Raw genomic sequence first — 54,456 nt, 5'->3', positions numbered from 1 at the left:
CTGGCGTCGCATTGTGAAACTGTGTGTGGCCCTCTGGGTTCCGATCTCTCCCCCAGGGCGCAAGTGAGCGCCTTCGGGGCGGGGCTGGGGTGTTTGGGTTCTTCCCCTCTTCCCCCAACCCCGCCCCTGGCTTCGCGGCGTGAAACTATTGGATGCCTGGAGACGGGTTGCTGGGGTCAGGTTATGCGGAATACTAACTTTACACTCCGGGCTTAATGCTATAAGCCGGGGGCGCCGGGGAGCTAGGGGTTCTCGCCCCTGAGACCCCAAGACAGAACGCAACAGCCGGGGAGCAGCGCTGGGGGCCGGGCGCGAGCGGATCCGGCTTTTCTGTCGGAGGACGTAGGCCCTCACGCAGCGCCTTTAAGGCTCCCATCCGAGCCGGCCCCGGAGCTGAGAGCGGCGCGGCCGCGGGCGCGGGCGTTGATGCTGGACCTGAGCAGGAGCCCAGGGCCGAGGACAGGCGTCTAGATAGTGCGGCTGGTCCCAGGCGGCCGAGGTCAGGTGAGGTGAGCGCTGGTGGGGTGGGGAGGGCTGAGGCGGGGTGGGGGTGTGCACGTCTAGGAGGGAGTATCCGGGGGCTCCTCCAATGGCCCCGTGACCTACCCTCCACTTACCGAGTGCGGGCTGTCTGGCCTCCCTCCAAGCGGCACGAGGTGAAGAAGGGTCGGGAACATGCACCTCCCTTTTTACTCCGTTCCCCCGCCCTGGCATCAGCCCCTGCGCGCTTCCTTCCGGTGCCTGGATAGGTTTGACATTCCCGAATCCCTGGTCCCCCTACTTCCCGGGCCCGGGGTGCCTGCTTTCCTAAGGCCGCGAACAAGGTGAGGATGGGTCGGGGACCTGCAACCTCTTTCTGTTTGGCCTCCCCACTGCTTGCGCCATCATCTACCCGTGTGCGCTCCCCACCCAAGTGCCTGGGTGGTTTGGAGGCTCCTGCACCCCCGTTTCTCCCACTTTCTGGGGAAGGGCTGCTGCTCGGCTGCCCTCCCAGCCGCAGTCACCTGCCCCCGTCCTGCCCCCAGACATCTGCACCCCTCAAGACCTCTCCCAGCCCAAACCGACCTCCAGCAGCCTTTCAGCTCCCCTTTCCTCAGCCTGCCCCAATTCCCTTGCCCTTGCGCCCTCTCCTCCCCCCAGCTGGCGAGTCAGGATACTGGTCCAAACACCCTGACAGCCCGGAGCCGGCCGGCCAACAACCGCAGCATCCCCAGCCCACTCCTACAAGGGCTTCCTGGCAGTCTTGGAAATGCAGATTGTGTAACGCCAGCTGCAGGGCAGAGCACGTGCGTGTTTGCACCCCTGAACCCGCAGAGGAGTGGAGGAGGCCAAGTTGACAGAGTGAGGTAGGGAGGGAGGAAGAAGGTGCCGGAGGGTGAAAAGGCTGTACATCCAGGCCAATGTATGAGTCCTTTTTTGTGCCCCCGGGCCTAGCTGGTTAGGTAACAAAAGGTCCCTGCTGGGACCAGAGGCCAGCGTTTGTCTCACCTCTCACCGGCTCAGAAATCCCTAATGGCTGACTCCACCTGGCTGGGAGTTAAAAATAGTTTATTATTAATGATAGCTGACATACAATAAACAAATACAGGGTGCCAGGCCCTTTCCTAAGCACCTTAAAAAAACCTGCCTTATTCCTCTCAACAGCCCCATGAGGTAGGTGCCACCACTGTGCCCATTTCTTAGAGGAGGAATGTGAGGGGTTCAGATATGGTTCCCTCCCAGAACACACAGTGAGTCTGACCTCAAAGCCCCTATTCTGAACAACTAGACTTATTTTATTGTTACTAATAAATTCTTATCAACAATATTTTTAAAATATAGGAAGTTAAAAATTAGAGAAATTAATAACCTGTGTTCCTACCATCAGTTTATTTTTCTAAAATTAGATTTTCAGACCAGCAAGAAATCCTTGGTAGCCTCCTCAAGGATACTGATGCCTAGAGAGGAGAAGGGACTTGCTTGAGGCCACACAGCCTGACAGTGCCAGGACCGGGGTGCAAAACAGGTCCTGGGATAGTTACTTGGGTACTTCCTGGGTTCTCTGATGCTGCCTCAGCCTTTCAGCTAGGCCCCTGGAGACCCTGCCCCCTCCCCCTCTGCACTGTGACCTCCCCTTTCCTTCTCTGCTTCCTTTGCTCTAGCCCAGGCTAGTGAACACACATTCTTCCTGCTGCTGCCTTTGCTTAGGCTGTCCCCACCTCTGGGAATGCCCTTCATGGAATCTCTAATGTCTAAATTGTCAAAAGTTCAGAAATAACAGAAGTAAAACCGATGAATCACCAGAGTAGTAATTAGTAAAAATTTATTGTGCAAACACACCAACAAGACAGAACCCGGAGCACTCAAACCAAAACAATGGAATGAGACTCAGGGATATATTATTATAAAGCAGCTTACATAGGGAGAAAGCAGTGACGGTTTATTCTTTACAGTGGTTGGTTATGGTATTAGAATTTTCTTAAATAACAGGGAATTGGTTAATAGTTAACCTCATATCAACCTTGGGAAACAAGTTAAGGTTTTGCTTATGATGTTTAGGGACAAGCAAGAAATGACCCAGGTCAAGTTAGTCTTGCAAAATAAATTAAGCTTTGTTTGTATGACTAAACTGGTCTCATCTGCTCAGGGAATTTTTAAGGCTGGTCTCCATTTGTTTGTTTGTTTGTTTTGCGGTACGCGGGCCTCTCACTGTTGTGGCCTCTCCGGTTGCGGACGCGCAGGCTCAGCGGCCATGGCTCATGGGCCCAGCTGCTCCGCGGCATGTGGGATCATCCCGGACCGGGGCACGAACCCGTGTCCCCTGCATCGGCAAGCGGACTCTCAACCACTGCGCCACCTGGGAAGCCCCCTCCATTTGTTTTTGATTTAACAAAATATTACCTACCCCTTAGGGTCTAGCTCATCTGTCCCCTCCAAGAACACTCCCCTGATTTTTCCCCTGCCCCCAACTAAAATTTGTTTCTTTCTCCCTTGGGATCCCATAGCTGGGACCCTACTACCTTCTACTCCCCGATGGCGTTTGGAAAGTTCTGCCGCACGCATCTGTCTTGTCCTCTTGGGTGCAGTTGTGCTGGCAGGATCACGAGTGTTCCCCAAGACTCCTCTTCCACCTGCCTGGTGAAGCCCCAGGACAGAGAAATAGGTCCATGGGGGATGGGGTAGTTTCTGAAGTAAGGATAAGCTCAGAATTTCTGAACCCTGCTACCCCAAACTCCCTTCATTGAACTGCAGCTGATCAAAGAGAGAATGGCTCAGTGTGGTACCGAATGCTATAACTACATGTTTGTTTTTGTTTACAACCCAAAGGATTCCCACCAGAAAATCAGAGAGACTTGGGTCCAAATCCCATTTCTACCACTTGGTAGCTGTGTGGCCATGGGCCAGTTACCTAAACTCTGAGCCTCAGCTTCTGGTAATGGTACCTGCTTCAGAAGGCAGTGGTGAGATTTAGATAAAATAAAGCACAGGGCCCAGCATGTGGTAAGCAACTTAATAAGTACCAGCTATTATGAAGAGTGAGCACCACTTTGAATTACTGGAGAATTATTAACTCATTATTAAATGGCTCATACTCTGCTTAGAGGTGGGTCAAGGGAGTTCGGGCCGAGGAGAGTAAGCATTTTTTTTTCTTTTAATTTATTATTATTATTTTTTAAAGATTCTGTACTTTAATTTATTTTTTATTTATTTATTTTTGGCTGCACTGAGTCTTTGTTGCTGCAGTTGAGCTTTCTCTAGTTGGGGCAAGCAGGGACTACTCTTTGTTGCGGTACGTGGGCTTCTCATTGCAGTGGCTTCTCTTGTTGCGGAGCGTGAGCTCTAGGCGCATGGGCTTCAGTAGTTGTGGCATGCGGGCTCAGTAGTTGTGGCTTGCCGGCTCTAGAGCGCAGGCTTAGTAGTTGTGGCGCACGGGCTTAGTTGCTCTGTGTCATGTGGGACCTTCCCGGACCAGGGCTCGAACCTGTGTCCCCTGCATTGGCGGGCGGATTCTTAACCACTGCGCCACCAGGGAAGACCTCTTTTAATTTTTATAAGAGTATAGTTGATATACAATTTGTTTTTTTTGAGATAAATATTTTTTGTACTCAGGAAGGCCGGTGAGAGTTTCTTCAACTCCAAACCATCCATTGCCTTTACAATGAGATAGAATTGCCTTTCTATTTGTTAGCTTTTTTTTTTTTTTTTTTTTTTTTTTTTTGCGGTACGCGGGCCTCTCACCGTTGTGGCCTCTCCCGCTGTGGGGCACAGGCTCCGGACGCGCAGGCTCAGCGGCCACGGCCCACAGGCCCAGCCGCTCCACGGCACGTGGGATCCCCCCGGACCGGGGCACGAACCCGTGTCCCCTGCATCGGCAGGCGGACTCTCAACCACTGCGCCACCAGGGAAGCCCTATTTGTTAGCTTTTTAAAAATTTATGAGCTACTAGTTCTGTGAGAATCTGCACACCTGGAATGAATGCGTGAATGCGCTCTGTTCAATTGTAAATGATTATGAAACAATGATAGGAGAAAAAAAACTTGCTCTTAGAGATGACCTTGGTTTTCATTGTGTGTTGGTTCAGGCCTATCTTGGGGGCAAGAGGTTCCATGCAAAAGTTATCTGGGTTTGGAGGGAAGGAAAGCAATAGTGTTTTATCCTTGTTCTCTAATGAACTACTGAGAGTGGAAGTCAACTCCCCTGTGTCGTGTTCTTTTCCAGCTCCTGGTTATTCTGATGACTAGATCAACTATTACAATGATGAGTATTCAGAAGAAGAGGGCCAGGAATGCCCCCCTCAGAGCTGGGTTTGGAATATGCTGGGAAGCTAGTTATGCAAGTTGAAAAAAAGTTTTTTATTTTAAAATTTCTCCTAAATTGATTCTTTGTTGGAATACATTAGGATCCCATTTGATAATTTAAGGACTGTTGAGTTTAGACATTTTAAGACATAACGTTTTGTAAGTTTCACAGTTCTATGGAATTTAGCAGCCTTTAGGACTGTTCTTTATTTCTGTGACCCTGTAAGGACATAAACACTTATGGTACTATCCCTTACAGCGACCTTTAGCCACATGTGGCTATTTAAATTCAAATTAATTCAAATTAAATAAAATCAAAAATTCTGTTCTTCAGTCACACTAGCCACATCTCAAGTGCTCATGTGCCATGTGGCCAGAAGCTGCCGTATTAAGCAGAGCAAATAGAGAACACTCCTGTCTTCACAGAAAGTCCTATGGGATAGCACTGTTTATATCTATAAGGCCATGGGAAAGCCACTTGATTACGGGGTTAAGTTCCCTTCTTTCTGGCAAGTCATCTGCAGGCCAAGAAATGGAGTGTGCAGAGGATGTTTTACTGTCAAGAATGAGGATGTTAATAAATCCCCTTAGCCTCATTTTGGCTGAATGGCTCACTGGCTTTTAACACTGCCGGATTCAAAGGATGGGAGAGAGGGTGGGATCAGATGAAATGTCTGTGGGCAGTGCATCTCCTGGCTGCATGTTATAACCTTCTAGAGAAGGTTAAAAAATACCCATGCCTGGACTCTGCCCCAGGCCAGCTGAATCTGAATCTCTGAGGGTGGTCCCCGGAATCCGAGGAATCTGTATTTTTTTTAAAGCTCCCTGGGGGATTCTGTTGTGCAGACCGGGTTGAGAACCACTGCCTTCAAGAGAACAACTGCCTTCTAGACTGTGCCCTTAAAAAAAAAAAATTCCTGAGCACTGGAAGAAAATATGTCAAGGTAGATTTGGTGAGTGGCTAAAAATGTTCCTCACTGATTAACTACAGTAATAAAGGTTGGAGTTGAGTGGGCTCACTTCCTGTAGAAGTGGTCTCCCCTGAGGGCAGCTTTCCCCCTAGGGAGCATTTGGCAGCATCTGGAGACATTTTTGCTTGTCACAACTTGGGGGCCTCGCCTGCGATACTGTTAATTACCCTCACAATGCATAGGAAATGCATAGGAAAGCCCCTCACAACAAAGAATTAATCTGGCCCCAAAGACATAATTTTTGCAAACCAAAGTCCTCCTTGACCTTGGATGTAGTTGCCTCTTCAGAAGAGGTCAAGGGGGCTTCCCTGGTGGCCCAGTGGTTAAGAATCCGCCTGCCAATGCAGGGGACACGGGTTAGAGCCCTGGTCTGGGAAGATCCCACATGCCGGAGCAGCTAAGCCCGTGCACCACAACTACTGAGCCTGTGTGCCACAACTACCGAAGCCCATGTGCCTAGAGTCCATGCTCCACAACAAGAGAAGCCACCACAATGAGAAGCCCGCACACCGCAACAGAGTAGCCCCTGCTCGCCGCAGCTAGAGAAGGCCGGGGCGCAGCAACAAAGACCCAACGCAGCCAAAAAAAAAAACAGATAGGGAGAGATCAAGATATCCTCCTAAACGGAACCCTCAGAAACCCTCTTGATCATATTTCAGGTTTTTCAATCCCAGAAGCTGTGTAGGGTGTTGCTGTCCGTGGTTGGATGCCTTTGGGGCTGTACCAGGGAAGCTGCTGACTCAGGGAAGCTGTACCTCCTGCTGAAGGTGTGGGCAGGTTCTTACTTACACTGTTGCAGGTTGAGATCCTCTTCTTGTGAAGTAATTACCCAAAGTGACAGCAGCCTTTCTCCTAGGTGGTTTAAGCTGTGGCTTTTGGCTATTGGTATTGGGTGTTTGATCTGTGATATACCCAGAATAGGATTCAAGCTTGGACTTCCCTGGTGGTCCCGTGGTTAAGACTCTGCACTTCCACTGCAGGGGGCGCAGGTTCTATCCCTGGTCTGGGAAGTCCCACAGGCTGCGTGGTATAGCCACCGCCCCCCCCAAAAAAAGATTATATGGAATAGAATTCAAGCCTTATATGTGATGAAGTTTGGGAACTGAGCTATGGGTTACACTCTGGGAATATAAAGATAGCAGGCATCTGAACAGACCTGGGCACAGTGGCAGTGCAGGGTGATGGAGGTGTGGTGTTTCTGAACACAAGTTCGTGTGCCTGACACACAGAAAGGCCAAGCAAACCAAAATGTCAGATTTTGGAACAGAGAAAGTTTATTGCAGGGCCAAGCAAGGAGAACAGGGGACTCATGCTCAAAAACCCCGAACTCCCTGGTGGTTTTGGGGGAGACCATTTTAAAGTCAAATTTGGGGTGCGGGCTGCAGGTTGTGAGTTTCTTCTGATTGGTTGGTGGTGAGGTAACAGGGTAGTGCTCCAGGAATCTTGCGCTCATCCTGAAGTTACCATCCTCTACCTGGGTGGGGGACTTAGTGTCTGCAGAAGAGGGCAAAGATACTGTGATGTATATTCCCTGAGGAGGAACCAGGACCCTGCCCCAAGGCTGCACTATTCTGACAGCTCCTCTGTTTCTGCATTCCCTCTCTTCCCTGATTAGCAACTGTTTGAATATTCCCTTTGGAACTCAGGGAAGGTCAAGGAGGCTGAATGAAGCCTACAAACAAGAAATGGAGGACACAGAAGGGCTTTTGTGCCTAGGAGGGCCCCATAGGGTCCTGCTCGGTTTCAGTGGCAGGGCTTTCTAGCGCCGCCTTGGAAGGCAGGGCAGCTCTTCCCAGCTGTGCTGTGAGCAGTCGCATCCGCCAGTCACTGCTTTGAGCAGTCTCCATGCATCATCTCATTTTGTTCCCACACTGAGGCTCTAAGAGGTTCAGTGACTTGCCAAGGTCACACACGGATCAGTGACAGAGCAGAGAATTGAACCCAGGTTGTGGAACTGCACAGCTGAACCCTCAGAAGAGCATTTACAGATGGGGTAATATTTTCGTAGCCAAGACTTGAAGGTTGAGCGGGAGCTCACCAGGCAGGAGCATGCTAGGGAGAGGGGGGCGTTTGTGCCAAAGCTGTGCAGGTGTGAAGGAGCGTAAGGTGTAGGGATTGCAGATCATTCAGGGAAAGGTGGGGCGGGGGCCTTCCATGTCATGCTGAGGGCCACTGTGAGCCACCAGTGGAGTAGGGGCAGAGGAGAGAAGAGCTGTGTGCCATTGGGCACCTGGCTTAACCTCTCTGGGTCTCACCTTCCCATCTGAACTGGAGCCTCTAAAGCTACACTGCTCTGATGAGGAATGTTCATTTTACTGGTGGCCGTAACGAGCAAAGTGAAGGAATGGCCTGCAGTGGCGCTGCTGGGGCCGCCCTGCTGATTCATGGCTTCCATGCTTTCACTTGGTATTTATACCAAGTGACCACCAAGTGTTACCGAGCTCAAGCTCGCTCTGCTCGCCGCACAAGAGGCCAGTGAATTGGAGACGAGGTGTTGAGGCAAGGAAGACGACTTTATTCGGAAAGCTGGCTGACCGAGAAGATGGCAGACTAGTGTCTCTGATAAACCATCTTATCTGGACTTGGATGCCAGTTTCTTTTATAGAATCAGAGAGGGGGAGGTGGTGAGGAAGTAAAGTAATAAGGCAGAATAGAGGGGGAGAGGCGGAGAGGAAGTAAAGTAAAAGGGCCATCGATCTTGCAGAATATCTCCTGGAATGACCAGCCTCGGTGAGGGGATGTGTTAGTTTCTTTTTTTCTTGCAGCCGTTCACAGGTGGGCAGGGTTCCCTGAGGCAGGCCATTATGTATGAGTATAATAACAAAAGCAACGAAAGGCAAAAGTTAAAGTCTAGCGATCCAACGTGGGGTCCCATTTAGCTCTTCCCTTGCCCTTCGTGTATGCTAAAGTGCCATGGCAGATGCAGAGATGTAGTAAGACTTGTCTTCAAGGAGCTTGCAGCCTAGTGGAGGGTACAGCCAGTGTTTTCGTGAGTATTATGGTAAAAGATGCAGGTCATAAATACTTGTAGGTATGGAGAATGAAGCCGAGGTTGCTAATGGCTGGGGGACTGAGGAGATAACTCTTAGTTCTGCCAGAAAGATTTGTTAGGAGATGGGGATAGATAGAGGGTATCGTCCAGGTCGACAGAAAATGGGGCAGTGGAGAAAAATACAAAGCCAGTTCAGGTACAGTCACCAGAGAGTCTGATTATCAGCCTATCTAGTAACAGATTCCCCATAGTTTACAGGTTTTAGTGGGGAAGCAGACGTTATAACAGGAAAATATTCATTAATGGACTTGCCACTTACAAACTTGGGTCCCACCACGTCGTGCCTCCGTCTCTTTTCAACACTGGTGTCCAGCCATGCTCCAGGAGCATCCACCTCTTGGTCATCGTCTCTCCCCGGTCGCAAGGACATTTTACAAATACAAGACAAACCTTGGAGAGAGAGACATGGGATTTCATGAACTCACTGCAGAAGCCGCTTGACTGTGGAGGCAGTAATAGATGGGGTCTGGCAACGTGACACCTGTTAGTTGATGACGAGAGGGCGGGACTTGAAAATCAAAGGATTGAGAGGCCTGGGGCAAAGCAGTAAAGCATTTTTGCAAAAAACATCCCTTGTATAATAGCGCTGTGACAACCAAATGTTAACTGGAAGGACTTACCATACTCTAAGGCAATTTACATGCGATTTATTCTTTGTTCTAAGAATTAGCACAGGATGGCAGTTATAACTTAAATTTTGTTCCATATTTGCTATTGATCTTAGGATAGATTTTGATTTTTGTTTACTTATTTGGATAAAGTTCTAAACAAAACTGTGTTTTAACTAAAATTTTGAGCGTGGCATCACCTTTTTCTGATGCTGATTTCCCTGTGTTACAGAGATCTCTGGGGAAGAGATTCTGGCTAGAGAAGGTAGGGACCAGCTCATGAAGGGCTCTGAATGCTGAACCTCATGCTGGGAGCCAGAGTTCTTGTCCTGGTAGAACCTGCCAGCTGTTTATAACAGGGCTCCTTTTTGTCTCACACTGGCTTTGTCCCTGCAGTTAGAAAATACTGTAGACCAGCTTCCCTCCTTTAGAAATGACAAAGCCCTCTTTAATCTCCTTGCTTTTCTTTTGAGTTCGGAGCACAGATTCGAGCCATGGGAGAGTGTTTTGGGGCCCTGAGGTTCTATTTCCGGCCTTCTGCTATTGCATACCCATATAGAGGGCTATTTTAATTCCTTTCAGTCATGTGGAAAGTAGTCACTTATGTGATGCTCTTCCTAGCACTTTACCTTTGAGAGCTGATCTCAGCCAATGACAGTGCATGTGTTCGCATTAATTCATAGAGCAGTGTTCGAATTAAAGCTTGTTCTGGGCTCCCTGAGAGCCTGAAGACTTTGTGGTCCTTGGAGGTAAAGGGTCAAGTGGCTTTTGGCTCCTCTTTTATCCAGTGGAAGACTGGCTTGTATTTCTGTAGGATTTTCTTGCTTTAAGCATGATTTCAAGCAGGTGGTTATTTCAGACTAATCACCGCCTACATCTTGATCCCAGAGGCTGCTGCTTTGAAGGTGCTGGGCTAGTTCAGGATACGTTGTGCGTGTTTCATTGCCTTGCTTCTTGGCCAGTACGATTTTTTTAAGAAGATGTGCCACTGGGTATATAAGCCACCTGCCTTCCAGCTGAGCCCCTGATTGACCTGCCTGCCTCTCTCTCTTCTCGGGCTGTGTTCCTTCTCCTCAGGATTGGGTAGCAGGATTTTCTGGTTCTCTGATTCTCTGTCTACAGGACCAGCCTGCTGGGCTGAGCTTCCTTGCCCACAGTGCTGCCCCAGGTGGCAGAAGTAGGGCATAGGGCTGTGGGCTTGGCTGGCTCTTGAGCAAAAACCCCCGTGGGGAATCAGCTGCTAGTGATTTGGTACAAAGCAGGACAGAGTGAATCTTCTTATCAGTACCTTTCCCAGAACCATGAAGGAGATACACTTTCTGTGGCTATTGAGCATATGAAATGTGGCTAGCGCAGCTGAGGAGCTGAATTTTATGTTTTCTTTAGTTTTGATCATTTTAAATTTAAACAGTCACCATGTGACTAGTGGCTACTGTATTGGACAATGTAGGATAGACCATTGTACTTGAGGAGTTTATATTGTATTTTTAAAATATTTTATTTTATTTTATTTGCTTATTTTTATTTTTGGCTGCATCGGGTCTTAGTTGTGGCACAAGGGCTCTCTTCTTTGTGGCTTGCAGGCTCTTCACTGTGGTGTGTGGGCTTCTCTCTAGTTGCGTCGTGCAGGTTTTCTCTTCTCTAGTTGTGGCGCATGGGCTCTGTAGTTTGTGGCATGCGGGCTCTGTAGTTGTGGCGCACGGGCTTTGTTGCCCTGCGGCACGTGGGATCTTAGTTACCTGACCGGGGATCGAACCCGCGTCCCCTGCATTGCAGGATGGATTCTTTACCACTGGATCACCAGGGGAGTCCCTATATTGTATTTTTTAATTAAATAGGGAAAACCTTGAACATGCACATGGTAGCAATTCAAAAGGTACGAAAGGATATCAGTGAAAAGTCTCCCTCATCTCTGCCCCTAGCCTCTCAGTTTCCTTCCCAGCCCCAGTCATGATTACCATCTGTATCCATCCTGAAACATTTTACACACATATAAGCATAACATGCATATTTCTCTCTCTCAATGCAAGAGATGTTATTCTACCCATTCTCTTCTGTTCCTTGCATTTTTAGTTAACAGTGTACCTTGGAGGTCATTACCCATAGAGACAAATATGCCTCATTATTTTAATGGCTTATAGTTAATTTTATTTGTATTTAATGGCTGTACATTATACTTCTTTATAAAATAGTACCATCATTTACTTAACATATCCCCTACGAGTGGGCATGTGAGTTCCATTTTTTTTTGCCATGATAAGTAATACTATAACAAATAACCCTTCACAAACATGTTCTCAAACATGTTCAGGTCTGAACACAAATCAGTTCCTAGAAATTAGATTATTAGATCAAAGGTATGTGTACTGTACATTGCTGCAGATTTTGCCAAAATGCCATCTGTAGGGTTTGTTGTTGGGAGTATAAATCTGTACCTTGCCTGAGGGCATCTATTTTCCCACGGCCCCAGCAGCACAGTCTGTTATTACACTTTGTTCTTTGCCAATACAATAAAGATCACCATCGCCTTGTAGGTTTAATTTGCATTTCTCTTGTAAATGAGATTGAGCATCTTTTTATATGTCGAAGAGTCATTTGTATTTCCTTTCTGTTACATGAACTACTCAGATCATTCGCCCATTTTTCTACTGGATTTTGTTGTTGTTTTTATTGATTTGTAGGACCCTTTATTAGTCTGTCGTCTCTGATATGTATTGACACATTTTAACCTTGGTCATATCCTTTTTTTTAATATTTATTTTATTTATTATTTATTTAATTTATTAATTTGGTTGTGCTGGGTCTTAGCTGCGGCAGGCAAGCTCCTTAATTGCAGCTCGCCGGCTCCTTTAGTTGTGACACATGTGCTCCTTAGTGGCGGCCAGCAGGCTTCTTAGTTGCAGCTCACAGGCTCCCCAGTTGTGGCACGTGAACTCTTAGTTTTGGCATGCATGTGGGATCTAGTTCCCTGACCAGGGATCGAACCTGGGCCCCCAGCATTGGGAGTGTGGAGTCTTAACCACTGCGCTACTGGGGAAGTCCCACGATATCCCTTTCCATGTGGACATTGAAAAACATTTTTATGTAGTCAGCTTATTAATCTTCATGTTATGGCCTCTAGGTTTTAAATCTTAACTTAGAAAGGCTTTCCCTGTGGAGGTGTTTTCAAACAGAGTTCTCATGTTTTCTTCTAGAACTTTCATGGTATTTTATTTTATTTTTAAATTTTATTTTATTTATTTTTTATACAGCAGGTTCTTATTAGTCATCAATTTTATACACATCAGTGTATACGTGTCAATCCCAATCGCCCAATTCATCCCACCCCCACCCCCACCCACCCACCGCTTTTCCCCCCTTGGTGTCCATACGTTTGTTCTCTACATGTGTGACTCAACTTCTGCCCTGCAAAACGGTTCATCTGTACCATTTTTCTAGATTCCACATACATGTGTTAATATACGATATTTGTACTTCACTCTGTATGACAGTCTAGATCCATCCACATCTCAACAAATGACCCAATTTCATTCCTTTTTATGGCTGAGTAATATTCCATTGTATATATGTACCACAACTTCTTTATCCATTTGTCTGTCGATGGGCATTTAGGTTGCTTCCATGACCTGGCTATTGTAAATAGTGCTGCAATGAACATTGGGGTGCATGTGTCTTTTTGAATTATGGTTTTCTCTGGGTATATGCCCAGTAGTGGGATTGCTGGATCATATGGTAATTCTATTTTTAGTTTTTTAAGGAACCTCCATACTGTTCTCCATAGTGGCTGTATCAATTTACATTACCACCAACAGTGCAAGAGGGTTCCCTTTTCTCCACACCCTCTCCAGCATATGTTGTTTGTAGATTTTCTGATGATGCCCATTCTAACTGGTGTGAGGTGATACCTCATTGTAGTTTTGATTTGCATTTCTCTAATCATTAGTGATGTTGAGCAGCTTTTCATGTGCTTCTTGGCCATCTGTATGTCTTTTTTGAAGAAATGTCTATTTAGGCCTTCTGCCCATTTTTGGATTGGGTTGTTTGTTTTTTGAATATTGAGCTGCATGAGCTGTTTATATATTTTGGAGATTAATCCTTTGTCCGTCGATTCGTTTGCAGATATTTTCTCCCATTCTGAGGGTTGTCTTTTCATCTTGTTTATGGTTTCCTTTGCTGTGCAAAAGCTTTTAAGTTTCATTAGGTCCCATTTGTTTATTTTTGTTTATATTTCCATTATTCTAGGATGTGTGATTTATGTGAAAGAGTGTTCTTCTATGTTTTCCTCTAAGAGTTTTATAGTGTCCAGTCTTACATTTAGGTCTCGAATCCATTTTGAGTTTATTTTGGTATATGGTGTTAGGGAGTGTTCTAATTTCATTCTTTTACATGTAGCTGTCCAGTTTTCTCAGCATCACTTATTGAAGAGACTGTCTTTTCTCCACTGTATAGCCTTGCCTCCTTTGTCATAGATTAGTTGACCATAGGTGCGTGGGTTTATCTCTGGCTTTCTCTCTTGTTCCATTGATCTATGTTTCTGTTTTTGTGCCAGTACCATATTGTCTTGATTACTGTAGCTTTGTAGTATAGTCTGAAGTCAGGGAGTCTGATTCCTCCAGCTCTGTTTTTTTCCCTCAAGACTGCTTTGGCTATTTGGGGTCTTCTGTGTCTCCATACAAATTTTAAGATTTTTTGTTCTAGTTCCGTAAAAAATGCCATTGGTAATTTGATAGGGATTGCATTGAATCTGTAGATTGCTTCGGGTAGTACAGTCATTTTCACAATATTGATTCTTCCAATCCAAGAACATGGTATATCTCTCCATCTGTTGGTATCATCTTTAATTTCTTTCATCAGTGTCTTATAGTTTTCGGCATACAGGTCTTTTGTCTCCCTAGGTAGGTTTATTCCTAGGTATTTTATTCTTTTTGTTGCAATGGTAAATGGGAGTGTTTCCTTAATTTCTCTTTCAGATTTTTCATCATTAGTGTATGGGAATGCAAGAGATTTCTGTGCATTAATTCTGTATCCTGTGACTTTACCAAATTCATTGATTAGCTCTAGTACTTTTCTGGTGGCATCTTTAGGATTCTCTATGTATAGTATCATGTCATCTGCAAGCAGTGACAGTTTTACTTCTTCCTTTCCAATTTGTATTTCTTTTATTTCTTTTTCTTCTCTGATTGCCGTGGCTAGGACTTCCAAAACTATGTTGAATAATAGTGGTGAGAGTGGACATCCTTGTCTTGTTCCTGATCTTAGAGGAAATGCTTTCAGTTTTTCACCACTGAGAATGTGGGTTTGTTGTGTATGGCCTTTATTATGTTGAGGTAGGTTCCCTCTATGCCTCACTTTCTGGAGAGTTTTTATCATAAATGGGTGTTTAATTTTGTCAGAAGCTTTTTCTGCATCTATTGAGCTGATCATATGGTTTTTATTCTTCAGTTTGTTAGTATGGTGTATCACACTGATTGATTTGCATATATTGAAGAATCCTTGCATCCCTGGTATAAATCCCACTTGATCATGGTGTATGATCCTTTTAATGTGTTGTTGGATTCTGTTTGCTAGTATTTTGTTGAGGATTTTTGCATCTGTATTCATCAGTGATATTGGTCTGTAATTTTCTTTTTTTGTAGTATCTTTGTCTGCTTTTGTTATCAGGGTGATGGTGGCCTCATAGAATGAGATTTTGAGTATTCCTTACTCTGCAGTGTTTTGGAAGAGTTTGAGAAGGATGGGTGTTAGCTCTTCTCTAAATGTTTGATAGAATTCACCTGTGAAGCCATCTGGTCCTGGACTTTTGTTTGTTGGAAGATTTTAAATCACAGTTTCAATTTCATTACTTGTGATTGGTCTGTTCATATTTTCTATTTCTTCCTGGTTCAGTCTTGGAGGGTTATACCTTTCTAAGAATTTGCCCATTTCTTCCAGGTTGTCCATTTTGTTGCCATAGAGTTGCTTGTAGTAGTCTCTTAGGATGCTTTGTATTTCTCCGGTGTCTGTTGTAACTTCTCCTTTTTCATTTCTAATTTTATTAATTTGAGTCCTCTCCCTCTTTTTCTTGATGAGTCTGGCTAGTGGTTTATCAATTTTGTTTATCTTCTCAAAGAATCAGCTTTTAGTTTTATTGATCTTTGCTATTGTTTTCTTTGTTTCTATTTCATTTATTTCTGCTCTGATCTTTATGATTTCTTTCCTTCTGCTAACGTTGGGTTTTGTTTGTTCTTCTTTCTCTAGTTCCTTTAGGTGTAAGGTTAGATTGTTTATTTGAGATTTTTCTTGTTTCTTGAGGTAGGCTTGTATATCTATAAACTTCCCTCTTAGAACTGCTTTTGCTGCATCCCATAGGTTTTGGATCATCATTTTTCATTGTCATTTGTCTCTAGGTATTTTTTGATTTCCTCTTTGATTTCTTCAGTGATCTCTTGGTTATTTAGTAACGTATTGTTTAGCCTGCATGTGTTTGTGTTTTTTATGTTTTTTTTCCCTGTAATTGATTTCTAATCTTATGGTGTTGTGGTCAGAAAAGATGCTTGATATGATTTCAGTTTTCTTAAATTTACTGAGGCTTGATTTGTGACCCAAGATGTGATCTATCCTGGAGAATGTTCTGTCTCGCACTTGAGAAGAAAGTGTAATCTGCTGTTTTTGGATGGAATGTCCTATAAATATCAATTAAATCTATCTGGTCTATTGTGTCATTTAAAGCTTGTGTTTCCTTATTTATTTCATTTTGGATGATCTGTCCATTTGTGTAAGTGAGGTGTTAAAGTCCCCCACTATGATTGTGTTACTGTTGATTTCCTCTTTTATAGCTGTTAGCAGTTGCCTTATGGATTGAGGTGCTCCTATGTTGGGTACATATATATTTATAATTGTTATATGCCTTCTTGGATTGATCCCTTGATCATTATGTAGTGTCCTTCCTTTTCTCTTGTAACTTTCTTTATTTTAAAGTCTATTTTATCTGATATGAGTATTGCTGCTCCAGCTTTCTTTTGATTTCCATTTGTGTGGAATATCTTTTTCTGTCCCCTCACTTTCAGTCTGTATGTGTCACTAGGTCTGAAGTGGGTCTCTTGTAGACAGCATATATATGGGTCTTGTTTCTGTGTCCATTCAGCAAGCCTGTGTCTTTTGGTTGGAGCATTTAATCCATTCACGTTTAAGGTAATTATCGATATGTGTGTTCCTATTACCATTTTCTTAATTGTTTTGGGTTTGTTTTTGTAGGTCCTTGTTTCTCTTGTGTTTCCCACTTAGAGAAGTTCCTTTAGCATTTGTTGTAGAGCTGGTTTGGTGGTGCTGAATTCTCTTAGCTTTTGCTTGTCTGTAAAGCTTTTGATTTCTCCATCGAATCTGAATGAGATCCTTGCCAGGTAGAGTAATCTTGGTTGTAGGTTCTTCCCTTTCATCACTTTAAGTATATCATGCCAGTCCCTTCCGGCTTGTAGAGTTTCTGTAGAGAAATCAGCTGTTAACCTTATGGGAGTTCCCTCGTATGTTATTTGTCATTATTCCCTTGCTGCTTTCAATAATTTTTCTTTGTCTTTAATATTTGCCAATTTGATTACTGTGTGTCTCGGCATTTTTCTCCTTAGGTTTATCCTGTATGGGACTTGCTGTGCTTCCTAGACTTGGGAGGCTGTTTCCTTTCCGATGTTAGGGAGGATTTTGACTATAATCTCTTCAAATATTTTCTCTGGTTCTTTCTCTCTCTCTTCTCCTTCTGGGACCCCTATAATGCAAATGTTGTTGTGTTTAATGTTGTCTCAGAGGTCTCTTAGTCTGTCTTCACTTCTTTTCATTCATTTTTCTTTATTCTGTTCCACAGCAGTGAATTCCACCATTCTGTCTTCCAGGTCACTTATCCGTTCTTCTGCCTCAGTTATGCTGCTATTGATTCCTTCTAGTGTAGTTTTCATTTCAGTTGTTGTATTGTTTATCTGTGTTTGTTTGTTCTTTAATTCTTCTAGGTCTTTGTTAAACATTTCTTGCATCTTCTCGATCTTTGCCTCCATTCTTTTTCCGAGGTCCTGGATCATCTTCACTATCGTTTTTCTGAATTCTTTTTCTGGAAGGTTACCTATCTCCACTTCATTTAGTTGTTTTTCTGGGGTTTTATCTTGTTCCTTCATCTGGTACATAGTCCTCTGTCTTTCTGTGAATGTGGTTTTTGTTCCACAGGCTGCAGGATTGTAGTTCTTCTTGCTTCTGCTGTCTGCTCTCTGGTGGATGAGGCTATCTCAGTGTTATTTTTTTATGTTTAATTCCTTGACCCCTCTGGAATAATTCAGGGGTTTTGTGACCTTCAATCACCCATCTACCTGTCTCCTCATTTTTCTGCTGCAGTGCCTTTGCCAGCATCTCTGCTCTGTCCAGCCCTGTTTTTGAGCTTTGCAGTCCCCTTTCTGTAGCCACTCTAATAGAAATACTGTATTCATTTTCCCATTGGTTGCCACCTTCCTCTCATTCCTTTCTGAGTATAACTTTAGGTAACCCTAACCCCAGATGGAGAAGGGGAGTTTTCATCTTTATTTGAAGGTCTTAGTTAAGTTTCAAGCCTTCAGTATCCCCTCTCACCCAAGCATGCCTGTTTCCCTTATTGCCTTTCTCGCTCCTGCAGGCCAGGAATCACCAGCTCAGTTCCTTGCTTTATCCTCATTGCAGATTCCTTCTTTGACCTTCGCACCCTCCTGGCCAAGCTCTTTATCTCACTTGCCCTGCCTACCCTTGGTGCAGGTTGTTTAATTAGGGAAGGTGACCTGAATCGGACGGAGCTTGAAAGCCACAGGATATTTGCACTGCTCCTGTGCCAAGGAGGAGATGTTCCGCCTCCCCGGTTGGTTGTTAGCACTTCATTCCTATTCTCTAATATGATTTAATGCTTTGTCATTTTCTTTCCTGTGATTCCAGAGTCTCAATTTCAGCTTCTGCCAGAGCCAGTAGCAGTTGGGAAAGAAGGCTGTGCTCTTCGAAGAGTGAGTATAGATTTTTAACACCATATATTACGGGGTGGGCGGGCGGGCAAGGCAGCCCTTTAATGAGACTGGGGCTATAAGGAAACACAAGCTCCCTGGCACCCTTCTGCAGGCCAGCCTGTCTGGGGGCAGAAGTGTTCTCTGGTTCAGTAGGTCTGGTGGGGAGGGGATTGGGCACCTGAAGATTTTTAAAGCTCAAGATATATATCCAAAAGCCCTCCCTTCTCAAAGGCTGTGCCTGGAGCAGGGCTCTGAGTTTGAACGGAGTCGAGAAGACCTGGGCCTGTGGGGACCAGGGTGCTTTCCTGGGGAGTGTGACACTTGAATCAGCCCCAAAGACAGAGAGGAGTTCATCAGGCAGGTGGGACAGGAGTGCTCCACACGAAGGGGACAGTGTGAGAAAGATGAAGTGTGAGGCTGTGCGGGGCTTTCGTGGGGGCAGGAGTTGGATGTTTGGGGTGCAGGCGGAGGTGGGGGCCAGGAAGTTGAGTCGGGATGATACGGAGTACTCAGAGTTCACACTAGACCAGAGCCCCCCCGTCCTTGGCGTGAACTGAGAAGATTCCTCTGGCAGCTGGTGGTGGAAGGACTGAACGGGGCGTGAAAGAGCAGTCTTCACAGAAGTGGGAGCAAGGAGAGATGATGACCTGGATGCAGTGTGGCGGCTGAGGGAGGTGTGGTGTGACTCCTACGACGTCTCACACCTGGTGGGAATGTTTCTTCCCCCACGACGTTCCTAGTAAATGTTAAGCCAAAGGAATTGGTTGCACAGGCTTTCGGGGGTGTAGACCCCCTAAAACTGTGCTGTCCAACGCAGCAGCTCCTATTTGTATGTGGCTCTCAGGCGTTTACAGTGTGATGGATGTGACTGAAGGACTGAACTTTGAATTTTATCTAATTAATTTAAATTTAAATAGCCACCCATAAACAGTGCAGTTTGTCTAGACTCAGACAACTTGGCTCCAGCGCTGGTACCTCGTTGCCGTTGCCTGACAGGAGTGTTGAGCAAGGAGGAAGAGTGAAACATGCATCGGAGTCTGGGAGGCCAGACTGATGGGGATACTGTTGCCAGAAATCGACAAGTCAGGAGCAAGGGGAGAGAGGTACCTGAGACCTTGTAGGACAGGACTTTTGGGTCATGGAGATAGTGAAGCAGGCTTTTGGAAAAGTCTGGAAGAAGGTCCTGGCCAGGTATGTTGATTTTTGCGTTTCCTGTAGGAGGGAGTGGCAGAGGGTGTAGATATGGTGAGCTCTTCAAGGAAGGCAATGAAGAGCTCATCATGGGACTGTTCAAGGGGAAAAGTAAGGAGCGCATCATGGGAATATCCAGGGGAGAGCGGGAGCAGAGAATCTTAGGAACCAAGCTTTGCCTGCTCAGAGCCATGGCTTGTTTGAACAGCAGGGGTGTCTGAGCTGCAAAGTACAGAGGAGGAATGGGCTCAGCCAGAGTGAGGGGGAGACAAGGCCAGGAGGGCAGAGGTGAGCACCTTATGGCAGCAATCCTAGGGTCATGCCACATGTTCAGTGATGACTGGGCAGGCTTAACTACTTCCTTGGAACTTTCAGTGCGATTTTCCTTCGTGATGGAGAAGATTCCTGTGACAAGGCGTTAGAGCTGCTCATTTCTCAAATTACTCTATCTCATCAATCCTGGGGCTTCCATACAAGAGAATCTTAGTATCTTTTTTAGCTGTTGGTCATTAGTAATAGTTTGTTTTTTTTTTGTTTTTTTTTGTTTTTGCAGTACGTGGGCCTGTCACTGTTGTGTCCTCTCCCGTCGCGGAGCACAGGCTCCGGACGCGCAGGCTCAGCGGCCATGGCTCACGGGCCCAGCTGCTCCGCGGCATGTGGGATCCTCCCAGACTGGGGCACGAACCTGTGTCCCCTCCAACGGCAGGCGGACTCTCAACCACTGTGCCACCAGGGAAGCCCTAGTGATAATTTTGAGGAATTGGTTTATCTTTACCAGAACCTAGTTTCAGGGCTTCCCTGGTGGCGCAGTGGTTAAGAATCAGCCAGCCAGTGCAAGGGACATGGGTTTGAGCCCTGGTCCGGGAAGATCGCACATGCCGCGGAGCAGCTAAGCCTATGTGCCACAGCTACTGAGCCTGCGCTCTAGAGCCCGTGAGCCACAACTACGGATGCCCGTGTGCCTAGAGCCCATGCTCTGCGACAAGAGAAGCCCATGCACCGCAACGAAGAGTAGCCCCCGCTTGCTGCAACTAGAGAAATCACGCACGCAGCAAGGAAGACCCAACGCAGCCAAAACTAAATAAATTAAATAAGTAAATAAAAATTATTAAAAAAAAAGAACCTAGTTTCAGAAATCAGTGTTGGGTAGATGCAACAATGTTTAACAGCTGGCATTTTATACTCAGATTTCAAGAACTTAGTGCTTTTTCCAGGTGGACAACACTGTGGAAAGAATTTTCATATTGCAGAGTTAAAGAAAAAAATTATGAGCAGCACTGGTTAGTTTTTTGTTGTTGTTGTTTGTTGTTTTTTGGTATTTTTTGGGTGTGTTGGTTCTTAGTAGCGGCACATGGGCTCTTCGTTGCGGTGTGCGGGTTTTCTCTTCTTTAGCTGTGGCGCGCGGGTTCCAGAGCACGTGGGCTGTAGCAGGCTCTCTAGTTGAGGCGCGCAGGGCTTAGTTGCCTGCATTGTGAGACGGATTCTTTACCCCTGGACCACCAGGGAAGTCCCAGCACTGGTTAGTTTTTCAAAGACACCAGCAACAATAAGGTAACAAGTTGTTAACTTACAAAGTTAGCATGTTACATCCTCTTAAAAGAGTTCTGGAGAAGTGCAAAGAATGTCTATGGGAACACTGAACTGGGAACACTGAACTCCGTGCCTTTTGTGTAACTGATGTACAATAAATATCTGCTTAGCAAGTGCTGAGAGAAGGCAAAGGTAGCATGAACCAGGCACACCTACAGGATTGGACTGAAATGCAGCTCATGCCAGGTACCAGTCAGGTGACCTTGGGGGCATTTGTTAACTTCTGTAAGCTTCCGTTTCTCCATCTTTAAAATGGGAGAAGTGCTTCTTACTCCCAGTGTTGTGCAGGATAAAAATGAGAGGATGTATGTGAACCATCCACATGGGGCCTGGCACACAGCCGTCGTCCAATACGTGGAGGCTGTCGCTCCTCTATCTTTGGCTATGGTGGTAGTGGCCATGGTCATTACTGTTGTTGCTATAGTTATTAAAATAATCATGATTTTGAAGAGACCAGGACTTTAGTTTGTCAAAATTGATGGCATATGAGTAGATGTCCAGGGGAAGGCAAGATTCTATAAAAGTGTTTTACATTCTATTTATTCTTGGAATTTTGCTTTATACCTTAAGATTAAAGTATCAGAACTCAGGATGACGGGTTTTAAAAGTCAGTGAGAACATTAAAAGACAGTTGTGACACGTAATGCCTGACCTCTAACCCCTGACTAAACTTGGGAACATGAGTCCAATGTTTATCTGGATCTACTGATTAATTTTTGTCCCTGCGTTCAGAGATAAAGGCCCTGAATGCGCAGCTTGGATGTGCTGCAAGGCCGCTGAAATCACTGTCATTAACACTGGGGTGTCTCACGTGACACAACAGATACGTAAAACAAGTTCATTTTTCTTCTTCAGTCTATTCAGCCATTATCAAACACCAAAACGTTATCAAACATTAACCGCGCACCAGATATTTCCCAGATACTGTTTTAGGTTTTGGGGAAAATGTAACAGGGAACGAGATTCTTGTGGGGAGCGAGCCAGATCCTACTCTTCAATTGTCTGGCATAATTTCAGAAATGTTTTAAGTCACCAGAGTAGGAAAAGGCAGATGAGATGTTTTGGACGAATGCTCTCATTAATAGATGAGGAAACCAAGGTCTCCCAGCCGGTGTGTGGAAGAGCCAGCGGAGCGCCTCACCCCCAGCCGCGTGCCCGTCCATCACACACATCTGCCCCAGTGGCAGCCATTCATCTGTCACCACCATGATGTTCACCAGATCCGTGTATCACCTGTTAGCATTTTTCTTTAACTCATTTCCTTCTTTTAACTTAGATTAATGTGCATCACTACCATAAACTGAAAATATCCATAAAAATCAACACAATGTTTTTAAATAGCTAGATACCATTGCCTGCGGGAGGCTCAAGGGTTAGAAAGCTATTTTATAACCACACTGAGAGTTTCTCTTTGACCTAAGCAGGGCGGGAAAAGGACTGCAAAGAGATGACTTTCTCAGTGTGAATGTGAGTGTTACCTGATGCTGTGTAGCCCTGAGTGTTCTGCCCCCTGAAGTCATCTCGCAAACATCAGTTGTTTGGGCCCTGTGCTTAGGGAAACTCCACGCTCTACCCCTTAGTTGATGTTTAGTCATTAGTGATTCTGGGTTCACAAGGCTTCAGTTTCTCTGTGTCCAGCTTCCGCCTTGGGTACATAGAACATCCTATAAACAAACCCCAGCAGGGTAGGGCAGCTGCCTTTTCAAAGGCTGGGGCAAGTCCTTTGTAAAACGAAGAATGTTGCAGAGGTAGGAATAACGGTCAGCTCTTTATAGAAAACTCAGAAACCATGAGTTTCTTCACTCAGGGCCTGTCTGTATTTGATGTCATCAGGGAAAGTGTGCAGGATTCTTTGTAACAAGTCCAAGCCTTGCAAAATTGATGCTCTGCAAAAGCTCCTTATTAAAGACTTTATTCTGCCATTAAATGGAGGATGGAGCCAGATAAAACCTTCCCCCAAACTGACTGTGACATCCCTAGCAGGCATTGATGAAGCCATGAGGTTTCTTTTTGATGATCATGACTTCATGTTGGGGCTCCCATCTCCAGTGTCAGAGTCTGTGACATCTATGGCTTTGGGCATAAAATGTTCTAATTCCTAGTCTAAAAGAACAGCATGCAGTTAACTTCCTGCAGCTCAGGAATCAGAATTCACGGCGACCCTCAGCAGTTTTTAAGGCCTTTATGTGATGTGGAAAAGTCTTCATGAATCCAACAGTTCCCATCTTTAGCAACTCTTGTGACCCACACTATTCAAATAGATTCGTAAAATACCCTTCACTCTGTGATTAATTTGCTTACCCCTTGACAGTGGGGCCTTTGTAGCATCGTAAATTGTACCCAGCATTAAATAGGTGACTCCTCTGGGGAGTTTTGTAATTACCGAAAGAGAGAAAAGTCAGGTCTCTTAGAGCATCATTGGGAATGGTTGTCCCTAAAACAAATAGGATTGAACCCATTTTGTAACTTTGATTTTCATGAATTCATTTGCACCTTATTTGTGTACTGTGCTTATTCTAGGCACTAGAAAGAACATGTATGATTATTCCTACCGTCCAGGAGCTCTGGTTCTGGGAGGAGAAAGAGCCCAGTGATATAAGTGTGCTGGAAAAAGTGTTTACAGTGACTGAGAAACTGAGAGGACAGTTGAATCAGAAACACAGACAGTGCTTCTGCCCCTGAGAAGGCGGCAGCTTTCATTACCGTAGACTCAGTACTGTCCCCGGATAGAGTGTGTGTGAAACTGAAAGGAACCATCTAACCCACCTACAGATGTATCTGTTTCCCCCTCTAGACCGAGGGGCTTGTTTCACCAAACCTCTCACAAGAGACCAAACATCTAAATGGAGATGTCACATCTTCATGGAGAAATCAGGGGTGACAAATGTGGGTATTTAAAAGCAGAGAGGTTACAAAGATTGAGAAAAGGCCATTTGAAAAAAATTAGACCAAGTGGAGTTAGGAGCAAAGAGAGTGAGTCCAAGCCAGAAACTAGTTTTTAAATCATGACTACCAGCTGAGTGACCTTGGGCAAGTTACTTAACCTCTCTGTGCCTTAGTTGCCTCAGCCTATAAATATAGGGAATAAAACACTCGCCTTGCCTGTCTGATGGAGTTGGTGTGCTCTATCAAGGGTTAGCAAATTACAACCTGAAGGCTGTTTTTTACAATAAAATTTTATTGGCACACAGTCACACCCATTCATTACATGTTGTATGGCTGCTGTCTCACTACAAGCTTGAAGAGTTGTGACAGAGACCTTATAACCCACAATGCTGAAATATTTATCATCTGCCCTTTACAGAAAAAGTTGGCTGACCCCCATGCTCAGTGGTCATACTGTGCCATCATGAAATCATTATAGAATTGAAACACACATCAGTTGATAGAGGTGTATGGGACAAAGCCTTCCATTTCACAGGAAATATAAGGAAGACCATGATTTGCTAGATTGTTTGCTTTTTCTTGAAGAAGCCTCTTTTTTATGTTAGTGAGATGCACACTTAACACAAGTGGCCAAGTCCTCAGATGGCAAAGGGCCACACCTGACTTACAGATCCTTGCAGAAGTTGTTTTCTCTATTGGGGAGGATGACGGGACTTGAAATATTTTTTATTCCATGAAAAAAAAAAATAAACCATGTTGTGAGTGAGTTCATGAGACAGGACTGGGTGGGGACCTCTAATTCAGTGGTGATTTCTAGAGTGCCTAGAAATGGGTCAGGCCCTAGTCTGAATGCTGGGGATACAGTCCCTCCCCTCCTGGAGCTCACATCCTAGCCTTCAGATGTGTCCACCAAGTCTATGGAAGGACATCAGAAAGTATACTGAAAACTCTGCTGTTCTAATGTGTTCCCTCCTAACGTTTTACTGTATAGTACTTATATGTGAAGTCTATGCCTGTACATGATACATAACCAAAGATTTTAAAGGGTAGACCGTGAAAAGCAAGTCTCCCTCTATCCCTGACACCCATCTGATTCCCCACCTCAGATGCAACCACTGTTGCTGGTTTCTTGTACACCTTCCAGTGATAGTCTGTATGTAGATAAGCATCCATGTGTACATGTGTATATTTTCCTTCCTCTCTTCCCTTCCTCCCTTCCTTCCTTCCTTCCAGGCCTTCTGTCCTCCCTAGCTTTTCATTTTTAAAAATTGCAAACCTAGGGGCTTCCCTGGTGGCGCGGTGGTTGAGAGTCCACCTGCCGTTGGGGGGGACGCGGGTTCGTGCCCTGGTCCGGGAAGATCCCACATGCTGTGGAGCAGCTGGGCCCGTGAGCCGTGGCCACTGAGCCTGTGCGTCCGGAGCCTGTGCTCCGCAACGGGAGAGGCCACACAGTGAGAGGCCCGCGTATTGCAAAAAAAAAAAAAAAAAAAAAAAATGCAAACCTAGTAGGAAAGTTAGAGGTTACCAGTACATTTGACCACACTTAATTTCTCCCTCCCCTACACACACATGCACGCATGCACACACACACAGGCAAACCCAGATGCACACATGCATGCACACATGCATGCACACAATGCACACACGCTCACACACACACGCACATATACATTTTTTCTCTCCTCAACTTTTAAAAGTGAGTAGCAGATATTACTATTCTTTATCCCTTAATACTTCAGCAGACGCTAGGAACAAGGACGTTCTCTTACATATAAACATAACCACAATTTCATCACCACACTCACTGATAGAATAATATTATCTAATAACCAGTCCTTACTCACATTTCCCCAGTTGTCCCCAGTTTCCTTTATAGCTTAAAAAAAACTCCAGGGTCATCTTAAGGATTCCTCATTACATTTAGTTGTCCTGCCTATTTAGATCTTTTAAAGCACTTGTCTCCTGATCCTTGCTCTCATTCTGTGTCATTCACTTCTCTGTTCTGCTTTGCTTCTTCACCTTGTCTCCTGAGATGGACTTTCTTTTTTTTAAATTAAAAAAAAAATTTTATTTATTTTTGGCCGCATTGGGTCTTTGTTGCTGCACGCAGGCTTTCTTTAGCTGCGGCGAGCTGAGGCTACTCTTCGTTGCGGTGCGCGGACTTCTCATTGCGGTGGCTTCTCTTGTTGTGGAGCACGGGCTCTAGGCGTGCAGCTTCAATAGTTGTGGCTCACGGGCTTAGTTGCTCCAGTGCATGTGGGATCTTCCCGAACCAGGGATTGAACCCGTGTCCCCTGCATTGGCAGGCGGATTCTTAACCACTGTGCCATCAGGGAAGTCCCTGAGACGGAGTTTCAATACTGTCTCTCTCTTCAGCCCCTGCAGGTGTCAGCCAGCCCTAAAGAGCAGGATGGATCTTGACGTGGTTAACATGTTTGTGATTGCGGGCGGGACGCTGGCCATCCCGATCCTGGCGTTTGTAGCCTCATTTCTCCTGTGGCCTTCGGCACTGATAAGAATCTATTACTGGTAAGTTCATTTTATAGTTCAAGTTTTCAGGAGTATCATGACCATGCCACCTTCTCTGCTTGTCCTTTTTGGTTGTGGCTGTTCAACATTTATCATGAAATATTTCAAACTTAGAGAAAAGTTGAAAGACATCCTTTCTTGAATGTTGGGAGTGTTCCTGAAGTAGTGGTAGCTTCTGCCCAGGTAAATTCTTCCAGGTTTCTGATGGTGTCGTTACTCAGGAGACCACCCTGTCTCCCAACGTCACTGATTCATGGTAATTCCTTTGGTTTTTCTTGGTCGTTGGATTCTGATCCAGTGATGTCTTGACAGGTACAGTGAAATACACTGAAAAATGAGTTAGAAAGAGTAGGATCGTGGAGATGGCATGGATAGGACAGAATGGTTTTAGATTTTTTTTAAAAGCAATCATTAGTCGCACCCACCCAGGGACGCCCCAAAAAAACAAAAAAAGTATTCATTAGTAAAGTGACGGAAAAGAAGTTTCCAAAACTTCTGTCATTCTTGAGTCACCTTTATGCTTCTTGCTCTATCTGCATACCACCTCTACTTTTCTTTTGTATTTTCTTTAGAGTGACTTTTTAAGAAAACCTTCAATCAATTTAACAGTGACATATCACTACCTTAAGTGGAAAGCTTGCCATACATACCAAAAATATTAAATTAATGTAAGAAAGTAAAAATAAGCACAATGCCATTAAACTCTGTTCATAAATTCTAGCCTAGATACCATTGCCTACCAGACTCTCTCCTTTCTCTGTGTTAAAAAGTCTGAGAGGTGTAAAAGGTATAGAGCCTTTCTCCTTGATGGAATCAGAAGGTTAACAGTTGAAAAGAGAGAAGCTTTCTCATGATGTGCCTCAGGGACTTTTCATGCCACAGTCCATTTACCAAATAAAATCACCTCTCACACTCCCATGGATTCATCCCATGATGAAGGAAATACTGAAATAGACGTGGTTCCTCTCTGTGCCATAGGGAAGCACGCTGAGATTTAATCACAACTTCTGGAACTTAGGACTGCGTTCTGTGCCCTGAGAAAAGAATGCAGGGAGGTGGTGCCTGTGCCCTTTATCTGCCCTCTGTTCTGGCTCCCTTTTGTTTCATTAGAGTGTGGAATTTTCCGCCTGCCAGCCAGGCTCTGATCCTTGAAAAGAAGCTAATTGAACAGAAGGGAGCTTTCATGTTTCACTCACTCTTGTGGGGAGGTGATGACCCCTTCATGGGGTCACCCAGGACCCACCTCCGCATTGATGAAGCTAAGACTCTGCCTGCTTAAATGCCATAGCCCTTGAAGCACTGGCAGTAGGAGTGCTTTGGGGCCAAGGCTCCCATGTGGCCCCTGACGTGGAGAGGCCAGAGTGGTGTGCCCCTCTCCAGCCTTGAAGTGGAGCAGAGAATGCAGTTCAGCGATGTGACCCGTAACCATGTGTACGGCTGCATGCAGAGGTGTGATTATTCCACCCACCACATGCGGAAACCAGCCTCTGCTGCAGTCCCCCGACACCCAATTCCTTGGGCCATCGCAGAGAAGGCTTTCAGAGTCAGCATGTTAGAATAATTTTGATGCTTGATCTTTCAAGAGAAAATTAACTTCATAGCAAATAATGGACTTTTTTGAGTTAAAATTCATATAATTTAAACTTCACCATTTTAAAGTGCACATTTAATTGGCTTTCACCGTACTGTGAATTACCACTATCTAATTGAGAACATTTCCATCTCCCCCCAAAGAACCCCCATACTATAGAAAGGCTCTATACCTTTCATACCTCTCACCTCTCAATTAGCAGGTACTCCCAGTTTTCTCCTCTCTTCATCCCCTGGTAACTAGTAATCTACCTTCTGTCTCTTTGGATTTGCCTGTTGTGGACATTTCATATAAACGAGATCGTACGATTTGTGTTTTTTGGGGGTCTGGCTTGCGCTTTTCAAGGCTTACCCATGCTGCAGCGTATATCTGTACTTTGTTCATTGTGATGGCTGAATAATGGTCCATTGTATGGTTATACCACATTTTATTTATCCAAATGGACGTTTGTGTTGTTTCCACTTTTTGCTATTATGAATAATGCCTCATAGCAAATAATTCACTTTTATGAACAAGTAATACCACCAAAACCCAGAGAGGCCCCGCAGAGAACATTCAGTCCTTTGTTATTTGACAGCGCAGATGCAGGTGACCTTAAAGCCTGCCCATGCCTGTCACTTCACTCAGAGCTGTAGCTGGAGGACGAACACAAATCTCTTTATTTTGTGAACTCAGCCACACAGGCCAAGAAGAAACCCAGTTGGCTGGGGAGGATGAAAATCCTAGAAGTCCTTTCGGATTATGCCGGGTAGCGCTGTGGCAGAGGGGCTGTGATTATAGTAATAGAACCTGTAATGCCATTGCAGAGTCGCTGGAATTCCTGTGGGTGGCTTCCCCCACCCCACTGAAACGCACAGCCAGTTTGCTTCAAATCACCTCCCTGCAAGTGACACTTTCACAGTGGTTGTCATAGGATGAGCAGCTTTGCTGTGAGCCACTTAACGTCCCTTAACCACAGCTACTCCTCCAAAGGCCTTCATTTACTCAGCTGCCCGTAACGACCACCCACAGGTTCACCCTGCAGACCTGGCTTAGCCAAGTTAATTTTCAGGATTGCGATGTGAACAGGAACAGCAGGCAGTAGAGGTAGCTGGGCATCCCTGTTACCCCAAGCCACGCTGCCGAGTGAGCATATGGGTATGAGGAAGGCATCTCGGGGCACTCTCGCCTGGACTTCCCTCTAGGTCTTCTGAGTTCCTCAGGGCACAGTGTCCCCGGTGGGTCACAGCCAGCCTTCAGAGAACTCTCTCTGGGTCTTAAGTGTCCCTGGAGCATGGCTAGCATAGTTCCACAGAGATGGGGACTGTGATAGCTCCTTCAGGAGATGGCAAACACGTGGCTGTGAGAGTCCACAGACAGCCACACTGGAGATGCCGTGGCCACTGTGGGTGACATCAGGGGCTGCTCTGGCTTTCGTTTTCTAAACTGTCAAAACTGTTCACCGGGGCTTCCCTGGTGGCGCAGTGGTTGAGAGTCTGCCTGCCGATGCAGGGGACGTGGGTTCGTGCCCCGGTCCGGGAAGATCCCACATGCCGCGAAGTGGCTGGGCCCGTGAGCCATGGTCGTTGAGCCTGTGCGTCCGGAGCCTGTGCCCCGCAACGGGAGAGGCCACACAGTGAGAGGCCCGCATACCGCAAAAAAAAAAAAAAAAAAAAAAAAAAAGATAAGAAATCATACATAGAGAGAAGAGGATAATTGGAAAAGAAGAAATAAAACTGATGTTGTTTCTGACGGCATGATTGTGTACATAGGAAGTCCAGAAGAATCTATCGATAATTTGTTAAAATTAAAAATGTGAGGGGCTTCCCTGGTGGCGCAGTGGTTAAGAATCTGCCTGCCAACGCAGGGGACATGGGTTCGAGCCCTGGTCCGGGAAGATCCTACATGCTGCAGAGCAACTAAGCCCGTGCACCACAACTACTGAGCCTGCACTCTAGATCCCGCGAGCCACAACTACTGAATCCACACACCACAACTTCTGAAGCCCGTGTGCCTAGAGCCCATGCTCTGTAACAAGAGAGGCCACCGCAATGAGAAGCCCGTGCACCACAACGAAGAGTAGCCCCCGTTCACCACAACTAGAGAAAGCCCGTGCACAGCAACGAAGACCCAAAGCAGCCAAAAATAAATAAATAAATGTGAATTTGGCAAGATTGCTAAATACAAGATAAGTAAACAAAAATCAGTTGTATCCTTATATAATAGCAACAAACAAATAGAAAATGAAAATATCTTGTATCAACAAATATAAAATACCTAAGAATAAATCTAAAGAACAACGTGCAAAGCCTTTACTCAGAAAACTACAAAGTATTAGTGTGAGAGGAATTTTGAGCGATCTAAATTAATGGAGGGGATAGACAATATTTGTGAGTTGCAAGACTTTCCAACAGAGAGATGTCAGATTTCCCTACAGTGACCTGTAGATTCAGTGTACACACGTTTTAAAATCCCAGCAGGTTTTTTTCTTATGGAATTTAATAAACTGATTCTTACATTTATAAGGAAAAGCAAAGAGCCAAATTAAGCAAGACAGGGCTTCCCTGGTGGCGCAGTGGTTGAGAATCTGCCTGCTAATGCAGGGGACACAGGTTCGAGCCCTGGTCTGGGAAGATCCCACATGCCGCGGAGCAACTAGGCCCGTGAGCCACAACTACTGAGCCTGCGCGTCAGGAGCCTGTGCCCCGCAACAAGAGAGGCCGCGACAGTGAAAGGCCCGCGCACCATGATGAAGAGTGGCCCCCGCTTGCCGCAACTAGAGAAAGCCCTTGCACAGAAACGAAGACCCAACACAGCCAAAAATAAAAATAAATAAAAATTAAAAAAAAAAAGTAAAGAAAAATTAAGCAAGACAGTCTCGAAGGAGAACAGTATTAGGTGATTTACACTGCCAGCTATCGAGACTAATTATTAAGCAACAGCAGTCAAGACGGTGAAATTGGCACAAAGGACAAATAAACCAGCGGGACAGGAGAGTCCAGGAGCAGGTGTGCATAGATACGGTCTGTTGAATTGTGACAGGTAGCACTGCTCTGCAGCAGGGAAAGGGGACTAGGTTAACTAGATATCCATCTGAAAAACAGTCATACTTGACCCCTTTGGCAGGTAGAATGACTAAAACAGCCCCACCAAGAACTACCTCCATAATCCCCAGAACCTGTGAGTATGATGAAATATCACTCCCACGGTTATGTCATATCATATACACTTGACCTAAAGATGGGGAGATAATGGCCAATAAACATGTGAAATGATGATCAATTTTGTTGGCCCTAAGGGATATTCAAATTAAAACCACAGTGAGATACCATTTCACACCCATCGGAATGGCTAAAATGAAAAGGGCTGACTGGCAATTCCAAGTATTGGCAAAGATGTTGTATTAGTTCCCTAGGGCTGCTGTAACAAATTGCCACAAACTGGATGACTTTCAACAACAGAAATTTATTCTCTCACAGCCCTGGAGGCTAGAAATACTAAACCAAAGTGCTGGCAAGGTTGGTTCCTTCTGGATGCTCTGAGGGAGGATCTGTTCCATTTCCCCCTCCCTAGCTTCTACTGGTTGCCAGTAACCCTTGGCATTCCTTGACTTGTAGTTGTGTTACTCCAGTCTCTGCCTCTGTCTTCACATGGTGTTCTTCCTTCTGTGTGTTTCTGTGTCCTAATTTCCCTTTTATAAGGACACCAGTCGCATTGGATTTGAAGCCAACCCTAATCCACTATGACCTCAACTTAACTTGACTACATCTGCAAAGACCCTATTTCCAAATAAGGTCATATTCACGGTTTCCAGGTGGACATGAATTCTAGCGGGATACTATTAACCCACTACAGATTTGCAACAACTAGAATCTGGTGTATTGACTGAAATGTAAACTGGTTCATCCACTTTGGAAAACTGTTTGACAAAATGACCCACCAATTTCACCCAATAGAAGTGTGTATATGTATTGATCAAAAGATATATACAAAAATGTTCCATAGCAGCTCCATTTATAATACCTCCAAACTGGAAATACCCAATGTCCATTAATACTGTAATAGATAAATGAATTGAGGTATAGTCATACCATTATTCACACAATGGAGTACTATATAGCTATGAAAATGGAAAGAAGTAATGCTACATTTTACAACACGAATGATCCTTACAAACATAATACTGAGTGGAAGGAGTCAGATACAAATAAGAACTTATTGTATGATAAAATTCTAAAACATGCAGAACTCTCCTGTTTGAAAATGAGGTAGTGGTTACCTTTAGGAGGTATTAATGGGGAGAGGCATGAGGTGGATATCTGGGATGCTGGTCGTAGTCTAGACCTTGATCTGGGTGGCAGATAATGGGTTCATTCACTTTGTGCAGATTCATCAGGCTGTACACTTATAATATGTGTACTTTTCTGTATTATTTATACTTACATTGAAAGTTTCTCTAAAAAATAACAGTGAAGGTTGTAGAGAAATTGGATCCCTCATATACTGCTAGTGGAGAATGTGAAATGATGTAACCACTTTGGAATACAGTCTGGCAGTTCCTCAAAAGGTTTTTTTTTTTTAAAAGCTACTATATGACCCAGGAATTCTACTCCTCCATGAACTGAGAACACCCAAGAGAACAGAAAACATATGTCCATAGGAAAACTTGTATATGTATGTTCATAGTGGCACTATTCCTAATAGCTCAGAAGTAGAAACAACCCAAATGTCCATCAACAGATGAATGGATAAACAAATATGGCATATCCATATGATGGAATATTATTTAGCCTTAAAAAGGAATAAAATACTGATATATTCTATAATGGATGAACTTGAAAACACGCTAAGAGAAATACGCCAGACACAAAAGGCCACATATTGAATGAACCCATTCATGGGAAATGTCTAGAATAGGCAAATCCATAGAGACTTGAAGTAAACTAGTGGTTGCCAGGAGCTGCAGAGGAGAATGGCGAGTGAGTGCTCATGGGTATGGATTTCTTTCTTTTTCTTTTTTAATTGTGGTAAAATATACACAATATAAAATTTACCTTTTTAACTATTTGTAAGTATATAGTTCAGTTGGGTTTCTTTTTTTGTTTTTTGAGATTGAAGCAGTGCAAGCTTTATTCAATGGCCAGAGAATGGAGAAGTGGGAACTTAGTTTACAACTGTCAACTTAGTTTACAACTATTACCTTAATGGCGAGAAGGATTTGCTTTTCTGGAGATATAGTTGTTTTACAATGTTGTGTTAATTTCTACTGTATACAGTGAAGTGAAGTAGAGTACCCTATGCTCTACAGCAGGTTCTCATTAGTTATCTATTTTATACATATTAGTGTATATATGTCAATCCCAATCTCCTAATTCATCCCACCCCACCCCCCTTTCCCCGCTTGGTGTCCATATGTTTGTTCTCTACATCTGTCTCTATTTCTGCAGTCAGGTTTCTTTTTGATAAAAATGTTCCAGGATTAGGGGTGATGGTTGCACAACTTTGTGAATATACTAAAAACACCTCAGTTGTACCATTTAAAAGGGTGAATTTTATGGTATGTAAATTATATCTCAATAAAAAGAAATGTATATTCAACATCCTTGTCCTTAGGGAAATGCAAATGAAAACCACAGCAATATACTACACACACATTAGGATGGCTATTATTTAAAAAATGGAAAATAGCAAGTGTTGGTGAGGATGTAGAGAAACTGGAACCCTTGTGCTTTGCTGGTAGAAATGTAAAGTGGTATAACTACTGTGGAAAAGTTTAGTGGTTCCTTAAAAAGTTAAACACAGAATTACTATGTGATCCAACAATGGTACTTCTCTACCCCAAAGAATTGAAAGCAAGGACTCAAACAGATGCTTATATACCAATGTACATAGCAGCATTACGCACAACTGCCAAAAAAATGGAAACAATCCAAATATCCATCAATAGATGAATGATAAACAAGATGTGGTATATACATACAATGGGATATTATTCAACCTCAAAAAGGAATACAATTCTGATGTACGGTACAACATGGATGAACCTTGAAAACATTATGCTAAGTGAAATAAGCCAGACACCAAAGAACAAATGATTCCACTTATATGGCTATAATATTTGTCACAAAATTTTTCACAATTTTCCCTGGAATTTTGGCAAATGATATATTTGAAGGACAGAATCTTTTTTATATGATAATAAAACTACCATTTATTGAATATTTCCCGTGTGTTGGGCATTGAACCAGACTTTGTAATGGATTATCTCTTTTAATCTTAACCATATATATCCTTAGTAGAATGCAACATTTTCCCATATTATAGATGAGGAAATTGAGTTTCACGATCATATAGCCAGTAAATGAATGAGCTGGGATATGAATGACTTCTCACAGTATTTCCCACCTCCACTCCAGATACTCATTTTAATAGTACCTTGTATATGCTCCCATGCATTTTGTCTGCAGGTGTGAGTAAATATGAATATATATCCTCATCTCCCTCTCCCTTTATTTTACACAAAGGGTTAAAGTTGGTCCATTTAGGCTATTTGCTATTGTCAAGACTTGGCTACCTCTTTGGTGCGAAGTATACCACAAAGTGAATCTCTGATTGAATTAATTATCTTTCATCTTGGAGAGATTCTTCATGCAGAGAGTTCAATTTGTTTAGATGGTAATTTCATATTGAAATCAGTTTCAGGCCAAACTCCAGCACTGCCAAGTCTTATGTAACCAACAGAAGCTGAGCTTTCAACCAGCTGCCATATGTTGTAAGGAATAAAACCAGAGGACTGATGAGATAATTCTTATGAAACAAGTTCTCACTGTCAGAGTCTCTAGGAAAAATATATCTGGAGTGGAAGGCAGGGGAGGGCATATGACCTTTATCAAGCTTATCCACCATAGTGGAAATTATGTCTGTACAAAACCAAATGTTTGTTACCCATAAATTCTGCATCACAATTAAAATCCAAACAGTTTTGTTTCTTTTTCTTAAGCAGTCAACTCAAGCAAAATCCAATACTTGAGAATGAATAGCTTCTTTGAAACCACACTAACACTTAAATATGGTTAAGACTCTGATGGCCAGTCCTTGTGTCTGAGTGATTCCCTGGGCCCAGCAAAGGGACCACGTTTCCAGAGCCCTGAAGACAAGGGGGATAACACCCCAAAATATGGTCTGATTTTCCACTCCACGTTCATTGGCCAGGCAGCTGCTAAGAACAAAGGCTGCATCTCCCAATACCTGGCCAACAAATGCAGTATATCCTCATAAATTGATTGCTTCTCTGAGGTGCCCTCAAGTGTATTTGTGGAGAAGCTTCAAGAACAAGTCAAGGAGCAGCTGTCCTTCTATGAGGCTGAAGAGATTCCATGAAAGAATCTGGATGTCATGAAGGAGGCAATGGTTCAGGCAGAGGAAGCCGCCGCTGAGATTACTAGGAAGCTGGAGAAACAGGAGAAGAAACGCTTAAAGAAGGAAAAGAACAGCTGGCTGCAGTTCCCCTTGCATCTTCAAAAAACAGCATCAGTGCTCAGGGGGAATGCAAGGAGACAAGTGCAAGACCCAAAAAGAAGAAAGTGAAAGCCCCAGGAGGCTTTTCAGGAGAATGGCACGGAAGATTCGTCGGTCTCTTTCTCCAAACCCAAGAAAAAGAAATCTTTTTCCAAGGAGGAGTTAGTTAGTAGTGATCCTGAAGAGACAGCCGGCAGTGGAAATCTTCCCAAGAGGAAGAAATCTTTCCCCAAAGAGGAACCAGTTAGTGACGCTGAAGAGTCAGGAAACAAGAGTGCCCCAAAGAAAAAGAGGAAATTCTCCAAAGAGGAGCTATAAGCTGTGGACCGGAGGAGGCTGCTGGCAGCAAGAGCAGCAGTTCCAAGGAATGAAAAAGTTCCAAAAGCTCCCCCAGGAAGATTAGAATGGACCTTTCCCTGGTGGGGCGTAACCTGCAGGGATACTTCCCAGCCCATCTCCTGTATCCCAATCAAAACAAATTCACAAGAATAGATAAATAAATAAGGTTAAGACTCAAATGCAGAAATTGGGTTGGTTGAAAGGCTAATTAAACTTCCAGCTTGCTCAAATAGAATTACAAATAGGCCAAGTAGTGTTTTTCACAGCAGTCACTGGAATCACCCACACTGGACAGCTGTGAGGTATGTTGAGTCCTGAGACAATAAGGAATCCAGGCATCCATCAGACAGCCTCTTGTTGTCCTTTCTTGCCATCCAGAGATTTGTGGATGTGGAATGACACCACCGCCAGCAAGTGCAGCCTTGATGAGTCCGATTCTTCATCTCCATGAGTAGCGAGTTGTAGGTGACAAGAGGGAACACACTTTACCTTTAAGTCTTCTGATGCATTTCCTTCCAATTAAAGTACCTCTGCAGTGAGGTCCTCTAGGACTCCAGGACGACTGCCCTGCACCCAGAGTTACTCACGCCTGCACGTCCACAGCTGTTCGTCCCAGATTTCAGGTGTCAATGAACATGGCCCACCAGGAACTGCAAACTGGCTGTCTTCGAGGGGAAACCACCTTTGTCTTGGCATTTCTGGAGTCCTTCCCAGCCTTACCACCAGCCGTTTCCAATTCTGGGAAGCCCAAAGAAGCAAGGCAGAGAAAGGGCTCAAGTTAGACACCCAGTGAGGTCCCATTGTCTGCTCCTTCTTTGCACTGCGATTCAAAACTGCTAGAAATTCATGTTAACAAAGGGTTATTATGTGTCGTGCTTCTTAAGAAATCACCCCCTTTTCCCTTTCTAATAGACTGCTTAGTAACATATATACATGTTACTTACAGAATATTCATGTAAGAGTGCTTTCTGGAATGGTTTGTCTTCGTCCTCCTTGAGGGTGAAGCTCTGGGGGCTCCAGAGACATGCGTGGAGGACGAGGGCTGGGAAAAGCGTTGGTCTTACTTCAAAGTGAGACTATACAGAGTCCCCCTCCCGAAGCTGCTTCTCTGGAGCTCAACGACTTTGACTTGCCTGTATTTTCTGTCCCCAGGTACTGGAGGAGGGCACTGGGCATGCAGGTGCGCTATGTGCGCCACGAAGACTATCAGTTCTGTTACTCCTTCCGCGGCAGGCCTGGGAACAAGCCTTCCATCCTCATGCTCCACGGATTCTCTGCCCATAAGGACATGTGGCTCAGCGTGGTCAAGGTGCAGTCCTAGAGCCTTCTCTCTTCAGAGGGTGTCACTCAGTCAAGAAGAGGTTTCCACTTGGACACGGTGTCATCAGCAGGGGTAGAAAGCCAGGGGAACCCAGAACTGTGGCTCAAATCATCCTAAAATTAATGCAGTATATTATTCAGATCCTTTTATCAGACAAAATTTACTGAATTGAATGTTATTTGTAAAATCTGTGCCTTAAAAATCATTTCACCGTATGAGTATTTCTTAGGGAAGATTTCTGACACACCTTCATCTCAGGCCTGTCATGACTATCAAGATCCAGCTTTTAAAAACTCACTTGTTTTTTTATACTCCAAGATTCTCCTCTTCCTTCCCCTCCTCCTCCCTTTTCTGTTTCTCCTTCTCCCCTCCCCATCTCCTTCCGTCTTCCTTCTATTTCTGCTTTTTCTTTTCCTTAGCCCTTTAGAGAAACAGTCTTGATCTGGCAGCTTTCTGGGATAGTTTTCCAAATCACTCCCTTTCTGTCCTGGTTTACTTGGGTGTGGCAACTTGCTTTACTGGTAAGAGTGAACAGCTGGTGAAGATGGGGGCTGGGAGAGGTCTTGGGAGGGAAGCACCCCAGGCTCCCACCTCAAGCAGGACCGTGCCCGAATGACCCCAAGTATGCTTCACACCAGGAGGAAAAGGCTCATACATCCTCTATTTCCTTATGTTCTTTTTTTTTTGGCGGTACGCGGGCCTCTTACTGCTGTGGCCTCTCCCGTTGCGGAGCACAGGCTCCGGACGCGCAGGCTCAGCGACCATGGCTCACGGGCCCAGCCGCTCCGCGGCATGTGGGATCCTCCCGGACCGGGGCATGAACCCGTGTCCCCTGCATCGGCAGGTGGACTCCCAACCACTGCGCCACCAGGGAAGCCCCTTCCTTATGTTCTTATTTCCAAATTTCACTATGAGGACAGTCATCCTCATGCCTTAATGAACCTCTCACTTGCTGTCTCCATCTTTCATATAACTGGATATTTGTTTATTGATAGCTGATGTTTCTCAGATTCCTGGTTAAATGTGGCACATATTTAAATGGAAGAAAGTGTTTAGGATAAAAATACCCTAGGAATTAGACCTAATGCAGGAAAAAAAAAAAAGTTGAAACCAGAATTAGGACGATCAGACATGGTTCTTAGGAAAAGCATTGCTCCTGTGGGCTCTGGAGCTGGACAGGACTCTGGGAGAGCAGAACTATCCCTTATAGTCCCAAGTCAGTGGCTGCATGACAAGAGTTAAGTGTGGAAGGGGTGAGGGAAAGGAGAAGGATGTAGTACCTGCCAGGTGGTGTCAAGAAAGAGCAAAGGACGCAGGCCTGCTACCCTGACCTTTGTCCCCCTTTTCCAGTCATTCCCCCGAGTCCCCTTCCATTTCTGTATTAGATTTTGGGGGTTTCTGCTCCCTATAAGGCTACTGGCAATGTTTATTCACATCAGATGTTACTAGGGTAAGATACTGGGTGGTCCAGGTTCATAACCTCCCAGGGAGTGGCTGTCCACGTCACTTGGTAAGTGGGGGTAGCCTCCCCAGAAAAATGGGCAGACATGTTCTACACTGCACATACTGACACTCTGTGCCTGTGTATCCTCAGTTCCTTCCAAAGAACCTACACTTGGTCTGCGTGGACATGCCAGGACATGAGGGCACCACCCGCTCCTCCCTGGATGATCTGTCCATAGATGGGCAAGTCAAGAGGATACACCAGGTAAGCAGGAGGCTCCACCAAAAATTGCCCAGGTGGGTCTTGCCCACTATTGCATGCCCAAGTCTGAAGAGCAGGCAAGGGAGTTCCATTCTGACTCAACCATTCTCTAAGGCATCCTGTCTGCAAGTAATTGCAAACAAAATGGCAGCAGCCCAGTGGTGTCCTTGGTCAGCTGTGGAGGACCAGGGCTTATTGCAGACTGTTCTCCTCTAAGCCTATTGCAGTTGTTTCTAAGGAAATGCCACCTGGGCATTTTCTCAGCTCTTCAGAAAGGGAGTTTAGAATTCCTCAAGACCATTTATTTTTTTAGAGTCTATTTTTCTGCTTACCAGCTACATGATGACAATAACAGCATGTCTGCCTACTTGTAGAGGATGGGGAGGGTGCTCTTTGCATTTTGTTCTAATTTAGTATCTATTTTCAGCCCCCTCTGACTGGGCTTTCAAGGTCATGGGTCTCATGAACTATTTCAAAATTTAGTGGTTCATAAGCTTCAAATTGACATATTTTCCCCAGTTGAGGATATTTATTTAATGCCTGCCCTTCTCCCCCCATTGAACTGTGTATTCTGCTGAGGTCAGGAACCTTGTTTCTTTGACTCTTTGCTGTATCCTCAGCAGCTGACCATAGTTCCTTGTACATAATAGACATCCAATAAATATTTTTTAGGTGAATGGGCAGATGGGTGGATAGTTGGTTGAATGGTTGGATAGATGGAAAGTTGGATGGATGGTTGGATGAATGGTTGGATGGTTGAATAGACGGATGGGTGGATCGTTACCTGAATGGATGGTTGGATGGATGGGAAGGCCTGTAAATTAGGGCAGCAGTCAGCAAACTGTGGCCCGTGGGCTCTGTTTGGCCTGCCACCGAGTTTTGTAAGGTAAATTTTACTGGGACTGAGCCACACTCACTCGTTAACATGTTGTCTTTAGCTGCTTTTGTGCTACGACAGGAGAGTTGAATAGTTGCAACAGAGGTCATGTGCCGCACAAAAATTTTCCCAAGAAAATATTTACTCTCGGAACCTTTATTTTAAAAGTTTGCTGACTGATGAATTAGGAGAATCCTTGTTGATTTTATACTTACAAATGACCCTTCAGTAACCTGTGTCAGGTAAAGAGAAGTACATGCATGTAACAGGGCTCATCTGGATAATAGATCCAGTAGATTCCAGATTCCCTTTCATCAACAGTCCTTTTCACTTGTCCCCATAGGAAGTACAGAGGTTTTCTACTCTGTAATCACCATTGTCATTGTCCACAGCTGTATAACCAAGCCTCCTTCTCATTTCCCTTCCTAGTTTGTAGAATGCCTCAAGCTGAACAAAAAACCCTTCCACCTGATAGGCACCTCCATGGGCGGCCACGTGGCTGGGGTGTATGCTGCTCACTACCCATCAGATGTCTGCAGCCTGTCTCTTGTGTGCCCTGCTGGTGAGTTACGAGGCTGAAATAACCCTATGAGTGACTTGAGCACAGCAGGGTCTGAATCTCTGAAGACATAAATGGCAATGTCTGCTCTGACTGTTTTTTTTTTTTGTGGTACGCGGGCCCCTCACTGTTGTGGCCTCTCCCGCTGCAGAGCGCAGGCTCTGGACGCACAGGCCCAGTGGCCATGGCTCACGGGCCCAGCCGCTCCGCGGCATGTGGGATCCTCCCGGACCAGGGCATGAACCTGTGTCCCCTGCATCGGCAGGCGGACTCTCAACCACTGCGCCACCAGGGAAGCCCTGACTGTGTTTTTAGAATCATCTTTTTGACGATATTTTAGAGATACTAATCAGATTGCTTCAGTGATAGATACAATAGTTGTATAACCATAATCATAACCATATTTTTTTTATTTTAACATCTTTATTAGAGTATAATTGCTTTACAATGGTGTGTCAGTTTCTGCTTTATAACAAAGTGAGTCAGTTATACATATACATATGTTCCCACATCTCCCTCTTGTGTCTCCCTCCCTCCCACCCTCCCTATCCCACCCCTCTAGGTGGTCACAAAGCACCGAGCTGATCTCCCTGTGCTATGCGGCTGCTTCCCACTAGCTATCTGTTTTACATTTGAAAAATATGGAATGCTTCACGAATTTGCATGTCGTCCTTGAGCAGGGGCCGTGCTAATCTTCTCTGTATTGTTCCAATTTTAGTATATGTGCTGCTGAAGCCAGTGCTTGAGTTTTAAAATACAGAGCCAGCCTTGTTCCACAGGGTTTGTGGTGGTTAATTTAAATGTGTATAGTACTTTACAACATTTAAATACTTTGAAATATAATGATAATATTAACATACAACATTTATTGAATTCTTATGAGCTAAGAATTTATATGGATTTATATGGATTTAATTCTTGCCTTAACTTTATGAGGTGAAGGTACTATTATCGTGCCTCTTCCTTTTTTTGCTGAAAACTCAGAGATCTTTATTCATTATAAGATTTTTTTAATTAATTAATTTATTTTTGGCTGTGTTGGGTCTTCGTTGCTGCACGCGGGCTTTCTCTAGTTGTGGCGAGCGGGGGCTACTCTTCCTTGCGGTGTGTGGGCTTTTCATTGCTGTGTCTTCTCTTGTTGTGGAGCACAGGCTCTAGGCACGGGGGCTCAGTAGTTGTGGCTCCCAGGCTCTAGAGCGCAGGCTCAGTAGTTGTGGCGCACAGGCTTAGTTGCTCCACGGCATGTGGGATCTTCCCAGACCAGGGCTCGAACCCGTGTCCCCTGCATTGGCAGGTGGATTCTTAACCACTGCGCCACGAAGGAAGTTCCACAAGATTTTTTTTGTTTTAATCAACAAACTTCAGTTTCTCTGTTCTTACAGGTATTCAGGTCAACTTGAGCTGTACCGTGTCCCCTGAAATTATGATCTGAAGTTGGATTTTTATTTTTATTTTTAAAATATGGTACTTCATGAATTTGCATGTCATCCTTGCATAGGGGCTATGCTAATCTTCTCTGTATTGTTCCAATTTTAGTATATATGCCCCTGAAGCGAGCACTAAAGTTAGATTAAAAATTTTTTTAATATATATAAGCCTTCAAACTTGGATTTACAGTGTGTTAGTGAGAAAAATCTTAATTTTTCTCTCTTCTTCCTTCACTTGCTCCCCTCCCCACCCCCGGTACTTTATTGGAGTGTGGTTTACACATAATAAATTGTTCAGATTTTTAGTGTATATCTCAGTGACTTTTTACATATGTAATTCTTATCGAGATCGATTTAGTATGCCCATTTTATAGGTGGGAACATAGAAGTAATTACATTAGTGCTGGAGCCAGGATAGGGACTGACCCTAGGCTGTCTCACTCCAGAGCCCAAGCTGTGGTTTTGGGGGGAAAGTCCTTTCACATTCACTACCTCTTTTATATGTAACTTATACTCATTACCTCCTTTACCTGGTAGAATCCAGCCATGAATTGAACTTGTACACCTTCCACTGAAACATAACTGAATTTACCTTTGAAATCTTTTACTTACTCTGAAAGTTCAGTTTTCAGGTCTTTTAAGCTCATTGAAATCAAAGGCAAGCTCCCAAAGGGTTTTCTCTTCTCCTTTTCCCAAGCACTGTGTCTGAAATCATTTAGTCTTATAAAGTTTGAGAATTGGAGGAATAGCCCCTCTGGAAGGTTATTTAGATTTTAAATCACTTACGGAAGGTCAGATCTTAAATCACTTATGAAAGGTCTTTTTTGAGTTTATGTTCATTTGCTCAGAGAAAGAGTTTTACCCCTGAGTTTCCATTAGAAGTTTAGAATTACACTTGTTTATATACGAAAACGAAAAGATACGCTTTTTTTACTTTGAAATAATTTTACATTACAGAAATGTTGCAAAGATAGTACAGAGAGGCCCACATGCCCTTCACCCAGTTCTCCCCTTTAACAGCTCATGAACCTCAGTAAATTTGTCACAACTAGGAAACCAACACTGGTTCATTACTGTTAACTAAACTCCAGGCCCTATTTGGATTTTACTAGTTTTTCCACAAATGTCCTTTTCTGTTCCAGGATCCAATTCAGGCTATGCCACATGACATTGAGTTTAGGATTACTTTTAAAGCAGAAGGAAATAGATCATGTAATCTGCCCATGGCCATCATGAGAGCCGCACGATCCCCATGTTAGATTTCGAGGAGTTGCTGAATATAGGAGTTTTATAAAGTGTGGATTTCTGTGGCACAGTATGGATGCCACTGCCTCTCTTGCAAAGCTCTAGCTCTTCAGCTAAGTTAAACACCTGGAAATTTGCTCAGTGTTGGAAATGAAATTAGCTTTACCCTCCTGTATACGTCAGCTCATGTGAACTCTTGGTGTCGTGCTTCAGCTGATAGAAAATAATGGTCAATCTGAAAGCGGTTCCAGCTCAGGATCGCCTCATGCTCCCCTGGAGGAGGAGGGACTATGTGGGGGACAGCTCACAAGGGCACTCATTCTCGCTGTGTTTATGGATTGACCCCAAATAAGAGATTATTAAGCGGGTCCAGGCGGACGGAAGGAGTAGTCAGTCGCTCCAGTCCAGTCATGCATTTCACCAGGTCTCCTCTCAACCATACGGATGTGAAAGGGGCTCAGGCAAGCTGTCTTCTAGACTGGTGCTCCTTAAACTCTATCCTACGTATGAAATCCCCTGGCAACTTTAGTGAGATTCTGATTTAAGAGACTTAGGGGAAAGGCTGAGATGCTGCATTTCTTATGGGCTCCCAGTACTGCTGGTCCATGGACCACAGTTTGAGTAACGAGCCCCTAAAGTATTCTGAAGAATTTTTTTCTCAAAGTGTGGTTCTTACTTTGAGCAAGGATGTCAGTACCAATGAAAAAGAAATCTACTGGTGAAAAACACCAGGAATATATTAGTTCTGGGCTGATACTAGAAGTTCTCTATCTAAAATGGGGTTTGGTAAGAAGGTAGATATATTGCCAAGCTGTTTGGTTTGAATCCCACAGGTCTGCAGTACTCAACTGATAATCAGTTTGTACAACGGCTCAAAGAACTGCAGGAGTCGGCCGCCGTAGAGAAGATTCCCTTGATCCCATCCACTCCAGAAGAGATGAGTGAAATGCTCCAGCTCTGCTCCTATGTCCGCTTCAGGGTGCCCCAGCAGGTAACGTGGTCCCAGCAGCAGTGTGCCTGCCCTCTGTCCAGGGCTCAGGTGGCCAGTACCTGCTTTCTCCTTGCGTTCCTGCCTTGTACTCACCTGTTCATTCATTCAACAAGTATCTGTATCATGCCCATGATGTATCCGGCACTGTGCTTGAGCACCGTGGGGAGCAAATAAGTCAGAGAAGGTTCCTGGGCAGATGCAGGCCAGTGGGGGAGGCAGACAATTAACAAGAAGACAAATAATTACAAATTGTAATAAGTATTATAGAGGAAATGAAGATGGTGCAGTGATTGAAAACAGGGGAAGCCGGAGAAGCTTTGATAAGCCTCTGTGAGACAGCAGCATGGGCAGCGATGGATAAAACACAGTCAATTCAAGATGCTGGAAGGAGGCCAGGGTGACTGGAGCCCAGAGGGTGAGGGAAAGAATGGGTTGAGAAAAGGTTGGAAAGGGATTCTGGAGCTGAATCAGAGATTCTTATTTTTTAAAAAATCTCAGGACCCCTTTACACTCTTAAGAATTATTGAGAACCCCAATGAGCATTTGTTTATAGAGGTTATAACTACTGATATTTACCATATTAGAAATTAAAACTCAGAAGAACTTAAAACACAAGGATACACAGCACTTATTTCATTAGCCTTCAGAATGATGACATTATCCCTCATTATGTAGGCTCTGAACATCAGTATGCTTTAGAGAGAATGAAAGTGAAAAAGACAAGTGACATTTAGTGTTATTATGAAAATAGTTTGACGTCTTGGACTCCCAAGAACCTCTTTGAGAACCACTGGGCTAGATCATGTAGGACCTTATAGATTATGGGAAGGAGACTGGAGTTTTTTCTAAGTACAATAAGAGAAACACTGAAGATTGTAGGTGAGCACAGACAGAAGCAGAGAAACCCATTAGGGTGCTGTTGTGGCTTGGAGATGAGGGTGGTGTAGACTGGGGTGGTAGCAGTGGAGATAAGACCGGAGAAGCTTTGGAAGGAAGAAGACAGGACTTACTGGCAAATTGGAATGAAATATGAGGGAAGGTGAGGAGTCCTGGGTGACTTTCTGGTACTTCAGTTGGATAAAGGTAGTGTTTTCTGAGTAAGAGAAGGAGACGGACGGTGGGCTTGAGTGATAAGCTAAGAGCTCCATTTTGGATGTTTGAAGTTCAAGTTCCCTGTGAGACCATCAAGTGCAGGTGTCAAGTAGACAGTTGGCTATACAGGTGGAGCTGAGGAAAGTCTGGCCTGGAGTTGTACAGTTAAGGCCATCAGCCAATGATGATATTAAAGGTCTTGGGTGTAAATGAGGTTGTGTAGGGAAAGTGTGGGGAAAACCAAGAGAGGAAAGTGTGGGGAAAACCAAGAGAGTCTGAGGCTGAGACCTCACAATAGCAAATTATCTCACTCTGTTGCAGGAACTGGACCCTTCCTCGGGGTGGGGTGGGTCCTCCTAGGAGTTGAGAGAATGGGCTCTATTTAGAAGTTGTGAACATGACTCATGCATGGGTGTGGCCCATCTCTGAGGAAGCACCCAGAATCAGATTCTGCGGTATGTTCTATCCATGAAATCCTCTTTTCAGTCGTGACATTGCACTGATCCGCTCTCCACTGATCTCTTTCCAGAATAGAGTGGCCAAACAGGGTTTTAGAAATTTCCATGTTTTGAGTTGTCAGGGATGTGAAAACACTGGGAGAAAATAAATGCAGGTCCCGAAGTCTTTTCTGGAGCACCCGAGCACTCAGCCCATTGCGTCACATTGTGTTATGGTCGTCTGTTTGCTTGTTTGTGTCTTCCATTCTTACCTCTGTAAGAGCAAGGACTCTGTCTTTGGCTGTTCTTGCATGAGGTAGCTCCTAGGTATAGATTCGATGGATCAGTGGATGGGAGGAAGCCAGGATAATGCAGGGATGGAGAATGGATGTGTAGGAAGATACAGGATAGATGGATGCATGAACTGATGTATGTGCATGCATCGATGATTTAGGGATGGTGAAAATAGCTGGATGGCTGAATGCTTGGTTGGATGGATGGGAAAATGTCTGGAGATAGCAGGGATGGAGGGTGGATGGATTGGTGGATGCAGGATAGATGGATACATGGGTAGGCATATGCATATATGATTCAGAGGTGCAGGATGGATAGGTGATGGAGGATGGATGGGCAGATGCAGGATAAGTGGACACATGGATAGACATGTGCATGTCTGAGTCAGAGATGCAGGATGGATGGGTAGTTGGGTAGGTGGAGGATGGATGGATGGAAGATGGATAGATGCATGAGTGCAGGATAGATAGTAGAACAAAGAAAATGTCTGATGCTCAGCACTGTGTGTTGGACAGCTTGCCATTGGTCTCACCTGTGGGCTTCCACTTCCCGAGTAGTCAGATTCTGTCATGCTCCAGCGCTTTAGTCCAGAGCAGTTACGGCAGGATCTTCCCACTTCAGTCAGTGCACAGGACTCCTGAGAGTGCAGTTAAGGGGTTCAGACCATTCCCAGGGAGATGAGAGGAGTGATGGCTGATAATGTGAGCCCTGGACACTACCTGAAGAACCCTGAGGCGGGGGAAGAGGCGGGCCGTGTTCCTTCTGGCCACAGTACCTCTCTGGGCCCATCTCGCAGGTCCCGGAGGCCTGTCCTGTCCACCTGTGCTACTGCCTCACAGCCCGCGGCAGGGAGGGCCAGGGCAGTGTCACACAATGAGCACAGGACGCTGGAAGCCTTCCCACAATTTCCGCATTAGTTTATTTCTTCATTGTTTGAGAGGCCCTTCATCCCCAATGGTTTAATGTGTTTTAAATAGACCCGTTTTGCATTGGGTATTACTGAATAATTACTTGATATTATTTCCATCCTGATTGTGTCTCAGGCTAAGCGGAGATTTTCTCAAAGGTAAAGCAGCTATCAGGCCATCTCGGGTGTATTTTACATGCCGCAGGGGACCTTTGGCTTCACAGTATTACCAAAGTTCCTTTCTAATGAGAAAGAAAATAGCCACTTATGAACCTGACTCCCCATTACATTGCATGATAGTACATCATGGGAATTTGGAGGACCAGGCCCTACAGACATTGACAATGCCCTAAACTGCTGGACTTCTTTTCCTTCGTTGTCCCAGACCCATGTGAGGCCTGAGGATATGAATCTTCCCTTGCCTTCTGACTTTGGGATATTTATCCTCAGATCCTGCAAGGCCTTGTCGACGTCCGCATCCCTCATAACAATTTCTACCGAAAACGTAAGTAGCCCTGCGTTAAGCTCTCTGAACTTGTGTGACAAGTCAAGCTTTATGGGTGGCTGGCTCTTTTTTCTTACATTTCTGAGACTGACAGTTTTCTGGGGCCCCTCAAGAAAAAAGCAGTGGCTTAGACTCAAAGACTGTCTATACTCGGTGGTGTCCACAGCACAGCCCAGCATGCACTCACTTTATTTTCCTTCTCAAAAGTGTTTTTGGAGATCGTCAGTGAGAAGTCGAGATACTCCCTCCATCAGAACATGGACAAGATCAAGGTCCCGACGCAGATCATCTGGGGGAAACAAGATCAGGTATGTAGCCTGTCCCTGTGACCTCCTGTGTCAGTCACACCGGGCTCTGAGGAAAAGCTAGAGGTCATTTAAAATGGGAGCCTGGCTGGTTTCTGATCCCAGGAAGAGGTAGCACACACCTGGTCCAGGTGCCAGTGTTCACGGGGAGCAATCATTCTGTGAACTGAGAGCAATGACATTGACCTCTTAAAATGTAAGGCAATTTTTTTTTTTAAACACGCTTACAAGCTTTATTTTATAAATGTATTTATTTTATTTATTTTTGGCTGCGTTGGGTCTTCATTGCTGTGCGCGGGCTTTCTCTAGTTGCGGCGAGCGGGGGCTACTCTTCATTGTGGTGCTCGGGTTTCTCATTGCGGTGGCTTCTCTTGTGGCAGAGCACGGGCTCTAGAGCGCAGGCTCAGTAGTTGTGGCGCATGGGCTTAGTTGCTCCACGGCCTGTGGGATCTTCCCGGACCAGGGCTTGAACCCGTGTTCCCTGCAGTGGCAGGAGGATTCTTAACCTCTGAGCCACCACGGAAGCCCGTAAGGCAATTTTAAATCATTTTTGCAAATTATTTTTCTCAAAGCTGTATAATCAAATGGTACATAAAACTTCAAAGAGTACAAAAAGATTTATAATGCGAACTTGGTCTCTTTAACATTCCAGATCCCAATTCCCATTTCTTTGAGGCCACACTTACAGTCTTGTGTATATTTCTTAAATTTTCTAAGGCAGGAGTTGGCAAACGTTTTCTGTAAAGGGCCTGGTAGTAAATATTTGCAACTTTGCTGGCAATAAGTTCTCTGTCACATCTACTCAACTGTGCTGTGTGTTGCAAAAGCAGATGTGGGGACATGCAGACAAATGGCAGGCAGAGCTCCAGAGAACCTTTAGTCACAAAACAGGCAGGGGACCATTGTTTGCCCGCTCCTATTCTAAGCATATATCAATATGCGTAAATAAGTTTATCTGTAAGTTTTCCAAACATGCTATATATATACTATTTTGCACCTTAGTTCACATATATAAGAAAGATACACCTTGGAAACCACTTCACATCAGCCCATACAGATCTACTCATTCTATTTTTAAAAATATTTTATAAAAAAAAAAAAAAAAAAAAATATTTTATTTTGAAATAATGACAAATTTATAGAAGAATTGTAGAAATAGTACAGAGCACTCCTACATTGCTTTACCACATCTCATCTGTTTTAACTGCTTTATTGAAATATAATTCACATGCTGTAAAATTCACCTTGTGCACCCCACTGCAGCCCATTCGTAGAACACTTCTGTCACTCCCCAGAGTTCCCTCTTGCCCATTTGCAGTTAATCTCCATTCCTATCCCAGCCCCGTGCAACCACTGATCTGTTTTTTGTTTCTGTAGTTTTGCCTAGAATATAGTTTTCTAGAATTTTCATAAAATGGTATCGTATTGCATGTAGTCTTCTACGGCTGGCTTCTTTCACTCCAGCATGTTTCTGAGGTTCATCCATATTGTTGCATATACCAGCCGTTTGTTCCTTTTTATTGCTGAGTGTCATTCCATGGTATGTGTGTACCACATCTTATTTATTACCAACTTTTTAACAGTTGCCACACTGGCTTCATCATCCTTATCTAGATAGATCTAGAAATATGTATTTTTGGACCATTTGGAGTAGGTTGCTTACATTCTATACCTTTACCCCCAATATTTCAAGGTTTATTTACTGCAAACCAGGATATTCTCTCACGTAATCACAGTACGTTGTCACATTTAGGAAGCTTAACGTTGATGCAATAGCTTTTAACTAATCTACAGTCCATATTGCAAATTTATTTGTTGTTTCAATAACGTCCTACATAGACCCCTCCTCCTGCCCCCTGAACCAGGATCACATACTGCATGTCATGTCTCTTCCATCTCCTTTAATACGAAATGTTTCCCTCAGTCTGTCTTTATCTTTTGTGACATTGAGATATTTGAAGAGGGCAGGCCAATTATTTTACAAAATGTTCCTCAGTTTGAGTTTTTTGCTCTTTCCTCATGATTAAATTCAGGCTATATATCCCTGCCATATATCCCTTATCTCATGGGTCATAAGATATCACATCCTCAGAGGGACAGTGTCTTTCTGCCACTGGGTGATAGGGATTTTTTTTTTTTTGGCCACGCTGTGTGGCATGTGGGATCTTAGTTCCCCAACCAGAGGTTGAACCCATGCCCCCTGCGGTGGAAGCACAGAGTCTTAACCACTGGACTGCCAGGGAAGTCCTGGTGATGGGAATTTTGATTGTCTGGTCACGACGTCTTGTTTTCTTCATCTAGACTAATTGTTTCTCCCCTGGCAACTGATAACCAGTCTCGGGGGAGGCACTTTGAGACTGTGCAGATATCCTGCCCCTCATCAAACATTCCCCTTAGATTTATCATTTGTGAATGATCCTTGCCCAAAACAAAATTTTGTGTTCTCTTTGGGAGCTGCACAGTACTCCATTATATGGCTCTGCCGCGGTATATTTAACTAGTGCCCTATTGATGGTCACTTAGGTCATTTTCAATTTTGCCATTAAACAACACGTCAGTGAACATCATTATACGTGTGTGTTTGTGGAGTGTTGAGAGCATATCTGAAGGGTCAGTTCTTAAATGTGGAATCGCTAGGTCAGAGGCTTTGTACATTTTTAAATTTTGAGAGGCTTTGTCAGGTGGCTCTCTTAGTTTACTAGGGTTGCTGTAACAACGTACCACAAACTGGGTGGCTTAAACAACAGAAATTGACTGTCTCACAGTTCTGGAGACTGGAAGTCCAAGATCAAGGCGTCAGCAGGTTGGTTCCTCCTGGGAGCTCTGAAGGAGAGTCTGTTCCATGTCCCTCCCCAAGCTTCTGGGAGTTTGCTGGCAGTCTTTGGTGTTCCTTGGCTTATAGACGCATCACCCTCATCTCTGCCTTCATCGTCACATGGCATTCTCCCTGTGCCTATGCATTTCTGTGTTTAAATTTCCCCTTTTTGTAAGATGCCAGTCATACTAGATTAGGGGTCCACCCTGCTCCAGTATAACCTCTTCTTAACTAATTATATCTACAATGACACTATTTCCAAATAAAGTCACATTTTGAGGTTTGGGGGGTTAGGACTTCAACATATAGATTTGGGGAGGGGGCACAATCAACCCATAATAAACCCTCCAAAGAAATACTCATTTATAGCCCAGAAGCTCCCCTTTGGTTTGCAACTGTTCTTTAGAAATCATATCTTATTGAAAGTTCTTGGAAAGTTAAAAGCAAGAGGAGACGGTGGGAAATGGAGCCCACAGGCAGACAGAATTACAGTGTCTGTTAAAGGGTATCTAGCAGTCTTCTGCTGTTGACAGTCGTGAGAAAGGAAATCAGAGTAAAGCTTTCCCCGTTGAGACAGCTCCCCTGTGGACACCAAGGTGAAAGCCACCATTGTGAGCCCTGGGCAGGCTGCACATCCCCACTGTATGTGTGTGAAAGCACAGGCAGGAAGTCAGGCTGCACCACAAAGGCTCACGACTGCGGAGGACCCAGAAGAGACTGGGGAGGGGGAGCCAGGTCTGTGCGCCTGGCGCAGGCGGGGAGGCAGCGGTGGTGGCGTCGTCCGCATGCAGCCGAGTATGCACAGCACAGGAACGAGGGCATCCAGAGGAGGGAGGCCTCCTGTGCTTTCTTCGCAACAGCCAGGGACTGAAAGCAGCTTTGTGGACGCCTAATAGGAAAAGTGGGACCCAGGCTGGCCCAGCAGGGAGTCATTCAGTCAGAAATCAGAGTCAGAACAATGAAGGCCTTTCTTCATTCTAAAAATCCCAAAGGTGATGTGGGCTCTTGGGGACCAACAGGGAGAGGCGAAATCCTGTCATGCTCCCCATGAGCTGTTCCTTTCTGCATTTTTGCAGCCCAGGGTGCTCTGCATTCTGCTCCTCACCCCGCTTCCCAGTGGGCGGCAAATCTTGGTTTTAATGATCTGGGTTGATGAGGCTAAAGCTGAAAAACAGACAGTGCTCGAGTTTGTTGGGGTTTTGCTCTTGCTCTTATGGATGGAGGGGCCCACCTTGTCTGGGACGAGTTGAAGGTGAAAGTGACTAAGAGAAGGGGAGTCAATACAAACCCAACACCAAAGGAGGGTGTTGGGGAGAAAGTCGGTAGGTTGGCGTTAAAGTAGCAAGGTAACCCAGGTGAAAATGAAATTGCGTTGTTCAAAAGGTGTTGGCCCTGGAAAAGTGGTGGCCTCCACGTTGGAAAAGCACTCCCTGTTATTAACAAACTTCAGTGCCGGAGGTCCCACAGCTCAGGGACCCCCCAAAGGACCTTCAGGAGATACTCGTCCAGCTTGTGATAATTAGTCTTCCCCTCTTGCGCGTCTCCTGTGTGGCCTCCCTACAGCTTGGGCTCCCCTAGTCCAGGAGCAGGGTGCGTTCTCCTGGCCCAGCCTGATCACATCACTGGCCGCTGTCCTTGACACAGCCCCACGGCCCCCAGCTGCCCTCAGACTGAGGCCTGGCTCCCGGCGTGGCTGGAAGAGTGGGCCCCCTCTGTCCCACCCCACATCCATCCCCACTCAGGCAGCACCAGGCTCCTTGCTGCCCCCTGCATTTGCCATGACCTCCCACCCTTGGGCTGCTCCCTCTTCCGTGAATTCCCCTCCCGTGTGGTTTCTCGGCTCCCAGGATCCTCCCCCATCAGAGTCCTCGCTACGTCGTGCTGCATTTGTCTGCTGCCCTGTCTGGCTTCTCCACCAGACCGGGATGTCCTCAGGGCAGGGTCTGTGTTTCCACCTCAGTAATGCCGCCCGCGGCACACCTCCTAGCGCCGAGTGGCAGGATAAAACATGAGGCATGTGGTCACTTCCGTCAGAGAGCCACAACCCCCTACACTGAAGTGACTTCGTCCTAAAAGTCACCCCTGCCAGGCCTGGATGGGAGTTCTGTCCACAGAGCGCACAGGGGTCTGAACCTTTTCCGTCTAGTTTCCTCTCTCATCCTGCAGGTGCTCGACGTGTCTGGGGCGGACATGTTGGCCAAGTCGATTGCCAACTGCCAGGTGGAGCTCCTGGAAAACTGTGGGCACTCGGTGGTGATGGAGAGACCCAGGAAGACAGCCAAGCTCATTGTCGACTTCTTAGCTTCTGTGCACAGCACAGACAACGACAAGAAGCTGGACTGAGGCCCCAGTGGCAGCCTGCACTCCGCACCCAGCGTCCACTCCCATCTCCAGAATCTGACGCAGCCACCACTTCTCAGGGATCCTGCCCCAAATGCGGTGGGAGCGCCAGCGTCCCTGAGGAAGCCAAGTCCTCCAGCCCCAGTCTCTACAGATCCACAGAGCTTCGGGGGCCACGAGGAAAACTCCAAGATGTTTTTCACAAAATGCACATTCACATGGAACGAAATAAGAAAACCCATCCATGAAATCTACCCAGAAGTCTTCAAGTTTATGTCACAAAGCGCCCATATTGGACCATAACCACCGAGGACATTTTCTTTAAGATGTTCCTCACAGACTGAGGCTCGAGGTATTTCTGTTGCTTCTGACACTCTCCCGTGCATGCTCAGTGGCTATTTTAGGAGCGTTAGTCCCCATTCACCAAGCCCCTCCTGTTTATGTCTAATTTAAGTTTACGTAGAGTCCCATATGTGAATGCAGCCCGTCAACTGCAAGACCACGGAGGAACACGGCAGGCTGTAGAAAATATTTACACATGCAGAAGGGCGTGTTCTGCCTTGCCAGCTCTCAGAGCAGCAGAGAACACAGGTGGGTGATTTGACCAGCACCCCTGTGTCAGGTATGTCTTGAGTGAACCCGGGACAGCTGCAGTACAAAGAACACCTGGCAGGGTGGGTTCCCTGGGAATAATTTATTATTTTTTAAAAAGAACTAATAAAGCAATAATGTTCTAGACATCTATCTAAATAATCAGACTCGGGTTCCGCTCCCAAGCACCTCTTTTCTATCTTGCTGTGCTATTGAAAACCCTTGGATGTAAAATACTAGATTGTTAATGAATTCTGTGAATTCTGTGAACAGTAGTGTGATTGAAAATAAATCTAAACCGCTGTAAAAGTGACCACAATGACATAAAATAAATTTAATAAGTCTAGATCAGCAACATGCAAGTGGTTTCTGGTTTTGGGTGTTTTTTTAACATCTTTATTGGAGTATAATTGCTTTACAATGGTGTGTTAGTTTCTGCTGTATAACAAAGTGAATCAGCTATACATATACATACATCCCCATATCTCCTCCCTCTTGCGTCTCCCTCCCACCCTCCCTATCCCATCCCTCTACTGGTTTCTGTTTTTAAGCTCTTAATGAAGTGCAATGTTGGCAGATGTTCTGTTAACTTTAAAATGTGTTTTTTAAAGTAAGGCTTGTTCTACAGGCATTGGAAGACCTTGCTTATATGAGTTGCTACTTTCATTTCCGGAAATCATGTTTGCAATTTTTATTCAATTGAAATTATATATCAATTTTTAAAAATTTATTTATTTATTTTTGGCTGTGTTTGGGTCTCTGTTGCTGCGCACAGGCTTTCTCTAGTTGCGGTGAGCGGGGTCTACTCTTCGTTGTGGTGCGTGGGCTTCTCATCACGGTGGCTTCTCTTGTTGCGGAGCATGGGCCCTAGGGCGCATTAGGACTTCAGTAGTTGTGGTGCATGGGCTCAGTAGTTGTGGCTCACGGGCTCTAGAGTGCAGGTTCAGTAGTGTGGTGCATGGGCTTAGTTGCTCTGCTGCATGTAGGACCTTCCCGGACCGGTGATTGAACCAGTGTCCGGCAGGTTCTTAA

General features: G+C 44.9%; 1 protein-coding gene, 2 non-coding genes and 1 pseudogene across 3 annotated transcripts; 2 read left to right on the top strand and 2 right to left on the bottom strand.

The window, feature by feature from the left end:
• Positions 1-437: 437 nt before the first annotated feature.
• Positions 438-53,775, top strand: ABHD6 (abhydrolase domain containing 6, acylglycerol lipase). The gene is made up of 10 exons (XM_065885662.1): positions 438-509; positions 18,326-18,390; positions 26,434-26,586; positions 37,166-37,322; positions 38,929-39,042; positions 40,346-40,478; positions 43,981-44,138; positions 47,319-47,373; positions 47,581-47,681; positions 52,660-53,775. The coding sequence occupies exons 3-10, from the start codon at positions 26,468-26,470 to the stop codon at positions 52,834-52,836; spliced, it is 1,014 nt and encodes a 337-aa protein (XP_065741734.1). The 5' UTR covers positions 438-509; positions 18,326-18,390; positions 26,434-26,467; the 3' UTR covers positions 52,837-53,775.
• LOC136130001 (nucleolar protein 56 pseudogene) lies at positions 35,552-36,464 on the top strand (annotated as a pseudogene).
• LOC136130134 (U6 spliceosomal RNA) lies at positions 41,111-41,217 on the bottom strand. The gene has a single exon (XR_010656326.1). It is a non-coding gene; the product is annotated as a U6 spliceosomal RNA (small nuclear RNA).
• On the bottom strand, positions 41,931-42,035 carry LOC136130143 (U6 spliceosomal RNA). Its single transcript, XR_010656333.1, has one exon. It is a non-coding gene; the product is annotated as a U6 spliceosomal RNA (small nuclear RNA).
• Positions 53,776-54,456: the final 681 nt, after the last annotated feature.

The sequence above is a fragment of the Phocoena phocoena genome, chromosome 10 (assembly GCF_963924675.1).
Source record: "Phocoena phocoena chromosome 10, mPhoPho1.1, whole genome shotgun sequence".
NCBI lineage: Eukaryota > Metazoa > Chordata > Mammalia > Artiodactyla > Phocoenidae > Phocoena > Phocoena phocoena.
This window is presented reverse-complemented; position numbering and strand designations above follow the sequence as displayed.

What these genes read in the sequence shown, in the direction of transcription:
- ABHD6 (XM_065885662.1), top strand. Translation starts at nt 26,468, where the DNA reads ATGGATCTTGACGTGGTTAACATGTTTGTGATTGCGGGCGGGACGCTG. An exon ending in CTGATAAGAATCTATTACTG is followed by an intron (nt 26,587 to 37,165) that starts GTAAGTTCATTT and finishes TTCTGTCCCCAG; the next exon opens with GTACTGGAGGAGGGCACTGG. An exon ending in GTCTCTTGTGTGCCCTGCTG is followed by an intron (nt 40,479 to 43,980) that starts GTGAGTTACGAG and finishes TGAATCCCACAG; the next exon opens with GTCTGCAGTACTCAACTGAT.